The sequence below is a fragment of the Lytechinus pictus genome, chromosome 2 (assembly GCF_037042905.1).
Source record: "Lytechinus pictus isolate F3 Inbred chromosome 2, Lp3.0, whole genome shotgun sequence".
NCBI classification, from domain to species: Eukaryota; Metazoa; Echinodermata; class Echinoidea; order Temnopleuroida; family Toxopneustidae; genus Lytechinus; species Lytechinus pictus.
In genome coordinates, this window is record NC_087246.1 from 23,247,981 (window position 1) to 23,320,069 (window position 72,089).

The 72,089-nt window shown below is 35.7% G+C and overlaps 3 protein-coding genes across 4 annotated transcripts; 2 read left to right on the forward strand and 1 right to left on the reverse strand.

Annotated features, from left to right (window-relative positions):
- Positions 1-6,204: 6,204 nt before the first annotated feature.
- LOC129282787 (ras-related protein Rab-35-like) lies at positions 6,205-22,517 on the forward strand. The gene is made up of 6 exons (XM_054918650.2): positions 6,205-6,253; positions 7,946-7,996; positions 8,818-8,941; positions 10,986-11,110; positions 11,891-12,015; positions 17,719-22,517. The coding sequence occupies exons 1-6, from the start codon at positions 6,205-6,207 to the stop codon at positions 17,851-17,853; spliced, it is 609 nt and encodes a 202-aa protein (XP_054774625.2). The 3' UTR covers positions 17,854-22,517.
- Positions 22,518-23,252: 735 nt separating this feature from the next.
- Positions 23,253-37,024, reverse strand: LOC129254543 (trichoplein keratin filament-binding protein-like). 2 transcript variants are annotated; one of them, XR_010296554.1, is made up of 12 exons: positions 36,964-37,024; positions 34,858-35,114; positions 33,970-34,180; positions 32,953-33,009; positions 31,463-31,705; positions 30,915-31,094; positions 29,842-30,014; positions 29,425-29,506; positions 28,326-28,511; positions 27,633-27,776; positions 25,949-27,354; positions 23,253-25,888 (listed from the first exon to the last, which is right to left on the reverse strand). XR_010296554.1 is itself a non-coding variant. In XM_064113604.1 (11 exons), exons 2-11 carry the CDS (start codon positions 35,049-35,051, stop codon positions 27,139-27,141), a joined length of 1,686 nt encoding a protein of 561 aa, XP_063969674.1. In that variant the 5' UTR covers positions 35,052-35,114; positions 36,964-37,024; the 3' UTR covers positions 23,253-27,138. The 2 variants fall into 2 exon arrangements, 1 of the variants encoding a protein (XP_063969674.1); XM_064113604.1 differs by having other exon boundaries at positions 23,253-27,354.
- Positions 37,025-44,445: 7,421 nt separating this feature from the next.
- Positions 44,446-63,865, forward strand: LOC129254542 (glycolipid transfer protein-like). The gene is made up of 6 exons (XM_054893004.2): positions 44,446-44,609; positions 52,472-52,628; positions 53,841-53,899; positions 55,199-55,329; positions 57,727-57,868; positions 58,102-63,865. The coding sequence occupies exons 2-6, from the start codon at positions 52,517-52,519 to the stop codon at positions 58,279-58,281; spliced, it is 624 nt and encodes a 207-aa protein (XP_054748979.2). The 5' UTR covers positions 44,446-44,609; positions 52,472-52,516; the 3' UTR covers positions 58,282-63,865.
- Positions 63,866-72,089: the final 8,224 nt, after the last annotated feature.

Here is a 72,089-nt window from a genome sequence, read left to right on the forward strand (position 1 = left end):
TTTCTTGTTGTTTTTTATTTCTTCCTTCTTCCAACCTTTTCTCTCTTTCTTACATTCATTCCTTCCTTTCTTATATATGTCTTGTTCTTTCCTTTTTCCCTTTGTTAAATCTATCCTTTTATCTTTCCTTTCTTTTTTTGACTGCTTGCTTCCTTTCTCTCCTTTATTCTTTCATTCCTTCCTTTCTTTGTCTCTCAGTCTTTCTTTTTTTCTTCCTTTCATCTATTCTTTTCTCTTTTTTTTTATATTGCTTGCTTCTTTCCTTCCCTTCCTTTATTTCTTTCCTTCTATCTATCATTTTACCTTTCCTTTATTTCTTCCTTAATTCCTTTCTTCCTTCTTTCAATCCTTCCTTCCTCTCATTCTTTCTTTTGTCCTTCTTTCCATCTCTCCTTTTACCCTTTCTTTTGTATTGCTTCTTCTTTCTTTCCTTTACTACTTACTGGATTTGTTCTTTCTTTCTGTATTGCTTGCTTCATTTCTTTCCTTCATTTCGTTTTTTCTTTTCTTTCTTTCTTTATTTTTGTTCCTTCTTTATTCCTTCCTTCCTTTCCTTTAGTTCTTTCTTTTTTTCCTTCCTTCACATCTATCCTTTCTTTACCTTTTCTTTTTTTCTTCCTTCCTTTCTTTTATTCTTTTCTTTCTTTCTTTCTTTCTTCGTTTCTGTCTTGCTTTCTTTTTGTCCTTCATTCCTTCATTTTATTGGGGGGGGGGGAACGAAAGGCTAGAAAAATAAACTTGCGCCTATATTTAATGTTTTCTTTATTTTTTGGGACCAGTAGATTTTAGGTTCGGACCAGTAAAAATTTGAAAAACTGGGTATCTACTGGTCCGACACGAATAGGTTGGACCAGTAGAAAAAATGGGTTAGTGTGGAGCCCTGCCTACATGTACGTGTACATGTACACGGGTTAATCCTGAATACAGCCAATTCACATTATGAATCTTTTAAAAAATTCATACATGTACAGTACATGTATGTCACAAAGCTAATAATTTTGCAATATTTACAAACATACACATAGTATGTATGTACATGTGAGTGTGATATATTGTAATAAAGAAAATGCTGTGCACATCATTTTCAGCTTTTTGGTAAATGCAGTTTAATATTAAGTGAACCCTTCTTCAAGTTTTTTCCACAAAGTATCTTGATAGACTGTCTAACTATAAGATAAACTGGAGTGAAATTGATTAAATTGAAGAGCAAGTGTAATATCTGAAACAAAATGTAGAACTACATGTATTCTTAAACATCCTGTTAAGGCCTGTCTAGCTACTACAGTTCACATGGACTTCCTTGACCTATACATGTAGGCCTTTACATGCAGTTTTGAACAAGGAAAGTTGAATTTTGCCATAAATTATGTAAAACGCATATGATAGGGGCTACATATTCCATAACAAACTATTTTCTCAAAAAATTTAAAACGATTTCACCAACTGTCCTTTTAATTCAATCAGTCAGATAATGTATGCTTGCATTATTTGTGTCACTCTTCTTCAGTAAGAGAAAAATATTTTCTTCATTGTTTTTCAATTTTGCCTGTTCATACTCCATCAGGATAGGGACCTGTGCTAGTTTTTCCACATTGGGGGCAATTACTGAATTTTGAGGGCTATTTAATTTTCAAGGGCCACTTTTTGTGCAGCAAGCAATGATGCATTTCCCATTCTGTTGTATATTGATTTTCTGAACTTTCTTGAATATTGTTTGGGTTAAACATGACCCTCATGTATTTCATACACTGTACTCCATTCATGAAATACAGTATAGATATATGGACTGCTTTGAGAGGCATGGTTGTTTCTAGAGGCTCAAGGGGGCCGCAGCGCGACTATGCCCGAGGGCATGGTCTGGCCGATGCGGTACCCGCGAGCCGAAATATAAAAGCAGTCCATATATATTTTATGAACCGAATTAACGCTAGATCTAGATCTTAAACAAGTTTTAGGCCTAAAAGCCCTAAGCCACAGGCTAACATTACATTAGGCCTAACGTTAGGCCCTAACTTAGCCCTGCCCCTGACGTTAGGTCTCGAAGTCGAATACTAAAGCATTCCATACCAATTAGATCTACTGAGTACTGCCACTAGGCCTATTTAGGAACCAAATTAGGGTCTGAACTAGGCTACCCCAAGTTAAGTTTACTGACTTAACGTTAAATCTCCATTAACGTTACAGTCTAAGTTAGATCTAACCGACGTCATGAACGTTAGATCTCGGCTACGTCAAATCCAAAGTAAGATTAAACGGAACATTAGGCCTAACGTTAATTAGATCTAACTTAGATCTTGAATCTACTCTTAACTCCTATAAAAGCTAACGGTAGATTTCACGACCTAACGTTGTCGTTTGTCATACCTAACGAGTAGTCTAACGTTAGACTCTAACGTTACTTATAAATCTAACTTTAATTAGAAAGTGCAGTGACCGTACGGTATTATCTTTTCATTCGACTCACCTTTTGCGAGCATGCATTTCAATGAAAAACTGCAACAAGACTTGATGATTGATACATCCGTTATGTCCTTAATAAGTTAGTCTTCTTTTAAATAATGCCATATATTTTAACAGGAATCAACAAGCAAAAGACAAAGATCGGCATCTTTCCATCGATGTGACATATCCGTTGCGCGCACTAGCGCTATAAGCGCGTAAATGCGCGAATTGTCTAAAACTTCCGATCAAATCGCGCGGATATTTATGGTATCCGCAATCACCGCAGAAAGCAACATTTTGCATGCAATCAAATGGGGATCTCGGCCAAATTTTGCCATGCCCGTCGTTAAGGGGTGGGTCAGGGGGCAACAAGCAGAAATCTTGTTAACTATGCCCGTTGCCCTTGGTTACCACCTTAATTTGTTGTTTTGAAGGCATGGTCGTTTACATGACCTCAGTTTTGACCAATCAGAGGAACGGATTATTCGACATTCTTAAAGAGAGGTTTATAATAGGCCATATGTCTACATCAAATTTACATCAGGATACAGTATCCACAATCCAGGTTGTGCCCTATCCACATTTTGATGCCATGGAGCTTCTTTTATGTATTGTGTAGTTGCCTGTGAGATAACATTTTAAAAGTGTTTTTTTTTTCTTCCCCTTTAATACATTCTTTCTTTTGTCTTTTTGAATTTCCGCATCCTCTGAAAGTGGCGCTCATGGCATCTTTCTGCCACCGCCCCCCCCGGCCAGTGTGAACACTATGTAATTGCAATATTATTAGAAGACAGTGACACCGTTCTCATTATACTTTCTAAAACTGGTTTACTGGAAACCGATTCAGGAAACCAGTTCAAAAGATTGCTTTGCGAGCGTTTCCATTTGGTCACCGGAAAGTGGTTTTCAAAACAACTTCACGTAAAGCGGTCTTGTCGCTATGGGTACACTCTTAGTGGGGTGACATGTTTTACACAAAATTTGAAACTGCAGCATAGGCATTCTACACACAGTGTGTGGAGTAGCGCACTCGAAATGTGCGAAGATCGCTTTCCTATAAAGAACGGTCGTGTCCTCACTTTAATACGATAAAACCAGTTTAATGAGGCAAAGTGATCTTCAAACCTACATCGCGAGGTGGTTTTCTTAACCAGTTTTGATGATCGCTTCCAAGACCGCTTTGACCATTCTCATTATGCATTAAATAGTTTCCACTAAAGTAGTTTCCAGTATTTTAGGACGGTAGTGAGAACGGTGTCAGTGTTGTATGGTGTGGGTCATGATCAATTTAGTGTCATAGGGAAATCACCAGTGACAGAATATCCTCATTCTCCCTCTGATGGCCATAAATAACTCAATGCTGCGCTTCACATTATACCCTTCTCTCTGGAGGCTTGCTAACTGCTTGCCAGACATTTAAAGGAAGTGTTTGAAGTTGGAGGAGTATTTACATACATGTACAGGATGTATTTAAACGTCCCATTCCCAGAAAAATCCACAGCTGACTGACAGTTTAGGCCTACATTTTGTTACTTGCATGGTACTGTTTAAGTCTTTCAAACCTAAGGCTAAAACCTTTAATATGGTGATGATGTTGATGATGAGGATGATGATAATGATGATAATGTGAATTTGATAATATTACAGGTGATGATAATGTGAATTTGATAATATTACAGGTGATGATAATTCTATTGATAAGAATAAAATCAACAAAGTAAAAAAAAACATGTCAGCCTAGATCTACATTCTTGCAGCATTTGAGAGCTTAATACACTGCATTGTAGAAATAGAGTTTTATATGTGTGCATAAACTATAAACCCTCTTTTTAGTTATTATTATTGTATTATTATTCACCAAATACAAATGTTAACAACATGTGACATTTGCATTTTTTGCCAGACATTTTTTAAGTCTGTGCCTTTTAATATTTTTACATCATGGTGCCATAATTACAGAGTTCAGAATTATTTCACTGGCCATAAAAGTATATAAGCAATTCATGACCCAATTTTTCCTTCTCATATCCCCTCCCCCCAAAACAAAAGTCATGCTGGATGGGCACTAAATGGAGCAGTAAAGTGCACATTTGTATTACTCATGTGCACAGCCCACTATGAAACCTGCTACATGTACTCTCTTAGATTTTTCTAACTATACGGTAATTGTCCGAACTGTTTGGTATTAGTTTTTACATATAAAACTGCATGGAAGAAACAAAAAGTGGACTCCCTACATTTTAAAGGGGGAGTGAACTGTGTGTGGTCTTTCATTGACTGTGTTTTACAAATACATAGTCTTAAAATATACGTTTTCAGATATCTACTAACACTACAGAGAATAAATTGACCTATAATTGTATTTGTATAGAGAAACTAAAATGTTTTGAGAGGAATAATAATCGTTTTGCTACTTTGTAACATAATTATTGCGGTATACTTGTAAATGTATTGAGTGGTTAATTAACATGTTATCATTCAAGTGGGTCTATATTACTTGACTACACTAGCATTATGGGTCAGGAAACTGGCCAGGTATGAGTAGTTGAGGACTCGAGATGGCGCTATTGCCTATTGGTTCATATCTGCTTTAAAGAATGGCAACATTACTATTATAGACCATGTATGAGTCTTTGGGCACATGTAGGACCTGTATCTACATGTAATAGTGACTTGGCAACTGCACAATATTCCATTGTATTGTATAATGTAAATAAATGCAATGAAGTTCCTACATAATTATACAGTACATGCCACACAAGCTTATGTGCTGCATGAAGATTTACTGTTATTTTCATGTAGGCTGACATGTATTTCCTTTAGCATGTACATGTATGTTAATTTCCCCTATATCTCCCTGTATTTTTTCATGTACATGTATAGGCCTATGTATTCCCATAAAGCCCCCCCCCCCCTTTCCCTCTGTCGGTTTATTTTCTTTGTTTTTCCTTCAATCTTTTAATGTCCCCTTTCTTGAATTTTATTTTTGTAATTTTTTTCATTTATTTTTTCATTTTTATTTTCAATTCAAATTTATTTAATTTATTTATTTATGTATTTATTTATTCATTTATTTATTTATTTGTCATTTATTATTTATTATTTTTTCTTGGGGGGGGGGGGGGGTAATTCCAACAGAACTGAAGTGGCTACCCTGAGTAAAATCATTATGATTATTAACAATTATAAAACTTATTTCGATGTACATGTACATGTAATTTCCTGTTGGTCCATCCTCTTTCACGAATTGGTTAATTTGTTTTTGTACATCTACATGTATCAAGTATTCTATTGGTTTGTACCAGTTGGTAATTCAAAACAGATTTTCCTATAAATTGAAACAAAGTTTGATCCCTCCTGATGATGCAAAATTGCCATTGTTGTACTTATTGCACAACATGATTGAATTGTTAAAGAGTTTCCTTGAATGTTGTCAAATCTGCAAATATTGAAATATTGTGTGATTCATACAATAAAATAAAAAGAAATACATGTACATGTACATGTAATGAGCATGCAATATCATGAAATCTCTCTATTGCAGATGTTTTTGCATACATGTACAAGCCTATACAGTGTAGATCTATTTTGTGTCAAGCATAAGTTTGAAATATCAATTATTTGTATTATTTTGGCCTTTTCAGGGCTATGCTGTTTAATTTTCTCTTCAATATGAGACAAGATTTCCATCTAATGTAACTTGTTGTTAGGGTGGACTTAAACTTAAAAAGGTGGCTTTAATTGAGTGTTTTCAAGCCCAACATGACACACCCCAATCTGAGTCTTATTAACGTTGCAACTGCTAATTCTTGTATGCCAAATTTGCTGCATTTGTCATTGATTTCAGAAAGAATGCCACCAGTTGATATTTGGCAGTTTATCAAGGCTACTTTGAAATATACAGCCAAGTACTTGTTAAATGTATAGCCAATCTGTTAAAAATTTGAGAAAATAATGAAATTAAAGGGGAAGTTCACCCAGAAGAAACGTTTGTTGTAAAAATAGCAGAAAAAATAATTAAAAATAGTGGTGGAGGTTTGAGGAAAATCCGTTAAAGATTAAGAAAGTTATTAAAATTCTTAATTTTGGATTTGTGACGTCATAAACGAGCACCTGCCCATATGTTATATGATATAAAATCATGAATAATTGTGATTTTCATTTTTTTAATGGTTCCTGATGACGTATTTTCGTTTTCTTTTCATGATCGGGTGTGAAGTGATTTGTCCATATATATGAAAGTAGTCCTACAGTAAAAACCATTCTCAATTTTTTGAGAAAATTACATTTCATTGATTCTTTTTACCATTTGCTACATGTAGATGTAGGAATGATGCTCGCATGTGATGTCACAAATCAAATAATTAAAATTCGTACAACTTTTTAATTCTTTGATGGATTTTTCTCAAAACTTCAGCAATATTTTAAAATGATTTTTCCTGCTTATTTTACAAAAAACTTTTTGTCAGGGTGAACTTCCCCTTTAACTTGCTGCACCTCCAAAGTTTGTGGAGGGGGTTCACAGGCATTGAAAACATGTTGAACCTGCAAGTTTTACCGTACATGTGCTGTAGCTGCTTTATAATTATTTGTAGTTAATAAACAGAAAATTATGATGCTGGAATCCTGGAACCCAAAGCGGGTTAGTGTATGCCTTTATACATTCAATCAATAAATGTAGTTCCCCTGCCTCAATGCTACATGTAACTGTATTCATATAGTTTCATGATTATTATTATTTTAGAAGGTACATGCAGTAAATTTATTAATGAACACAAATTATACATTATATATTCTGTGGAAATTTTCACTTTTAAACTACAGTACATCAACATTTACTAACATGAAGGCCTAGAAGCCTACATGTACACTATATGCTCAGTAGTGTAGCATATTGAGAGAGATACATGTAGATCTACATACATGTATTTATGTGTGTAAATGTAGCTACAGTGCAAAAGATTTATTGCCCTGTCCATAGATTACAGCTGCACTATACTTTTTGTTTCATATTGTTGCGATAACTCATGTACATGTAGATCAAAGAATTAAAAGGCACTACATATACCTACATGTATATGCCTGACATACATGTAAAGTCAGCTGCTGAGCAAAGAACCCAGTCCTGTGTGATTGATTCAGCCACAGATCCTTGTACTTGTATGTCATTGTTTAAATTTATAGGAAAAGTATTAACTGTGGAGTGAAGCAATTTAGGGTTGCTTTGTCAGATGACATTGCCATTGATGATACTATTGGTCAATAAAAGAGCTGTGCCTTTATCATGAAGCCCCAAAGTTGACACCTGACATGTTTTTTTTTCTAACTCGTTCCCACAACTTTAATACTCTGGCTTGATCCCTTGACTTACAATGTATATTAACTTATTACTTCTATTTAATGACTTGTTCCCTTGAATTATGATATTAACCCTTTCCCTCATGATTTTTTTTGTATGACTTCACTTAAAATTGCATTTTCTATCTGTGTTTTCTGATTGCAGGTGTAGGAAAAAGTAGTCTTCTTTTGAGATTTGCAGACAACACATTTTCAGGTAAGTTGGAAACCAGGTATATCACTTGTTGTAAGAAGTACTGCAAAAGTGTAAAATGCCATGGTTTTCTTTAGCGGGAGGGGGGGGGGGGTGGTCAGTATGGGACATTGCCCAAGTATATTTAATCTGATAAAGGTAAAAAACAAACCTCCATCTTTTAGGAAGATTAAACAAATTGTCAAAGAAGAAAAATGTACAAAAGATGTAGTTTGTATGTTCAGGTATCAATATCATCCCGTCTATAAACTTCTATACTTCTTTTGGAGTGCCTTTTAGAAAGTGATTATGATTGCATTGTTTATTGATATTTACCTACTTTCCTCTCATTTATGTGTAAAGAATTGTCAGAAAAAGTTTTTTTTTCTCATAGGCTACACACATTCTCTCTAAACATGTATCTTTCTGTTTTTTAGATCCTTTCTCCTCCCCCCCCCCCATTCTTACCAAAATTTGGCAGTATGATTTTATCTTTCTTCAATTTTTGCCTCTTGTTCTTATCTGTTAAATTTCTCTTTTGGAAATTGCATGTACATGTACATGTACACAGTACCAATGTGTTTTCTATTGTAAAAAATGATAAATTACCAATCTTGTAAAAAAATATGAATAAGGATATTATACGTTTTAGAGGTATGGTTACTGTTGTGATGGATGTGTTCTAGTAGCAATAAACTGATAGTTTGCATAAGTGTGTACCACTATCGAGTTTGCTTTTTTATGCATATCCAGTTTCCTTTCGTAGTTTCGATTATCCCCTCAACAGTCATTTAATTGATTCATTCATACAAATCTATGTACTTTTCCTCCTTTTGTTTTTCCAGGTTCCTATATTACAACTATTGGTGTAGATTTCAAAATCAGGACGATCGATGTCAAAGGTGAAAAGGTCAAGTTACAGATCTGGGACACGGCGGGACAAGAGCGATTCAGAACCATCACATCAACGTAAGGGGTGGCAAATTAGGACTGTACATGTACTGTGCATTTGTAGGCTTGGACCAGTATTCGGTTCAATACTTTTGCTACAATTTTAAGTATTTTACGTGAGCAGTATCCTGCTTTTAAAAGTTAAATTCCATTATTTCAATTGCCCTTTTTAGCCAAGTATTTAAATCTGTCAGCCCCATACCAGGCTTAAAGTTTGGCTAGCATGCAGTTTACAAAAGTACATACTCTGTACACATGGTCACCCGTGCTGCTTAGTCTGCTGTGCAAACCCTTCACTCGAGTTAAGGGTCTGAAATGTGCACCCTACTCATGCCTTGTGTACTGAAGGCCCTCTCGCTCAGGATTGAAACAGCAAGTATTGTATGTGCTAGTCTTTGCGTGGAGACACACTTGCTGATCAAAATTTCAATCAGGGTCTGTGCCTGTAGACAATGTGCTGCTCACAGGCGGATACATACACGTATGTAAATTTTGCATAATTAGCTGTGATATTTTGATGTTACAATGCTTAGTATGGCTTGATAGAGTAAATACGTTTGACCCTGCGATTGACCATTGAGCAGTCTTTCAAAAACCACCCTTTTTCTTGTAAATCAGTGTTTTTGATACCCTTAATTAGTGAAAGCGCAGCCCGCGTCCAAAACGGAAAAAAAAAACACCCCTTTAAACACGTTTTTTTGTCATGCATGTGTACAGCAATATATTTGACTGCCAACCCCCCCCCCCCCCGGGGGTAATTGATTGGATGAGAGCAAGTTGTGCACTCATATCAACTTTTGTGTAACAAGACCCCCGGTTCTTATGTCATTTGTATACGGTGTACATGTATGTATGAGTTATAAAGGACATCTTCTGACATGCGACATTAGGTCATGCGAATTGCTAGCATGAGTCAACATATCAATATTCAATGAAATGCACTCTTTGCTATTAAAACTTCATGTCATTTGGGACACTCGACTGCATGCATACATTGTACATGTAAATCCATGTACTGACAGCATTTTAAACTGTTTTATGGAGACAAGGCAAAGAGTAGAGCTCTGCCTCCTCCACTTCTATAAAGGAAATAAAAGTTAAAGAGAAAATTGTGATGATGTTTATGATAATGAGGAGTAAGACTTCAGAAAGTTGTTAATTCTGGAGCAGGTTTGGTATGGCTGTAGCATATGGCTGTACCTGTTTATTTGAATAGTGGCAGAGTAAGGGCAAGATATATGAGAGCGACGGCATGGGGGAAAGTCAGGGAATTATTTAGATAACTCCCATGGAAAGATGTGGAGAATGTTGAAAGTCAACATTTCAATCTCATATTCTCTCCATCTCAAAATACATGTACTCTGTAGAGGGTTGTGTTTGGATTGGGTGCATTATAATGCTCAACCTAAAAGTACACTCACATTTCTGGTATTTACTTTAAATTCATTATCATTATCAAGGTGGATGAATGACAAAATTAATTCCTTGTTCAACCAGAATCTGTTAAGTATATTAAATTCAAGGATACCACTTAAGACTAAAATCAGAATTCCTATTTTTTCCAATAAATAAACACCTTATTTCTGTTATTGTGTGTACAATAGGCCCAGCCCTGATAGTTTTCCCCACCTACAGTATTGTCGTCGATTGTGGCATCTGTGAACATTTCATTTGGTCTTGCTGTAAAAGATAGATTTTATAGTAATCACTGTTCAAGTTTTTTGCCTCCAATACATAACTTGAAACTCATCCTTAACCTTTGAATCAAATATAAACCAATCATGATACATGTACAGTAGATCTTCCTACAATATATACCCTTGTGCTTGTCACAATACTAAAAGACCAAATAGTATACTTTTAGAGCAAAGCAATGCGTATGTATCTATTTGCCTGAAAATACAAAATATCCAATTTATTGTATTACTAGCATGTACAATGTACCTGAGTTTTAATGGTTTATTTTAATGATATATTTTCATAGATTTTGTATTTTGTTTGGAATGAACTACACTGGCTTTATATAAAATGATGTTCATATTGATGATGTGACTGCTTGCAGGTATTACAGAGGGACACATGGAGTGATAGTAGTCTATGATGTATGTAGTGCAGAATCATTTGTCAACGTGAAGAGATGGCTCTATGAAATAGATCAGAATTGTGAAGACGTCAGTAGGATATTAGGTAAGTATGACTCTTAGAGGGGCTTCACACCTTGGCCGAACCACAACTATGGAAAGCCAGCAACGCCAACATCTAAAAGACATGATTGTTCAAAATATTTTCTCTATATGCTGTATATTCTTGTCTGATATGGGTAAATAATATATGATACATTGGATTGCCATACATTATTTGCTTTAATACTCTGGCTATTAAAATTATCTAGGTATGACAGCCCCTTCGGAGATAAGTGATACTATGATTACCACTGGTGAAGTGTAGGACAAATTATCTCTTTTGATAGCAATGAATCATTCTAAAGCGAGGTTGAACTTCAATCATATTTAGTTCTTCCTTTCTGTTTGACAGTTGCCTACATAAAACATTCCTTTTATTTTTCTGTTTCTATTGAAACTGTTGTAATAGGACAGACTTCCCATTCTATAGGTACCTGGGAATGAATGGTCTAACTATAAAAAGCACTTGATAACCATTCATTGTATTAAGTTCCGAATCACCGCTGTTATAGTTAGGCTTACTTTTGACTTGAGTGCCATCTATCCAAGCCAAACCAAAAAGTATCAAGGACAAGATTTGAAATAAAAATGTTTGATTTAGCTGGCAATAATAATGCAACAACAACAATAATTATGATAATAATAATAAGTAATAATAATGATTATCATCATCCTCATTGTTGTCATCATCATCATCATCATGTTATTTCTAATGGGCTTGACGTATGCATTGTACATAGTACACTGACAGTTATTCTTTGCATTATTTGTCTGTCTCCCTCAGTTGGCAATAAGAATGATGCACCAGACAGGAAAGTTGTTGAGACGGAAGACGCCCAGAAGTTTGCAGAACAGATGAATATTCAACTCTATGAAACTAGTGCAAAGGAAAACATTAATGTAGAAGAGGTATACTATATCAGAAAAGGCTTCAAACTGTCACCTGTTATCTATACATTAATAAGCTATAATAGTCTCTATTAATATTTGTATATAATCATTCATATAAAACCCTGCATGCAAATTCAATTGTATATTCATATAGGCGTAATATATACATGTAGTTGCCTTGTTTGATTTGTTAGGTGTAAAGTAATTGTTAATAACAAAATACAGCATCAGTTTTTTATTTTATTTTGCGAAACCCAGTGAGGGGGAGGGAGCAGGGTCGGTGAAGTTTATGGAAATAGGACAATTCTCAAATCTAATATATATGTATTTTTTAAAATATGGTAATTCAATCTCATTAGTTTTTTTTTAAGCTAGGGATTAGGAGAGAATTAAGTTTTTAGTTATTTTACTGTAGTATATGGACTTTTAAAAATTTTAGTTACTATTATGCTTTTCACACTGCATTTCCTTAACCCCATACTTTCCTTAATCCCGGACTATCCTCAACCCCATACTATCTTTTTTTTGGTTTCACACTGTCTTTTTAAACCCTATACTATTTGCTTAATAGCCGGGGTTAACGCCTTAACCCCCGACTATCGTACAGCTCATGAATATTTATGATTTTTGCCTTACAGAGTGTGATTAACGTGCAATTTTGACTTTTGTGATTGGCTAATGCTTAGCCCCACTTTTCCTTAGCCCGGTTTCATTTCACACTGCATCTCTAAGCTCCGCAATAAAGCCGGCTAACCTTGCTTTTTTGCAGGGCCAGATATTACTGTACTATTTACCATGCTAGCCCACTTTGCTATAAAAACGTACTGTGAAACTGAAGAGGGCTAAGCTTAACCCTTGGAAATTAGTGAGGCTAAGACCCCCCTTTTTTCCTAGGGTTAAGGAAAATATGTGCAGTGTGAAAAGCATATATTTTTAAAGAAAAGTTCTAAGGATGAAGAAAAAATATCTACATCATTCAAAACAACTTAAAGGAGAATGAAACCCTTGAAACCAGCTGAATCAATATCAAAGAGAAAAATCAAAGAAACATATTGTTGAAAGTTTGAGGAAGATTGAATGAATAATAAGAAAGTTATGAGCATTTGAATATTGAGATCACTAATGCCATGTAGATCCTCCCATTGGCAATGCGACCAAGATCTGTGATGTCACACACGTACAACTCCCTCATTGCTTTAGTACCGGTACTTATTTCACTTATATTCTCACTTTTATAGAATCTATCACAAGGTGAGGTGTTCTCTTTATGAGAGGGCAAGTACAGAGGTTTCACAACATTATATCATTGATGAATCGTTTGTCATATGATTAGAAAGAGCAAAAAGAGATGTTTTGGGGTATATTTTCAGTGTCCAAAAGGGGAGAGTTGTTCATCTGTGATATCATAGATCTTGGTTGCGTTGCCAATGGGAGGATCTCCATAGCATTAGTGATCTCGACATTCAAATGCTCATAACTCTTCTATTGCTAGTCCTATTTTACTCAAACTTTTGTTGATCTTATTCTTTGATTTTTCTGCTTTCACTAAAGCTAACTTGCTCCAAGAGTTTCATTCTCCTTTAAGTAGGTTATATTTAGGTTGGAGCGAGTAGAAAGTATTGTATGTAGCATTTTTTGGGACTGGACGAATATTATTGTTTGTCAAAATAAGGTAAATAGTATAAAGTGGAGAAAAACACAATACCATCATCTTTCAAGAAATTTGGGCAAAATAAGAGGTAATAAATTCATTTTATCTTGAAGACATAATCTAATGCATATTTGGTTGAAATTGGTAGGTTCTATTTCTTAGCCAAAAATAGCCAAACATTCTTTGAAGCATCAAAGGAATTTGATGTCTTAGAGTTATATTGTCAATATTATGTTCATAAAAGATTTCACAATGATCAAGGGTCAAAATTCATTTTTTAAATGATATTTTTCAAGGAATTAAAGAAACAGTTTTCCTTAATAACATGTCAGACTGCGATCTGACGTGATAATAAAGTTTAGTTTTAGTTTCAGTTATAGTAGATAGCTTTCTCCTGTTGATGTACATCCTGAGTCATTCAGGCTGCATTCATACAAATTTATAAGCTGCAAAATACAATCATGATAACAAAACAATGTTTTTTTTTAAATCACCATTCCTACTGGGCAGTGTTCATATGAGCTTTATGTATCAACCTGTTATTAAAAGAATAGTTTATTTTAGAAAAAGCAATGAGGGCTCTTGCAAGTGATGATCATCGCTCAATGCATGCTTCTCTATTATTTGCAGCATATTGCATAGTTCTGATATTCTGAACCACGTACCGTAGATAAATATTGGTGTTTTCATTTCAAGGCAATGCATCATGATTACAATCTGTATTGAGCTTTTCATTCCATCAATTCTGGTAAGCTTAATATTAAGCTTCAAATATTTACATTTTCAGTCATTTTAAATGAAAAAAATGTATGAATGCAACCATGCTTTATTAAAGTCAAACCCTGAGCCTGGGCAGAATGATAATTATTTAAAAAGCTTGCTCGTAGGGAATATTAACTGGGAGTATTCTTTGATGCTCTAACAAATCAATCAGGTTATTCTGACACTTGCGTGCTTGCTCTTTCTAAGTTTTCATTTATAGGATAATTCTTTATTAAGTATTAGTTTTCATTCAGACTTTAAAGTAATATTAAAAGTAGTTAGATTTGAAATGTACTATCTTTTTAATGTTTAAAAATTACTGCATGTCTTTGGTCTGATTCAGATTAGAAAGAAACCCTAATATTATTAATGGTACATTAGAAGTAGAATCTAAGCTGTATTATGCATGATAAGATTCACATAATTCTTTTAAGTAGTTATAGCGTGTACATGTAATTAATATCATGTTTTGCATGTGTAAATGCAACATATATATTTCAAACTGATGATATCCATTATTTCAAATCATAATATTGATTTTATCACAATTGAGTTCTTTATGAGTAAAATCTTTTTTTTCTGTGTTATTGCATCATTAATCTAACTCCCAATCCGGGGTTCGTCATCAATAATTTTATTAATTTCACAGAAATTATATATCTCTTAACAATAGTCGGGGAATTGAGTATTGTGCTTATTTTTCATTTGATCTCAAACAGACTTACTGAATCCATTGCTTCCCTTCCTGTTGTTTTCTTTTCTCTGCCTCTCTAGATGTTTAATGGAATCACTGCATTAGTCTTAAAGCAAAAACTTGAAAATCAAGCAAAGCTGAATGCTCCAAATGACAACGGCAAAGTTGATCTAGTTAAGAGGGGGAAGGGCAAGAAAGGAAAATGCTGTGGTAAATGAAAGCAGCTTGGACCTCCTAGATATATACCGCCCCATCATACTCTTTACGTTTTTTGCCAGTCTGTGTCGAAACTTAACCTACGAACAAGAAATCTTTGATTGAGGTGTCCACCCACCCGCTCTGCGTTGCAACAGTGAAAGCCCCGTCGGATGAAGTCCTGATCACATGAGCCATAAAGAGCTACATGTATGATAGAGATCAGCGTCTGTGCGATTGTGTAGGTTGCAAGGTGCTTTTAGGATTAAACACGGTGTGTGTGAATGTGCTTGTTCAGCCCAGCCGAGGAATGGAGTCAACTGAGGATGTCCTTAAGAGTTGAAGGCAACAGTTCAACCTGAGATCAAAGACTGCAGATGAACCCTTTCCTCAACATGCTTAATACTTTGAAGTATGCTCACCCTAGCATGATATGCAATTTTTTTCTCAAGGAATGTGCCAGGCTGCAAGCAAGATCTTAGTCCTGAACACGTCAACGAGGCCTTCAAATTCTATTCCCCTCAAAGTTTATCTAGTGGAGTCCAAATATATTATCTTGCATTGGTCTGAAGGATTGCTTATTAGTGTAAATGTACACTATTGGGATGTGCTGGGAATGGTTGAGAGTGAAATGTAGTGGATTCTTTACATGCAATCTCTGTATATCAGCAGGGTAGACTTTATTTCATTTGACTAATGTGATTCATTCTCTTAGATATCATTTGCATAAATATTTACATGCCATATGAAAAGACCAATAACATTCAGTTTATGTAACAGCATTTTCTTTTCTTTTTATTTGCAAATTTTACATAATTCACTTCAGTATGTATTTTCAACATCATTTATGTAACTTTTCTCTCAGACTAAAAAAATAACTCATGGCAAAGTATTGATGCTTCTTTGGTTCGTTTAATTGTAGCAAGAAGCTTGCTTTGCTTTCATTTTTCCAAAGTTCATGTATTTACATTTTTGAAAAAATACCATTGTTAAATGTATTGAAATCATCCTTCTGAATATGTGGTAATATGTTGTAATATCTGCAGTCCGCCACCTGTTCTTGAAGTATACTGAAAATTCAAAATAAATTTTATAAGACCTACACTGGTGGAAACGGGTCAAATCAGAAAGCAGAATGGCAATAATGTGAGAGATATCATACAGGAATTTCAAAAACCTGGCAATTAAAAAAATTGTACCAGGAATCATTTATGTACAGGCATGTACTTCAAACAAGCAAGTTCAGTTACATCTTTTGCTGTGGCCAATGACAACTTCCACCATTTGTTGCAGTGAAAACACAGAAGATTTTATACTAAAAGAACAGTCCTCAAACGTGTACTCCCTTTCAGGAACATGCTGAATGCCAAGAGTTATCACAATAAAAAAGTCATATTTCATTGGCCAGACACGATGTGTTCTTCAAATATTGATAACTTTCTTATTATTGGTCCGATTCATTTCAAATTTTTGCCAGTCTCTAAAATGTATTGATTGTGTATCTGCTGTTCTATGAATGATTCCCTTTAATTGCAGTGTTATCCTGACAAAATTCCTCCTGTAAACAATGTGAAGTCATTTTCAATGAAATTGCAGAAAGACTTTATTTTACAGAATAACCAAAAGTCATTGTAAAGTTAACATGAATGTACATGTAAGAGTCCAATATTTTTTTTCAACTTTTGAAGAAATACTGCTTTTTTTTTTTCAAATCCTGTGTGATGGAAAAAAATTAAGAGACCACTATAAATATTGATAGTGATTTTTATAAACCACTGATAATCTCAAATGAATAATCAATTCTTGTATGAAATTGATATGAACTTGTACAATGATAATTATATTCTATTTTCATGGTGTGAGACATTAGATTATACGAAAAATCTTTGACGAATAGCAGTTTTTGTGATTGAGAAATCGCTCTTTGAGCTAATAAGCTAAAAATAAAACAATTTTGATGAATTTTATTGATATTTCAGTGTATAAACGATAACATTCTACTTTTATCTAGCACTTGCATTATGGCAGATGAGAAATATGAGTTGATTAAACAAAGCACTGGTTGGCAGAAGTGGAATTAGTGTAGTTGTACCAACTTGACTTGCAATCAGAGAGTCATGTTTGAATCCCACCCATTGTTCGTTGGTAAGGCATCGATTTACAATGTTCCACTCTCCACCCAGGTGTTGAATGGTTTCCTGGTACAGTGTGAACACCAATGTTGCATCAATTTGAGCGACTTGATTGGTCTTTGCTGGAATACTCCCCATTGAGTGGAGATTGTGTCAGGCATAACACTGTATGGTAAAAACCAGAATCCGGCGCTTATACGCTAAGTGCTGTAGAAAAGCAGATCACTATCATTATTTCATTTGTATGGTATGAATAGCATTATTTCTATGCATGTATTTTTGATCAGATGTTCAGCGCTGTCACAACGTTGGTGTTACTGGATAAGAAAGAGAAGAACCTTGCTCGCCAGAACTCTCAGCACGAGGGCAATGTCTTGAATATCAAAGAGGGGGGCAAGTCGCGGAAAGGGGGCTGCTGTTAGTGCTTTTTTTTGTGTTTTGAATCTTCACATCTTCCAAGAATCGGGCTCAGCAGGGCTTCGTATGGTTTTCAGATTTTTTTTTTTTACAAGTTGACTTTTGAGACCTGGGCAAGGATACAGTATCAAAGTTTTCTTTTTAAAGAATATATCTATGTATAAGTGTTTGTTTTTTTATATAGAGAATCGTATTTTGGCAATTGGCTAGAGAGAAATATATCATGAAATAATTCTTCTTTATATTGAAAATACACAGCGACGCTACCAGTATCGAAAGTAGGTTAACAATTTATAGTCCAATGAATTGTAAATTTGCAATTTATTGTAGACCCCGATGAAGAAAAATCAAATGATTTTGCTATTATTTTCAAAATGCATATTTATTGCAATACCCCAAATGTGTAGCTTTCATATATACCTTGGCACTAATTGAATGAATATCAAGATGAAGAAGAAATTAGTGAAAGGATCTTGTGATTTTATGTCCGAGAATCATGAATAAAGTAATGAGAGTATTCCAATGAGGTATCAATTTTATCTTTGAATTTAAAAAATATGATATGAAATGAAAGCAAAAAAATTATTTGACATCTGGCCTTGTTAGAAGGTTACAGCACATGGATTATGTGGTCGGCTGTGCGTTTCAGCATGCTAAACTATCGCCCGCAAATAGAAGAAAAATTATTTCTTGGTATATTTCTGTTTTCCTAACTCATTCATTGCCAAACTACAATTAGATTTCTTAATTGGAAACACACAGTGGGAACATTCTCTCTTGTATTGTGAACTTCAGTATATGCACACTATATTAAAAAAAAGTTTGAAGAACATATTTATATTCCAACAGGATTGCATCAGTGCATTTGTCGGATCAGTAGAGGATTGATTGAAAAGACTTTCACAATTGAATAAGCAACTTTTTTGCAACAATTTTGTGATCGTGTTCACAATATATTGTAACCGAGTGGATGCCAAATGTTGTATGACCAATAGAGTACCAAAGCGAGGATGTCAGTTGCCTTGGTGTCATAGCGGCCTGGTTCTAAACATAGAGCTATTACAGATGAACCCGCCGAATGAAAGAGTGTTTCTCATAGGAGAAAATGGCTGCTATCGGAATTTGATCGCTTGCAACCTATTTTACGAGCCAAAGTCATTTGCAAATACAAATGTGTACAGACGATCGTCAGCTGCTACTCTGTCTAGAACCAGCCTGCCATGAAACCATGGCAACTGACGTCACACTCTGGTACTCTATTGCAAAATCCCTAGTAGATCCACAAGTCGTGAATTTCAGAAATGCCTTTGATCATGGTGCACAAATGCAATGCATGATAGTGCTGTGCTGGTAACCAGGGGCGGATCTGGCCATTGTAGACTCAGTACTGTGGATTGGCCCACCATTGTGTTCAGACGATGTGGCCAGTGAGATGGTAGCGTATCTTACCCGGCTTGATACGCCAATGCCTTGAATATTTCTACACTGAAAAGGTTTTTTTTTATCTAGTATGAAATATATCAATGCTCAAAATAGTATATCGACTAATGAGTTGGAATAATGGTACATTTTGTCTTAGTAATTGTTGTGTGATAGGACTTGCACATTAACCTCTTGAAAATAATGCTGCATTAATATCCGTAAAGATATGTTAGTCTTCGGTTATAATTATATAGATATTTGGAGTATTTGAGAAGCAAAGATGAGATGTATCTTAAAGTTTAGTCATTTATTCAGAAAGCCCCTTTATTATGGACCAACTTTTTGTGCATTCCTTTCAATTTGATAACTATTTCATAATCTCACCCAAGTGATTTTTCTTTATAAAGGAGTGCAAAAAAATTGAACTAAGAAGGAGAAAAATGTGCTTTATTATAACATGTGAGGATTCATAATAAACCTGTGTGTGAGTTCATTCAAATTAAAGATTTAAGTAAATGAAGGGAGTACTGGGTTTATATTCATTTGCCTTCGGTAACGCTCACCATCAGATCATTGTTTTGGAATTTCACCCATAGTTACAGATTCATTTCCAGATTCAGTGGGTCTTTGCACTTTCTATCAATCTGGGGATGTTTCTTTAAGGTCAAGTCCAATTCAACAGCAAGTTGATTTCAATCAACAAATGCAAATCAAACAAGCATAAAATTGAAAATCTTATCAAAATTAGTTTTAGAATGAGGAAAACACTTAAAATACAGTTATATGCACAACACAGGTTTAATATATGCTGATGGGAGAGTAAATTAAAAAATGCACAAACTATTTTGTTGTATTACGTTATATTTCAGATTTTGTAGATAAATTGGACACATGTTTTTATATAATTTCACCATTTTTCCATTATGGGAGAAAAAAATTGAATTCTTTCATGTAATAAAAAAAAGAAAGAAGTATTGTATGACTGTGACATCCTCTTCTCCTCCACTCGCATATAACTTTTTGGTGGAATATTAGCCAAATTTAAGCTTTATTAAACTTTCACATTGTCATAGCTTTAACATTTATTAAATTTTCAGTGTTTGGGTGATTTTTTTATTTTATTTTCATAAACTTTTGATTTGGGGGACTTGGCCTTGTAGAGTTGTATGACTTATTTGACCAAGTGGAATTTAGCAGGGCATGTGGGTCGCTCATTTAAATTTTTTTTTTTTTTTATCTGTTGGTTAAAGACAAATTCTTTCTTGCTATGATCCAAATGAAATTGTTTGATACACCATCATTGGTAACCCTTTTGTTGTTCAAATTTCCCAAACTACTATATTCCAGTCATTGCTTAAATAGTTCTACTTGACTTTCAGACAAACTTCATTCAACATGTCTCTTCTTTCATAATGTTGAATGTCTTTTGACCGGATTTACGCTTATTTTTGCTTTTAAAAATCCAATTTAAGTTGATCACAAATATTCAAAAATTTCTGCATTTTGTAGATGCCAGATTTGTAGAGAGTATTTCTATACTGTCACATTTAGTGTTCAGCCATCTTTATGTGTGGGTGTGTGAAAGGGTGTGTGAGGGGGGGGGGGATGGGAGATAGATTGGCAGTATCATATGTTTAGTCATTCATCCAATTACATCATCATCTTATTTCATCCCGACAATTATTTTTGTGTCCGTTTCAACCTTCCCACTGTGTGTTTACAGTTCACTGTGTTTATTGTATATGTATAATAATAAACATGTATCATAATATGTATGTATTATTGAGAAATATAATGTATTAACCTAAAGTTTGATAAATGTATCAATGAAAATATTATTGCTTGTAATTGATCATGTTGTTAAGGGAAAGGAAGAGGCAAGCTGACTGACATTTTGGAAGTATTTTGCAACTAATTTTTGAATATATGTACAGTGCACAATAGAATGTCATTTGATACTCAATGTTTATATATATAAATTTGAATGTATAGAAGGTCAGTCCATGGTGATCTTTTTTCATTATTATTTTATACTTATTGATAGTTAGAATCTATAGTATATTCTTGTATGTGGAATGATGGTACACAGATGGGGGGGGGGGGGGACAAACAGGACACTATTTGGAATATATGGTTGTACATGCATGTGCAAATAGGTTGATATTTATTTATTTTCTCCTTCCCTCGTTTGCGATGTAAGTGAAGCAAAATGTAGCCTCTTGTCCAGCTATCAGGAAAAATGCAATCTACCTTTGAAACTTATTTTGCACTTATGAAAGGCAAACATTTTGATTATGTGACATCACAAATGAGCAGCCCCTCCGTATGTCATGTGGTATAAACTATTAAAAAAGAAAAGAAAGAATTTTCTGAAAATTTTGAAAGTGATTGTAGTTTTACAGTGGATATATCATCAAACTCATTTCATATCCCTTTCTATAAGAAAAATGTTTTATTCATCATGTAATATTAAAAACTGGAATCTATGGAATTTGTATTACATATGATGGAGTTGCTTGCTCATGACAAATTCAATATTTTGAAAATTTGTAAATCCTATTCTTAGGATTCCATCAAATTTGACCAACATCTTCCTCTCTCTCTTTTTTTTTGCTTTCATTAAATCCAACTTGTCAGGGTGAACTTCCCCTTTAATATATTCATTAACTTTTGCCAGTGCCACACCTTTCCCCACCTCCATACTGTTTCTTATTGTGAATTTTCATCAACTATTCAGGTTCACAAAAAGAAGTCTGTCTGACATATGGGCATGTGCTTTTGGAAGTACATGTAAATATGTGTGAAGTTTTTGTATTTATTGAAACAATGGGCACATAATTTCCAAAATGATCGTCTACTTTTGACTGAGAATTATAATTGTAATGTATACTTTCATGTTTTTGATATGTATAGAAAAAGTTAAAAAACAGGAAGGGATGTACATTCTATAGGGATGGGGAGACCTATTTTTATGCTGTACAAATAATGGTACTTTTTGTGTCTATCAAAATGTAATTCTTTGTCTTTGTTAATGAAGTCCTTATGATTAATTATACTGTATTTTGGGAAAGTTGACTAAACTTTTATTACATTCTTGTGAGGTAGAATTTAGTTTCAGTTTACATTCTCTCTCTGCAATCCATTCAATAATTTTCTGTTTGTGATTGGAGGATTGTCTCTCAGATTGTAGATCAAATGTGCTTGCCTCATACAAATAAAATATTCAATGCATACTTCTGAATGAAAACGACAATCGTATTATTGCCTTGTTTCTTGTGTACACATCGTTTATATTTTGTGAGAGGGGGAAGGTGGGCGGGGGCAGTTAATCATGCTGCTGTTCACAGCTTCAACCACAAGCTTTCTTGACTCAATGATGCCCCATTTGCAATGTTATAATTGTAATTTTAGATGTCTTGAAAACTTTCCAGTCAGGGAAAAATCAGGGAATTTGATTAAAAAATACCTCAAATCAGGGAAAAATGCCTCAAATGAGGGGAAAAATCAGGGAATTTTTTTCAGCCCAAAAGTGAATGCACAGTAGTCAGACTCTGTTATATTTTGTTGCATATCAAAACAGCATCCATTGAATGAATGGTTATGATGGTACATGTACCAATTAGTTTTACATTAATTTTTTTATACTGAAATTACATGAATTTCACTGGAAGAACTTAGAAAACATGTGAAACTGGGAATGGGTTCAACAAATTATCAGGGAAATATCAGGGAATTTTGTTTTCCTGAAAAGCTGGGAACCCCGACTATTTTCTTGGGGAAAAAAGATATCTAAAAATCATATGTAGGGAAACATGATTTTCCACATCTACCCTCATCCCCTCCTATCCCCTTTTTTCTCTCTATTTGTTCTAAACTTTTGATCACTTTTCTCTCTTTCTTTTTGCCTCTCTCCTTCCCTATCTATATCATAAATTAAATTGTAAAAACAATATAATTGCAGTAATAAATACACAACAATCTTTGTTTATATATATTTCTATAATTTGTTATTGCCACACAATTCAGTACGATATGAATAACGATAATAAGAAATATAAACACATCCATTCATATTTACAAAGAACAGGACAACGGTCTATCTATATACATTTCATAACGACAAATATAATTTACATACAAAAATGTTGACATGAATTAAGTACCGGTAGCTTTATAAACAGTAATAAAAAGACAATGTAACCGTCTGTTTCAAATATTGCAAGGTTAGTCTACACCTTTTGAAAGCCAAATAAACATGTTTTTAATGATTTAAAAATTCACAAATAATGTAAATGTATTTCAATGGTAATGTCTATGAGCTAAGAATTAGGATATTAATGGGAATTGGGTCATGAAATCCAGACAGGAATTGAAAGATTTTTCCACACATCCAATCAAATGAATAGCTAAATGTTATATTTATGGTGCTAGTTTAACATCTATAACACTAGATGTTCAACGTTTATGGTGTATTTTAACACCCGAGTGTCTGGTCCTCTCAGAATATTGGTGTTCTAAACACCATTTTCTCAACACAATGTGGGCTGAGTGAGTAAGCATGTGTCATATCTACAAGTTCCACAATAGATGAAACATTGCCTTTCCATTGATCATGCATCAATTACTGATGTAAGGACCCCATTGGAAATAAGCCATCTCGGCTTTCATGGGCAATCCTGTCAAGGTATACACTGCTGTTCATATTTTCTTGTACTTGTTCATAGTTACCTGACAAATAAAATCAATCAATCAATCAATCACAACTGACAATCAGTGTATAATCAACCTTGCACATAAGTCATCAGTTTTAATTTTTATGAAATCAAAATGATCACAAGTCCATTCTCTTGTTTCCGTATTCCTTTTGCCTGATCAGGGTTCCTTCTTATAAAGAGTTTTGATTGATCCAATCAATGTAGAATATGGCAAGCCATGGATGTCACCATTCTTCATCTAAGAGGTCTATGAAATGCCCTTTTGAAAAAAAACAAAAACAAACATTTTCTATATCATGTGATTAGCTTTCCATTATTGAGGATGATTGTTATCTCAGAAGGGGTCCTGGATGTATAATAATAACTGAATTTTGTCCACAGCAATTCTACAATTATGCGATAGATTCAACATATGTCAGATTGAGTGAACATGTACTATTGAAAGATCCTACATCTATAAAATATTTAAAAAAATTGTCGCTAAGCTTTACATAATAGAAGATGCATAGTCCTGTTAATGAAGAAAAGTACTGTTATATGAATGCATGAAGCGAGTAAAGAGAAAATCATACTACTCTCTGAGCCAAGGCATTAATTCATCAACATCAACACTACCGTACTTAATCTTCATATAGCCTTTATTTACATGTACAATTCGCTAATAAAAATGACAGAATTACAAATTTCACAAAATTTTAGTTGCAGATCACTTGCATGACCACATCTCATTTGAAATAGAGAATAATCAATTATGTACATTCAAGGTTTTGTAGTTTCGAGATACAAGTTCATACAAATAGATATTGTATAAATTGCAACATTTTCATTAGACTCGTATAAGAATTTCACATCAAGTGGGACCTAATAAGAATCTAAAACAACAAGCTATTCTACAAATGTAATTATAAATAAATTATGCAGCTTGCAAGTACAAGACCTAAAAAAAAATGCTGATATTCCATTGCATTATACCATACTCAGTTATAGCAGTACATGTAACTTTGCCATTATTACTACATCTATTTCATCAGGTTCAATTGCCCTATAGGTCCTTTCATGCAGATTAAATTACTACAAATTACGAACAATTTCAATTTTGACTTTGATAATAATAGCATGTTACAGAGCCCTTGGCCCTATTCCATAAACCTATATGTTATTAATACCAAGAGTTAAAATCTGATCATTTACGTTCAACCAATCAAATTTTCAGATGTATTGCGTAGCAGCGTATCCATACTTCTGAGATCAACGCTAACTTTTATCTTCATTCTGGAACTTCACAAAATTTGCTATTTTTGTCTTTGCAAAATCCTCCTTAGTTATGATGTTCAAAGTGTTGATGACAAGTAATTCTGTAATATTTTTTATTATGAAAATTCGAAATTAACCTTAAAATTATTGTTTTTTTCCATGCACGACACACATAAACACACATATGGAACTACTCACATACATGTAGGTTTATTTTCAAATGGTCTACCATCAGACTATTCACATGGTGTAATTGCCATTTCGTCCACTCACTATTTTGTCTAATAACCAGTTGGTCCAATAGCCATTTAGTCCATATACCATTTAGTCTAAATGAACTACTAGTAAGTGTTAATTGAGCGAAAAAGCCAAAATGAATGAAAATGAAATGGATATTAGACCAAGTGGTTATTAGACGAAGTGGTCATAAACGAACTGGTGATTAGGCAAAATGATAATTGGGCCAAATGGTTGTTGGATGAAATGTTGGACGGAATGGCATTAGATTAAATGAAGGTAGTCCAAGTGATGAGTGGACGAGTTGGCAATAGACGAATTGGAAATTTACTCACACATACATGTATATGTTCTGCCCAAACATTTCAGCTTTTTGTCATTAGGTGAATTTTAGGACATCTAGATGGCAATCCTTTTGAAAATAGCATGTGTTGATAAACAAAACATTCTTCATAAATCATGTGAAAAGAACCTTAAATCTTTCAATAAATGCTGTCACCTTTCTCACAACCAGAAGCCCTTTCAACATGATTACCACCACTATAAGGTATATCTATTGGATTTTGATTTTAACTAGCATCCATTATTAATCTACACCCAACATCACGCCTACCCTGTTAAATTGGCAAACATACAAAGTATTCTAAAATGCAATAAGAATAACATGAAAATAATCTATCTTACAATCCACTCAGATGAATATGGAGTGATCAGGGCCCCGTCTTACAGTAACGGTTGATATGATCAATCACGACTATGGATGGCCAGCAACGTCAAGATCTAAATTGCAAATTTGTTCAAAACAATTTCTAGATATGATGCATATTCATACATTCATCGTTATCTTGAAGATTCAGCGTGATTCTCTTTGTTTACTAAGGAGATTGCGCAAATATCCTGTTGAAAAAATTATGGTATGGATGGATGTCCATACAGTTGAGATTGATTGGATCAATCGTAACTCTTTGTAAGACAGGGCCCAGTACCATGAATTTAAATTTACCAGGGTTTAGAGCGTCACTATCCAATGATGGGTGACCAGAACTAAATGCCCAGTTGTCCTAACTGTAGTTTCAAGAGAAACGGACAAACATGAAGGAAAAGGCTTTGCGTAATGTAGGCTTAAAAATCAGTTAGCTTTCATGGAGGGTTGATATAATTCATTGTCACCAGTCTCTGGAAATACCTGTAATATAGATACATCTTCTTGGGTCAGCTAATTATACTGTGTATACACATTCCTTAGCATATGTGCACTTTGGGAATTGTCCATAACCATTGAATCCCAGAAGATACCAGGGGGCTGTTTCATAAAGCTGTTTGTAAGTTAAGAATTACTTCAAGAAAGACTGGTGATCGTTTCTTGTGGTAAATCATATCAACCATTAAATGTTCGTTGGTGATTATTAACGCGTAAGAAAGGATCACCAGTCATTCTTAAAGTCGCTCTTAACTAACTAACAAACAGCTTTATGAAACGGCCCCAGATTAGATGATAGGTGAAATAAACGGAGCATCATAATGGCCATTAAATTTACATTCTACTCGGCATTATAGACAGCACCTGCTAATGGACAAACCCCTAATGGAGTCGAATCAATACAAGCTGTCTTTAGAGATACAATACACAGTATCACTGGATCAGATGACATCTCCGCGCACTCATTCCCAAGCCGGTATAGGTCCCGGTCTTCGCCATCCACTGGGTGCTGCTCCAGGTCCTGGACTAGGGCCAGACTTTGGTCCTGCTCTCGAGCCTGGCCTTGAATTGGGTCTGGACCCTCCGGGAAATGGTATAGTAGATCCTGGTCTCGAGGACATTGGTGGAATGGTGGATTCTGGACGACTACTCATTCGAGATGTGGTGCGTGGATACGACTATAACACAAATAGGAAGAAATGACAAATATTAGTTTGGTATAGACAGTGGCATACTGAAAAAAACAGTTTTGAATTTACTGGGTTTTTTTTCAAACCATGTTTACTGGGGTTGGGTAAAATTAACTGGACAAAGTACGATGGAAAATGGTTTATGGATTGTAACACATTGGCATGAAGAAATTTTACATTAACCCGATTTTAACAGGGCTTTTTCAGGACTAGTTATACGGGGGGGGGGGGGGGGGATTCGATACCCCTTCCCCTTGAAAACCTACCTTTGGCTCATAATCTTCAAGAGCTAAGCGAGATGCCTCTCCTCTAAGCATTTCCTCGTAATCTTCTTCTGCCTGTTTCTCAGCATCAAGCTCTTCCTGGAATCTCAGCTTTGCTTCCTTCTTTCTCAAATCCCTCTCCGTCATCTGAAATCAAAACAAAGGTATCGTTGCATTGTATCGTTTCTGAATTTCCTTCTCTTCCTATCCTTTGGTACCTCTTGCACTGCCATCTTACATTTTTTTTAATACCATCTAAGGATAGCAAAAATTCTTTGTTTTTATTCATTTTTCGTTCGTTTTCACCTTATTTTAGCTTATCAAACACTGCCTATTGACTTTCTCCTCCCCACTTCTTTAACTACATTTCCATTTTCTTGATCTTCTCCTGCATCTTATTTGATTTATAAATTTTGTTTCTCAAGTGCATTTCTTTCTGTGTGAACTTTCAGGCAATCTCTCTCTCTCTCTTTCTTTCCTTCTTTCTTTCTTCGTCATTAATCAATTGATCATCGAAACATTCTCGAAAATTTCAGTGATATTTTATTGCTCTCCTGAGTTAGTCACTGGGCTTTCTCCTTGTCTATAAGGAGCCAATCAACCTCCTGTCCCTCTCTCTCCATTTGTATGTCTCTTTCCCTCTGTATTTAATAATACTCACTCTCCATTTTTCTCTCTCTCCCTCTCTATCCTTACCTGAGATTCAAACTGTCTTCTTGTGGATGCCTTTCTTCTCTCTTCCTCTTCTTTCTCTCTCTGAGTGAGCTGTTGTGCAATCTCCATATTTCTGAGAAGTTCTTCTCGCCTCTGTAACGATTCTTCTTGTCTCTTCCTGTTTACCTCCACCTGATCTTGAAGCTGACCCTGCCGTTCTTGTAAAACCTACGCGAAAACAAAAACACAAATTGAATAAGCTTTGTATGGTATATCATATTTTTGGGCTCACATGTGCATAAAATAATAGTATTGTCACGTTTGATTGTTCTTGAATGATCATCAGGGATGCCATTGGCCCGCATTCACAAAGGTGGTTTTCAAAACCATTGATTGAATCCATGGTTTATTTAGATTTCCTGTATAAATTATGCTTATTTACCGCGTATATTAAAAAATGTCCAATGCTGATGCGCGCTTCTGTCAGTGTGCTAAATTGACGCCTGTTACCATGGTTAGATACACTATTTTATTCATGAGTCCACTGTTTGAAGAGTGGACTCATTAAAAAATGAGTGTGGATAACCACGGCAACAGGAGTAAATTTGGCGCACTGTGACAAAAGCGCGCATCAGCATTGGACATTTTTTAATATACACGGTAAAATAAGCATAATTTATACAGGAAATCTGCATAAACCATGGACTCAACCGTGGGTTTTAAAAACCACCTTTGTGAATTCGGGCCAAAGAGGCCGGGGAGGGGAGGGGGACATTCGTTAACCCAAAACAAAGTGTGTAAAAGTCAACCTTGAATAAATAGATCCTACTTGCACTAAAGCTTGCTGCTCAAGACATGCCCTGTGTACTTACAAGTACCTCTTTTCAGAAAAAATTATTTTGCCCCCACAATATTACAATAATCCTTTTTTTTCCCACCCTCATGGGCTCCATAATACAAAGGATTGAAATCAACCACTAACTGGCAATGGCTTATCAAGATCATTGTTGCATGCACATTCTATTCAAAACACTGACCAAGAACCAATCTTGTGTTATGGTGCCCTGAACATTAAACATATCAAAGGTTTTGTTGCCCCAGTGGTAAAATATTATTTCTGAAGAGAAAGAAAAATTCTCACCTCTGACATAAGCCTTTCTCTGGCCAGTCTTTCCTTCTCCCATTCTGCTTCTCTCTTGGACCACTGACGTGCTGCTTCCTCCCTGCAGAAATGATAGAGATGTGTCTTATCAAGAAAAGATCCCACAGTATTTGGGTGGCATTTCATAAATCTGATCATATTTTATGCACAACAGCATGAAGTCCAGGTTAAATCTTTGTGAAACAGCCCTCAGGTCTTATTCTCACTTAAATATGAATCTAGTTCGGTCTCCCTAGCTTTCTGTTTCATAAAACTAACATACCTACGCTGCCTGCAATGATACTCACTTGAATGATGAATTTAGTGTGGCCTCTCTATCTTTCTCTAGTTTTAGCTGATCATCAATGACTTACTTCAACTCACTGATATACCTACGCTACCTGTAATAATACTCACTTGAACAATGAATCTAGTTCAGCCTCTCTCGCTTTCTCTAGTTTTAGCTGATCGTCAATGACTTGTTTCATCCAAGCAGCATCGGCCTGTGCCTTCTCTTTTCTCTTGATGTTCATTCCTTCCTCTTCGGCCTGCTTTCTTGCAACACTCTCAAGGATCTTACGATCAAGTTCCTATCAAAGCAAACAAAAAAGTTAACATGGTCCATATTAGGGCCGAGTGGTACTGTATATTTGGGTATTTTGATTACCATCCACTGTAAAAGCCATGAAATGGCCAAATATAATCCCAAATGAATAATTGTAAATCTTTGACGAGTAGAACCCTTTTTCTTTGCTAAGCCTATAAAAACACATATGAATATGGGGAAATACAATATTTATTTACATATATCACATTTCCATAACCCTTTTCCTGTGACTCTGGCAAGTTGGAATGGGGTTATGGATTGTTTCTGGTTTACAGCATTTAAAGACAGATTCTTGTCTGAATTACATTAAAATACAATTTGTTTTCATCATCAATATTCATAACATTTCCAAGTGTCACAATATTTCAATATTATCCTCATATTGTGCAGAACTTGTCAGTACCTGGCAGTTCTCTTAATATTGCTAGATTTAGACAACAGCAGATTTAGACCCCTTTCACAATTGCAATAAATGACAAGTAGTGCAGCATTACATATATGCCATAAATTGATTATAACTGACTATAATAAATGAATCATATTAGAAAGTTTTGTCACTACCTAACTTTCTCCTTGTTGGAATTTTCGGACCAAAAATATTAATGGCTTCAACTTGAGTATCAAAATACTCTTCACTTCTTAAACCAATTCCTTCGGGCTAATCTGAATTAGGATTTATTGCAAACATATCATAAAATATGTTGAATTAGAAACATTGATTGGATAATGATATATTAAATGAGGTTTACTCACAGATCACTTTCACCTCCCAGAATATACAATGATAAAAAAATGTTAGCTTTAACCTATTAAAAATATAATACATGTATACAGGATAGAGAAGAATCTTCATAGATAGGGCCATTTGACTGCCCAGACATACCAACGCTTCTTGGACCTGTCTTGCTCTTCGTCTAAGTTTTGCCTTGTACTGACTGACAAGGGCCCGCCCAAACTCGGCTTTCTTCCTCTGCTCTTCCAGCTCTTTTCGCTCTTCTTCTAACTTCTCAAGCTCCCACTGTTGATTGATCAGCCCATCCTGCTCGGCTTTCAGGGTCTCAGCCTAACGAATCAAGAACGAGAAAACATGGAGACAGTTTGAACACAGGATTGAAAAGTGGGCAAGTGAAGGGGAGGAGGGGTAGGTACTTGGAAGGGGTGAAAGGAAACGTAAAAACAAGAGTGTGAAGGGGACGGGAAAGGGTATTAAGGAAAGGGAAAACAATTTAACAAAGGTTTGATGAAGCTTTGTAGGAGAAACTGAAAACAAAGATATTGATGCAATGAATATGGACACAGTATCTGTAGCTTTTCTTAATCTTTCTCATGTATTCTAAATAAATTCTCACAGATTTGCATCCTAAGTAACAAGACCAAAAGTTGAAATTTAATTATATGGTCATTTTGTTCAGAAAAGGTTTAAGATCTCACCTCTACTTCTCTCTCTCTGAGCTCCTTGACTTGATCTATGAGTTGTGCTGCCACTGCTTTCTCCTCCTGGAGACGAGACTCCGCCCTCTGCCGGTCCAGCTCCAGCCCCGCCTGCCGCTCCCTCTCCATAGCCTCCTCCAACAACTGCTCCTGCTCCCTGGCTGATGCCAACTGCTGCTCCTTCTCCTCCTTCTGCCCCTCCCATGCATTGGTCACATGGCGTTTGTGCATATCTGACTCAAGCTGAGGTCAAAGGTCAAGATTAGAGCAATGAGAATAATACTTATAACTCAAATGACACAATAATCTGCCGAGATATAGGCAGCGCTAGGAGAGTTTCAATCAAAGGGGCTTATGCTTGACTTCCACCATGGCAATGTTTCAATCTTTAGTTTAGTATTGTTTTTTTTTGCTACTCCTCATTCAGATATTGAATCGGGTATCTGGTAGACTGTGGGTTATCATGCCTAACAATTTGAGCATTGTACCTCTTGCTTAAATGGCCCCAGTGAGTGGTAGATTGAAATTTGTACAGGAAAGCCAGAATCGGATGACTGGGATAATGGTATATCATTAAAGAATTTAGAATCTTGTAGATTAAGCTGATGTATGAAGGAAAATACAAACAGATATATAACTAATGTGTTGTACATCACTATTCATGCCTCTCTGTTATATACAGTAGAGGCCAGAAGTTTACATACACCCAGGAAATTCAAAGAAAAGTTAACATTTGCCAAACATCTTTTATGATGTTTGGCAAATGTTAACTTTATTAAAATTTACTGTATCTTATAAGATATTTGTGCTATCATGACGAATTTGATATCAAACAAATGAGTATGTCATGCCCCTTCATCACATTGCTTTGTCATCAGGGGCTGAAAATCATTTAGGTGTCATTTTTCCCCAAAAAATCTTCATATTTTAGACAAATTAAAAAGCAAAACTTGACAAATAGATTTCATATTTGTGCTAGTTACTTCTCAGCACAAACATTTCAAATTACACTTTTGTTCAGTGGTGACATATCATGACAGAACATGTAACATAAATCATAGATTTGACATTTATATATTTCTATGAAACGATGTTTGGAAATATAATAACAAACAATAGAATACATTTAGCATGAATACTACTTTTTTTCTTCAAAGTAATTTCCACCTGAAAAATACTTTTATCCCAACGGCATCATGTGAAAAAGCTTAACACGCTCTTTCATTTGATACCAAATTTGTCAGGGTATTATTTATATTTCTGAAGATATAGTGAAATTTAAGATGTATGGCAAGCAAACAAATTTCACTAATTCCATGGATGTATGTAAAATTTTGGCCTCAACTGTACACACACACACAGTCCAGAGTATGCACAGCGAACATTTAGATTACCTCAATTAATTCAATAAATCTGAAATTCTGCACATCCATTCAATTTCCATGATCCATGATATGAATGGTTTTGCTTCAAGTATTTACAGGACTTACTTTTCTGAGATCTGGGTTATTGTGCTTCCAGTGGTTGTACAATCTCTCATCAGCAATCTAAGAAATTCAAAAAGAAAATTAGTCATATTACTATTCCTATATTTGTTTCCTTTTTTCTTTTTCTTTTACTGGGGGAGGGAAGGGGGTATTTCCTCTACTAGTCAACATTCAAAATGTGAAATTTTCATCAATCTGACTCAGAGTTTTGAGGTTAAATGATCACATCTGTGATTACTTCCTTCTGCTTCACTCTTTGTGTCAGTGTCACAAGATAAAAGTTCTGCTGATCCTGAGATAGTTCAAGAAAGCCTACCTACAAGATCTCATGTCATACAGGCTGTAATCAATCAGTAACAAGCCAGTCAATGACATCTGCCATAGTAGGGAGTTTTCTTAACCACTACGCAGACGCTTTCTGGAACATAGAGAATAAATTGTCAAAAGCCCTTCATGACAAAGCAGTCTTTATCAAAGGTCGGTCAATCAAAATAGCAGACCTGCCAACCTCTGGGAATGAAAAACTGTATTCTGTGATAAAAAAAACTGTATTTTTCCCCCAAAAAGTGTATTTCATAATAAAATGCGTGGCGCACTCGCTCATTGCGGCGCTCAAGCTGCATGCAAGCTAAAATGCGCACTGCTCTTGCAGATGAAAAAAAAAAAACTGAAACTTGTGTATATCTCACCCTGGTTTTAACAAAATGATTGAAAAAAAAAAACAAGTTACCTGAAATTACATTGATCTAATAACCATATTTGTGTAAGTTTTTTTTTTTTTTACCAAAAAATATTTTTTAAAGAAAAAACGTACTGCCGTATTTTGGTTGCAAAAACGTACTAAATACGCCAAAAAACCTACTGGTTGGCAGGTCTGAAACAGCCGTTTCGTCCGTGTTTGGCATCACAGTGGGGATACAAATAATTGGGTCGACCATTTGGTCTTTTTTTTCAAGGTTTGAAATTTTTTCTTGTGCATGCTACAGGGATTCCTGTATAACATCGAGTGGTTGGCCTTACCTGTTTCCTACTTGTTTCCCTGCTGGTCTTCAGGTCATCACTCCGCTCTTTCATCTCGCGCAGTCTAACGTAATTGTCTCCCGACAGTCCTCTTAGCTCAGCTTCTAGCTCGTCTCTCTCACCATCCAGTAGGTGTCGAAGCCTTCTCCTCCTCTCTTTCAGCTCCCGGGCTTTCACCTCTTTATCGTGCTTTGCCTTGAACGCATCCATGCTGTAAAGAACAATTGAAAATTAAACGATATATGATATCCCTATGACTTGTTAGTACCTTGTACCAACAGTCCTATCTCCATCATCACAATGCAGTGTGTTATTATCTCAGTACAAGTTATGGAATAGCCTCCCTGAAAACAGTGCTTGACCTCTGAAACTTTCAAAACAATACCTTAAAACATTTCTCTTAAATTCTTCTTAATTTCCTTTATAATTTCCTAAAAAGTGCCTTGATCACTCTACAGAGTGGATTTGGCGCGATATAAGTCTAATTATTATTATTATTACATGTCTTCACCGTGTCATTTGTTCATCTCTCTAGGACAGCTCTTCAATCAATCAGAATATTGCAAACATTTTGCAAAATGTTTTGTGTGGTACAGGAGAGTACGGCAACTGCATTTAACCTATTCATGGTTGTTAATTTGTTACTTTGTTTTCTTCAGTTTGAATAATTTTCCTGTTCTACCTTTTAAAATTATCATTACCATTGACAAACCATGATCATTCCATCAGGTTCCTTTTCCAATCTTTACTAATGGTTTAACACATGATTTTGTAGCTCGAGTAAAAATAATACCCCTCCCCACAAACAATAGAACCTTGCTATTATCTGCATGTTTGGGGGCAAGGGGGGGGGGGGGTACATGTCGTTCACATGTAATCTTGTCTTACCTATCATGAAAACTTTGATCAGATGTCCAGGCATTCTGCTTGGTCATTTGAACCTCACTTGTTTTGAAGTACTCTGCTCGACTGGACCACTGCTCTCTGAAATCTTCTTCATGATTCCGCCGCTGTACCATCGCCCTCTCATGAATATTCTTGTACCTTGATGTCCAGTAGGACGGGAGGGTAGGCAGAGCCATCTCTCTCTCTATTTATTTGTTGTTCAACCCTTTCAAGAATTATTATGTATTCCTGTAATGGTACTGTAAGATTAAACCATGAATACTCTGAGTAATTAAGAACAGTCCAAACATGAAAATAAAATGATACTAGTGTATTTGTATTAACAAATGAAATTAGCAATCAACCAATCATCAATCAGTAGGCCTACTCAACAAAAACAATTTCTGGTTGTTATAAAGAAGAAGTATAAATAATTCTCTGCCGATTTCAAAACATTGCATGCGCGAGGGTCCGAGCTCGGACCGGACCCGGTACCTCGCGCATATCACATCCGATGTTTTGAAATCGGCAGCGAATTATTTATATGTGTGAAAAATTTCATGTTGGCTCTAAATCACCAATGTTGAGACTGAAAGAAGTGAAACTTTGTGTAAACTAAAAAGTAAGAATATTAGTTTTGTTTTTAAAGATCGTGATGATGTTGCATGAATTTTATATTTTCCCCCCATACATGTAAGGCATAAATCCTACCTTTGTCGCTCGGAATACAGGTCGAGTTCACGGTCTCGAAGTTCGGGTAGGTGGAGCGTAGTGTAGCGGTACGCCGGTAGTGAAGTAGAGTGGAGCCTGCACGAACTTCGCTCGAGGTAGTTATTCCTAGTCTTGAGGACACCATGATGATGTTTTATTACTATTTAGACATATATACTTCTTCATCATCCAATGATGAAGAAGTATATGTCTAAATAGTAATAAAAATCATCATGGAGTCCTCAAGACTAGGTTGTTCCGCTGAACTTTGTGCGTATGGTAGGGGGTCCTAAAGCTACGCACCACTCATCGGGCATGCAGTTTTCAATGGCAAATGCGCACTCTGTGTGTGGAACTGTGACTGCAGAGTGACGAACATTTCCTATTCATTTTTTTTCAACAGAGGCTGCAATAAATCTCTAAATGCAGAGTAAAACAACTGTTTGGAATTTCGGAGTTATATTCACTTTAATTTCATATATCCTATAATAATGTGAACATATTTTAGAATTTGAGGCACAGCCACAGGAAATACTATTTTTTTGCATGATAAATCGAATGCGTAGCTTTACCTTTAGGACCCCTTCTAAAGTTACATCGGGCGGCGAAATCAAGAGGGGTTCGGAACACATGGCGGGATTTTCGTATTACGTGAGTTTTGCGTTATTTTCTTCATGGTTAATGATCTTTAGAATATTTGCCACAAATTGGTGAAAGATAATTTGTTCAAATATTGAAATTGGCATAGGCCTAGGCCCTAGTTTTTATCGTTTGAAAACAAAGTGCGTAGCTTTACTTTAGGTCCCCCCATCATATATCATTGTTTCATTTGTTTGTATATGATAATTGATAATAATGATATAGCCTAGACCATGTACTTGTACTGTAGACTAGTGACTAGTCCGTTGCCGTTGTTGCCTCCAGCTCCACTCACAGACTCACCCACTCACACAACATGCGAGGTTAGTATGAGACTCACCAAATAGTACAGAGAAATTTTTAAAAAATGTTTAAAAAACTCCACGAAACAGACGGCTGCCAGCTGTCTAAGCCAGGCTAGATAGACTCTAGACTATATAGTCTCTACTATAGTACTAATGCCTGGGCCGACGGCCTCAATTTTGTTTTCTCTGCTAGCTCTGAGGCGAAGCTCCACGGCGAGTTGACCCGAAGTTCTGGCAGGAGTGCCCGAGAGAGACCGGCGATGAAAATTCGAAAATGACGAAGACCCGAAACGAAATACTCAAATAGGAGTCTGTGTATTTTACCAGAAATAAACATTTATATCAACCATGTAAACATTCTATGGCAGCCAATACTATCACATGAAATATCAAATAAACTATTATTCAGAAACAGAGAATTGGTATAAAAATATAAAACATCCGCAATTCTTACATTTCACAGGCTTGTAATATTTGTATCCCATCCGATTATTTGTGTGTATATTTGAAACAACGAACGTAGAGGGCAGCAACACACAAGCAAAATCGTAAAATCAATTCACGTCGTCTGCTATGACAAAAAGAAACAACCCCAATTAAAACAAACAAACAAACAAAGAAACCTGCAATACAATACAAACAAACACATCACAACAATCATTGCAAACTAAAACTTGTGTTAGCATTTTCATATAGAAAGAGGAAATGAGATATCATTGCACTACCAATGCTACATACACTGTACAAAAATAATAAAACGGTATACATGCTTAGTAAGTATTTTTATTGAATTTACATATTTTACTCTGCATGTATTGTGCAGGTATGTGGGGAGACCGATGTAATGATTCTATAACAACTTCACTTTTTAAAATTCTGGCCAAATTTTCTCGGCGCTGCAAAGTTTGATATCAATTTTTTTGTGAAATGTTGTAATCAAATTTCAATTTGTTTATTCAAATAAAACAAACAACAATTCCCATAAATATATTATTCATGAAAAAATATTACTTTTTTATTTGCCCATAATGGGTCAGAAGAATTATTATTATTTTTTAGGGGTGTATTTCTAAAAATAATAATGAAAATGATGATGAAAATAATGATATAGTAATAATAATAATGATGATGATGGTGATAACAATAATAACAATAATAATAATGATAAGAATAAGAATAATAGAGTAAATGTATACATTAATGCGCCTGTATCAACCATGAGAAGGTGCTCATGATGCAATAAGAAAAAAAAAATAAGAAGCTCCTCGCCTCACCGGGAGGGGTAGCTTGGAATTATTTAAAAGCTTATGTGAATAACCAGGTTTTAATGATTGGGGGAGGCTGGGTGCCAAGAACCCCCCAAATTTTCACAACCAAGAAGAGAGAATGAAAAGAAAAAAGGAAAAGAAAATGGGTGACGTATGAAATTTTTCTGAATATTATGTCAAAATCTATTATACAAGTAGATTTTTATATAAAAATTGTCAAAATCATTGCTTGCTCGCTTCGCGCTCTCAGCTTTTTAATAACGTTGCCCTTATATTCGCAATGTTCGACCCCCCTGAACATTTATTACTCATTACGTTAGTACTGCTTAATTTCGAGGTTGCTGAACATACCGGGTGAACATATTGATCTTTTAGTTTTAGGTATATCTCATGGAGCAATAAAAGTATACGATCTACGCGTAGTCTGCAGGCACAGACCCTGATTGAAACTTTGATCAAAAAGTGTGTCTCCACGCAAAGACTAGCACATAAAAAACTTGCGAGAGGGCCTTCAGTAACCTAGGCATGAGTAGGCTGCAATTCAGACCCGGCTTTACTCGAGTGAAGGGTTTGCACAGCATACTAATCTACGCGTGCGCACACTCATCTCCCTTGTAAAATTTTGCAAGAAAATTATGCTTCGTTTCTAAATAAGTTATATGCTCGAAATTCAATATTTTGATCTGTCAATTGAATAGTGGTAAAACAGCCAATGATATGCTGATGCCATTACTTGCCTTCTATTAGACAATTGAATGTTTATGCTAATTATAATGTTAATAAGCTGGGTTTTTAAAGCTTTAATCCATTATCTCAACTGTAGGCCTATACACTAGCGTACCTATACGGGGGGGGGGGGGGGGGGGCAGTCTGCCCCCCCCTGACGAGCCACAACCCATGCAAAGGACGTTTCCCTGCCCCCCTGACGAGCTTGAAAGACCTTTTTTGCCCCCCTGAAGAGCTTGAAGACCTTTATTGCCCCCCCCCCCCCCGACGAGCTTGAAGACCTTTTTTTTTTTTTTTTTTTTTTGCTTGTCAATTTTTTTTCTGTTACGAAATCCTTTATTTGTGATTGAAGACCTTTTTTTTTTTTTTTTTGCTTGTCAATTTTTTTGGCGGACGGTTTTGCCCCCCCCCCCTGTGGAAAATCCTAGGTACGCCACTGGGCCTATATAATTATCAAATTTTTCTAAACTTTGCTACGCTCGAAATATAATATTTTGAGCTTTTTTTAAAGGCTGTGGTTTAACATCCAACGATGTTATGATGTCGTTACTATGATTTTTTTTTATCATATGTAAACTTTGATTATATTTTTTAAGCTTCATGCAGGGTACTATTTTATTTCAATTTGTATAATGATTATGTTTGTTATATGTACGGTACATGTACCGTATATGATCATTGATCATATGATCATTGAAAGAAAAAAAAGGGTAGCTATTTTAACCGTAATTATACAATTATTTTTAATGCTAAAATTTGTATTCTTTTTAATTGATTTTTTTTCTAAATGTACTCTAAATGATTTGTAAATTACTTGATGAAATACTATTTATGATTTTGTACATTGGTATGATTGTTTCTCCATGCATGCAATACCCACACTATGGGTGACATGGGAATAATTGTCATTGTCATCAGGCTCATCTAGCTAGCTACGAATAAGGGGCCGATTGCACGAAAGGGTCTTTGCAAGGACCGTCTTTCGTGTCGCCCATCTTTTATGATACGCCATGTGAAACGCATTTCAAATAAATTATCTGCAAATATATTTTATTTGTCCGTCAGAATAAACAAAAATATTTTTTTATAAAATGCTACGAAGCCCCAAACCGGACATTTTTGACAACCAAAAAAAAAAAATTATCACGTACGTACGTAGTATTATTACGTACGTACGTGATAATTATTACGTACGTACGCAGTATTATTGCGTACGTACGTGATAATTATTACGTACGTACGTGATTATTATTACGTACGTACGTGATAATTATTACGTACGTACGCAGTATTATTACGTACGTACACAGTATTATTACGTACGTACGTGATAATTATTACGTACGTACGCAGTATTATCACGTACGTACGCAGTATTATTACGTACGTACGTGATAATTATTACGTACGTACGCAGTATTATTACGTACGTACGCAGTATTATTACGTACGTACGTAGTATTCTAATTTTCATTGGTCTATGGAATCCGATATTCGCCGAATGTGGCCGACATCGGCACCCCACATTGGCCCAACCAACGTCAGCTTGCTAGCTGGGACCATGGTTGGACCATAGTCATGCTGGTGATGATCATGACTTTTCATCGATTATAGGGCCTATATAACAGGGACCTGGGAACGATTTTTTCAGTGGGGGTGCTGAAATCTCTCCTCAAAGGTGGGGGGGACACAATAATTGAATTTACCATAATTACACACACACACACACCTCTAAGGGCACCACACACACACCAACCAATCCTCCCCCCACACACATATATATATATATATATACATATATATGACAGTCACTTCTTAGCTTTCTTCTTATAAAAGAACATAGATATATAATGAGATAAGTCGAGCGCGATCGAAACGCGAGCTATTTTTTGGGGGGGAAATTCATGTATTTTGTCCTGAAAAATTGAATATTTTGAGCAATGTTTGTGGTCCTGAACAAGATGCGTATGTAACAAATAATAACTGCGAACGTGATCAGTGCGAGCAGATATTTTTTATATACGCTCTGGTCTGATCGAAAGGGAAGTGTTATAAGGAATGTTTGCAGTTACTCATTAAGACGATTCATATATCACCAATCAAATAATGCGAGCGCGAAGCGCGAGCTGAAAAAATTGACATTCCGACCTAAATACTGGACATTCTAAGCACTTTTTGCAATCATGAACAGGATAAGATGCGAGCGCGAAGCTCGAGCGGAAACAAAATTGAAATTTCAGACCAAAAAACGAGACATTCTAAGCACTTTTCTAATCAAGAACAGGATAGGTATATAAATATACAATTGATGCGAGCGCGAAGCGCGAGCGGAATTAAAAATGAGATTTCAGACCTAAAAACAGGACATCTTAAGCACTTTTCTAATCATGAACAGGATAGGTATATAACTATACAATTGATGCGAGCGCAAAGAGCGAGCGGAAACAAAATTGAGATTTCAGACCTATAATTGGGACATTCTATTCATGTTTTGAAAATCAAGAAAATGATGGGTAATTGGATATATTCTTACATTAATAATGTGAGCGCAAAGCGCGAGCAGAAAATTTTTGATATTCTGATCTGAAACTCCACACTGAATGCAATATGGTTTGAACAGATAAAGAGAAATCAGGCGAACATAAGAATAAAGATTTGATCAAAATCCGACAAGGTATATCAAAGTTATTGCATTTTAAAGATTAGCATTATTCCGGTGAAACAGTTTTAAGCATGTCTTCTTTAATATTCAGTGAGCAAACTGATGATGTCATATCCCCAATTGTTCTTTTGTATTTTATTATATAAAATTAGGTTTATTTGATATTTTCCCTTCAAGAACCAAAAAACAGTTGAATTGACAACTGATTTAGTCTATTAGATATTCTTTGCTGCAACTTATTTCATTATAAGGGAGACATATCATTCACACTGGTATGAAAAAATTAAACAATTTTGATTCCATGTAATAACAAAAGAAACAGGATAGTGGGGATGTGATATCTTCAACCCGCAAGGGCGGAAATCCCAGAGGGGACAGGGGGACGTGTCCCCCCTACCAAAAATAGGAGGGGGACACAATATCAAATGCCCCCCTACTATTTTTGGTGAAGAAAAATACATCACTTCACAATCGAAATAATAGCTTTTGGACTAAATGACCTTACATTTTGGGTGAAAACCTTTTTTTTCTTTTTTTTATGCTTGTCAAATTTTCCATGCAGGCCCTGGTCCCTCTACCTTTGTGAAGAGATTTCCGCACATGTCAACCCACCTATTTAATATTCATGACGACATGCATATCACCATTTTCATAAACTATTGCTAAACTTTAGAATTAAATAACTTAACTATTTGTTATCAGATTTTCATAAAATTGTATTTGATATAAATATTTTCAGCCCGGAGTAGCCCCAAAACAAGCTGCGTATCTGAATAAACATGCGTGCGCGTGTTTAGAGTTAGCCCTTTTAGTATCTGGGCGTTGTAAATACTTTGTTTTTATTATAAAAATCAATAATGCGAGCGCGAAGCACGAGCAGAAAATATTTGATATTCCGATTTGAAAAAGGGTGAATTTAAACACTATTTTAAGTACTGTGTCGGAAAATTCTTAAGGGGGTGGGGGTCCAGAAGCGGATCTAGAGGGGGGGTTGGGGGGGTTGCAACCCCCCCAAAAAAAAAAATCCGGGGTCCATTTTTTTTAATCTTATCTTTTTTTTAAAACTTGTAATTTTATTTTATTCTATTTCTATGTATTTATTTCATTTATTATTATTATTATTATTATTATTATTATTATTATTATTATTATTTCTTTTTGGGGGAGTGGGGGGGGGGGGGTTGGGCATTTTAACACACAGATTTTCCATTTTTTTTAAATCTTATCTTTTTTTTTAAACTTGTAATTTTATTTTATTCTATTTCTATGTATTTATTTCATTTATTATTATTATTATTATTATTATTTCTTTTTGGGGGAGGGGGGGGTTGGGCATTTTCACACACAGATTTTCAAAAATTTTCCCTACTGTGGGAGGGGGGACACCCCCCTCCCACACCCTCCCCCCTCGCTCGCTCCGCTCGCTTGGACTCGGTCGCTACGCTCCCTCGCATACCACCCCAACCCCCCCTTTATAAAAAGCTGGATCCGCCCCTGGGGTATACAAAACGTCGTTCATTTTCATTACATTTCTGTCATTCATCAACTTACCACAAGATTTCCAGGAGGTGTTGCCTATGGAAAATAACACATGCAGCACCCCCACATTTTGGGGTGCTTCACCCCCAGCACCCCCGCTTCCCAGGGCCATGGGGCAGGGCGAAAAAGACTGAAATTTGATTTTTATTGTCTGAATTGTAATTCTTTATACAAAACACGGGCGGTCGGGCTCGCCCACACTTGATTCGACATAAAACCCTCTAAGTTTCAAGTCCAACCACACCCATGTCCCTCCCTGCTATCGAGTAGTCATGGTAGTGTGTAATCTATAATGGTTATCACGTATCGCGCGCGACTACGTCTGTATCGGCGTGCCGGAGCTTGATTGAGTCGCGTTACATGTTATAGGAGGGATGTTATTGGAATATGTGAAAGACGTTGTATGATTTGCGATTGTCGGATGTGATAATTATGTACATTATAACATATATAAAAAATACAAAGGGAACCTGATTTCGTGGGGGTGCTGCCTATGGAAAATAATACACGCAGCACCCCCAGCACCCCCGCGAGTTCCCAGGTCCCTGCTATATAACCCATGATAACCATTTCATTTGTTCTCGTCATCAGGCTGTGTTTTCAATTAAACCATTCCTTTCAGCTAGAAACTGCTAGAAACACATTGGGGAAAGGACAATTAAAGCCTATTATGTATAGTGTTTTGGCGAGACAGTTTTTTTTTCAAAAATGTACCCACACGCGACACTGGGATGAGCCCCTATTATTTTACCACCCTTTTGAAATTGCTTCGATCGTTCTCTGCTTAAATTTGAATATGATATGGTATTAATTGATGTAAATTAAGTGAAGATGTATAGGTGTTTAAAAAAAGAAAAACTATTTGAAGAGGCTGGTATTTAAAGGGAAATTCTATGCGGGAACAATCAAAGCAGAAGGCCTATTGTAGGCCCACATAAAAATTTAAAGCCTGCGGGCTTCGCGCTAGCGTGATCAGATTTCAGTAACTACCGGTATTTGAATTCATGTATGACCTTTTGGGAGATAACATTACGTACGTACGTAATAAATACTGCGTACATACGTGATAATACTGCGTACGTACTTAATAATTATCACGTACGTACGTAATAATACTGCGTACGTACGTGATAATACTGCGTACGTACGTAATAATTATCACGTACGTACGTAATAATACTGCGTACGTACGTAATAATACTGCGTACGTACGTAATAATTATCACGTACGTACGTAATAATACTGCGTACGTACGTGCACTGCGTACGTACGTAATAATTATCACGTACGTACGTAATAATACTGCGTACGTACGTAATAATACTGCGTACGTACGTAATAATTATCACGTACGTACGTAATAATTATCACGTACGTACGTAATAATACTGCGTACGTACGTAATAATATTACGTACGTACGTAATAATACTGCGTACGTACGTGATAATTATTTTTTTTTTTTGATGTCAAAAATGTCCGGTTTGGCCGGGGCTTCGTAGATATCTCATGAAATTGTATAAAATTTGATTTAAAAGCTAGCCTACGAATTTTATTTGTTTATCATAAATTTCAGAAACACCTAGACCAAAAGCTTCAGTCTCTGTATTTTGGTTGTTCCGCTGAACTGCGTTGGCTCCACTCACCAATGGGGATTATAGTAAAATGTCAGAAATTGTTGAATAAATCCCCAGAAACGACGGTTATTCCTGTCTAAGAAACACCCCGCTTATAGCGCATCATAAAAGATGGGCGACACGAAAGACGGCCCCATGGAAAGACCCTTTCGTGCAATCGGCCCAAGATATATGACTAGTGCAGTCGGGCTGTAGCTGTGAAACACCGATAACAACAAACTTCAACCTCAGCTCAGGAAGCTTAGCGTACGGTACCGAATTTGTAATTGTAAGTACCTTTTTTGAAGCATAATTTAGACATGCCCATAATGTAATAATTTAAATGTTTTCTCAGTTGGAATTCTATGCAAGTTTATTTGAAATCTACCCTCGCGTACGCGTAATTGTGGTGCCTCGATCATTAACAGGCTGGGCCTGATACCGTGCTGGAGTGACGGGACCAGCCGCTCTAGCCCGTTAGCAAAGTTGGTATTCCGATGGATGTTCCGGGGGCGAGGCTTACACTAGGAATAATTGCGTGTCGGAAGAGTCCGCATTGCCATTACTACTAGCCTACGTCGAAATTAAAGGATGGGACTGATACTCTAATATAAGACGAAAAGCGTATTATTTTAGAGGTAAAATTATGGTAAACGTAGATCGAGTGAATGACCCTGTATGTCACTCATTCAATGAACAAGGCCAAGGTATTACTATTATAACCTTGTTCTCAGTTACATCTCCATGACCATGATGATGTGTGGCAAAATAAGGGTGGCATATTTCCTCTTTTTCTATGCCTATGGCTATGCCTATGGGACAAATGCTTGATTTTCTTACACTGTCAGTTTCCATTACAGCTATTCATCATATAACTTGGCTCTTATGTAAATTTAATTCTTTACATTATTTTTTCTTAATTAAAAATAGAGATTGAAAAATGAAAATGTTCTTGCCATATTACTTTCCACCAATACAGGGCGTACACAAAAATATGCCAAAAATTCAGGTTTTTGAGCGCTCTGGTGAATACAAAAATTATTCCCAAGTTACTAATGAAAAATAAATTGCAAGTGTATGGAAATAAGTAATTTTGGTCACAAAAGTGATACTTTAATCAGGCCTCTACCAAAAAAAAAATCATCACTTGCCCTGAAGTGATAAAAAAATGTGCTTGCCCGATAGAAAAAACTGCTTGTCCGATTTTTTTTCAAAAATTCTTTTGCTCTTAATTATTCTTTACTGTCCTGGCTGAAATTGTTCTGGTCGCCGATCACGACGACAAAAGTCGCCTATTTTAGTCTGATGACTCATTGTTTACTTGGTTTGAAGTTGAAGCCGAGTCCTGGCCAGGCCAGGGGCAGGGTGACCAGATTTCACAAAATGAAATACAGGACAATAGACAAAAAAAAAGATAAAGAAAGAAGGCTACACAGTGTTAGACTTGTGAAAAAAAATATACAGAATTGGAAGGGAGGGTGAACGAAAGAATGAAGGAGAGAAGAAGAGATGAATTGAGAAGAAAGAAAGAAAAAATGAAGGGGAAAATGAAGGAAATAATAAAAAAATATAAGAAAGTTCTAATGAAAGAAGGATGAGAGAGAGAATAAAAATAGATAAAAAGGTTTCCGTCATTCTTTGAATTGAATATAGAAAGAAAAAAAAGAAAAGGGAAGATGAATAAATGTGTGAAAGTCAAAATAAAGAAGAGAAAGACAAAAAGAAAGTAAGAAAAAAGGAGGAGGAAAGAAAGAAAGAATGAAAGAAAATGTTTCCTTCATTCTTGGAAAGAAAGAAGTAAACAGGAAGGAAAGAAGGATGAGAGAGAGAATAAAAATAGATAAAAAGGTTTCCGTCATTCTTTGAATTGAATATAGAAAGAAAAAAAAAGAAAAGGGAAGATGAATAAATGTGTGAAAGTCAAAATAAAGAAGAGAAAGACAAAAAGAAAGTAAGAAAAAAGGAGGAGGTAAGAAAGAAAGAAAGAATGAAAGAAAATGTTTCCTTTATTCTTGGAAAGAAAGAAACAAAGAAAGAAGTAAACAGGAAGGAAGGAAGGAGGGAAGGAATGAAGGAAGAAAGGGAAAGAAAGTATAAGGGAAAAGAATAAGGACAAAATGAAATAAATAATGAAAGAAAGAAAGGAGGAAAGAGAGGGAGGAAAGAATGAAGGGAGGCCAGAATGAAAAAAAGAGAAAATAATGGAAGGAGAGAAAGAACGAAAATAAAAACGAGTGGAAGGGAGAAGGAATGAAGGGAAAAAAAAAAAATGTAATAAAGAAGGCAAGTAAGAGAAAGAAGGAAAGAAAGAAAATGAACAGAGAAAGAGAGAAATGATCAGGAAATAAAAATAGATATGTAACAAAAAAGGGCAAGAAGGAAGGATAGAAGGATAGAAAAGAAAGAAAGAGGAAAAAGTTCAAACTTCAAGCAAATAAAAACAATCCAATCATATAAAAAAAATCCTAATGATATTTGGTGTTTTTTAAATATATATTTAAACAAAAAAAACAAACCTAAAATGTTTTAGAAATGAATAAAATACGGGACGTCAGGTCACTCTGGTCCTGGCCGAGTCAGTCCGAAGCTTGCATGCATTCAGCGTGATCTAGCTCGAGAGTCGACTGGCTCGCGATCGCTCGTGTACGTCCGTACATGTACTGTAGCGCCCATGTATTAGAGCATGCGCTCAGAGGGTAAGAGAGGGGTTTCCCTAGCCAGCTCCTTCGTCGATTAGTAGCGCATGCGCACAGTGTAGTTTAGAAAGTAAGATGGCAGCCCCCATCGAACGAGGGACTGCTGGCGATAAATTGTCGGTAAATTGGTGCTGATTTGACATGTTTCCACTGTTTTTTGACTGGTATGACATTGTATGAGAGATAATTGGCCGATAATTGCAATTTATCAAAAATTATTAAACTTTACTGTCAATTTATTTTTTTCATTTTCAAAACAACCACTTGCCCGATCGGGCAATTGACTTTGAAAAATGCTTGCCCGCACGTCATTTTCACTTGCCCCGGGCAAGCGGGTTTGTCGCGCCCTGCTTTAATTATTTTTTAAAGTGTGTGCTATGTACAGCATTGGCATACCATATAGTCCTACCTGTAGATTCCCCACAGGCAGGATGGTTGCAGTGAGCCAGTGCTGTATCAATGTAGGCCTACTACGGAAGGCAATTGGCAAGACTTCCATACCGACTTTACTGTACATGTATGTCCCCTTAAAAAAAATTTAGGAGAAGCTTTATCAAGAATTTATCTAGAATAGATCTAAACCTATCTAACTGTAATAGCGGAGGAACTGAAACGATAGAGAAAATAACATAGAAATTAGAATATCAAAGAGATTTAGGTCTTTTTATTAGGATTTAGGAAGGAAAAGTTGGATACATACCAAATTATGGCTTTATTCCGTCAAAATCTTGAGCGTGCGTAAATTCCCAATGGCATTGGTTTATTTAGTCAGAAAAATAAATACCCAATACTCTTGGAGAGTAGACTAGACTAGTCGTCAATCGTCATATCGGTTGATAACCGTTATGAAACCCATGCCATGGCTTTCAACAATTCCTGCTAGCTCAGTGAGTAAGGCGACAGACTGGAGATGTCTCGTTCTGCAGCGAGAGGTTCAAATCCAAGTTCCATCTGGAAGTAAGAAGAAAAAAACGAAAGAAGGGGGTTTAGGAGAAGTATTTTAAAAAATTAGTGGAGGGGACAGAAGGAAGTCTTTCCAGGCAATTCCTTCCTTTTTCTCCTTATTTTTATTGCAACTTGCACGTTTCGATCTGATGACTGATACACGTTATTCTAAACAGATCTAACGTTAGCCTAACGTTAGTGCCCCCCCAAAAAAAAAATCAGAAACGATATTTAGTTAGCTATGGCTCCTACCTCTGTAGTAGGTCTATAGACTCTATGTAAAATCCTATGCGATAACATGGTGTTAACAAATTACCGCAATGTTCTGACATGTGCTTGCACCCTAGACTAGCCTAGTACCTGTCCCTCCACTTTTTATTCTTATGTTGGTTTGAGTGGCGATTAGTCATATTCAAGACTATTGTCGCCATTGACTTTATCTATAAAATCTCACTTCTCACATACCCGGTAATGATATTATTTCCAATATGATGTATACATAGACCTATATGAAATATTTTTTCTTGTGCATCCTTTTAATAATATTGTAAACAACCTCCCAATGCTCCAACGTCACTGTCGACTAGATTCTATTGACTGCACATGCACCCATCCCACTACCCATTTTGGCTTCAGTTCTGGAAATAATAAGCTGCAGCCTGCAGAAGGGGTTTAACCAAAGTCAAGCAGGTGGCTGCAAACTTCTGATAGCTTGGATCTTTGGAAGGCAGCCACCTGAAAAGTACTGAAGTAGTATGGTAAGGGAGTGTTAAAGTGCCACAGGCTATTTGTAATCTGGAAAGGTGCGCACATGTAATTGAATTGACACAAGGTGTCGAACCAATTCATGTGAGTTCTCAATTTTTGGCTCAAAATCTTAACTCGACAAATTAAACATTGTTTCCATTTCCATCTCGGGCAAAAACATGTCTTAACTATGTTGCAATTGTGCAACATCGGTTTCACAAGAAATTATCTTACCTGCTCAGCAACAAAGAAACTGGTGCATTTATTTTTTCTAAAATTTCTTCGCGACTTGATTCTCGAATTGGGGGAAAAGCGCCTTGTAACTTCATCCAGCAAGGGCAGTGACATCACCCCTATACAGTCTTCAAAGTCTTGTCTTTCAGGTTTTATTGTCGATGAAAGTTCCCCCAGTTAAAATAAATATTTGATTCATAACTACCAACCCACAAGAACAAATAGGATCTGTTACAAATGCCAGTTTCAAAGAAATCATGGGGGGAAACTGGCCTTTGCTCATGTGGGCTTAACCTGTGAAATTCTTGTCCACTGAGTTTGAAACCTTGACGACAGCGACCACCTTCAGCGTCAACCTAAAGACATGCATACCTGTAATAGTGCTTTTTGACATAAGTTCCATTATGTATTCATTGTTAAATTTGGAACCTGTATTGCTTTTTTTCTTTTCCATATGTGTGCTCTACATTGCTGTTTAAATCATATACCGGTATTACATGTATGACTATAATTATTATTATTATAAGGGATAATTGAGAATTTGTGACATTCTGGGGGGGGGGGAGGGTACTACCTTTTTTAATGATTTGAAAATTAAAAGAGTATGTTTTGTAAAATAGTATGTGACATCATCAGCTCTCTTATTTGCATATTTACAAGGATGTGTAACTTCTGTTAAACTAAGCAAATCTTCAAAATTCTATAACCAAATTTCTTATGTTACATCCAAAGTTTTTGTCTCACCTGCATAGCAGAGTGAGACTATAGGCGCCGCTTTTCCGACGGCGACGGCGGCGGCGACGGCGACGGCGGCGGCGACGGCGACGGCGGCGGCGGCGGCGTCAACACCAAATCTTAACCTGAGGTTAAGTTTTTGAAATGACAGCATAACTTAGAAAGTATATGGACCTAGTTCATGAAACTTGGCCATAAGGTTAATCAAGTATTACTGAACATCCTGCCTGAGTTTCATGTCACATGACCAAGGTCAAAGGTCATTTAGGGTCAATGAACTTAGACCATGTTGGGGGAATCAACATCAAAATCTTAACCTAAGGTTAAGTTTTTGAAATGTCATCATAACTTAGAAAATATATGGACCTAGTTCATGAAACTTATACATAAGGTTAATCAAGTATCACTGAACATCCTGCATGAGTTTCACATCACATGACCAAGGTCAAAGGTCATTTAGGGTCAATGAACTTTGGCCGAATTGGGGGTATCTGTTGAATTACCATCATAACTTTGAAAGTTTATGGATCTGATTCATGAAACTTGGACATAATAGTAATCAAGTATTACTGAACATCCTGTGCAAGTTTCAGGTCACATGATCAAGGTCAAAGGTCATTTAGGGTCAATGAACTTTGGCCAAATTGGGGTATTTGTTGAATTACAGCCATAAATTTGAAAGTGTGTTGGTCTAGTTCATAAAACTTGGACATAATAGTAATCAAGTATCACTGAACATCCTGTGCGAGTTTCAGGTCACATGATCAAGGTCAAAGGTCATGTAAGGTCAAAGAACTTTGGCCACGTTGGGGGTATTTGTTGAATTGCCATCATATCTCTATAAGTGTATTGGTCTAGTTCATAAAACGTGGAAATAAGAGTAACCAAGTATCACTGAACATCTTGTGCGAGTTATAGTAGTTTTCAAAATCAGCACTGCTGCTATATTGAATCGCGTGATGCAGGTGAGACGGCCAGAGGCATTCCACTTGTTTTCTAATGGCGGCGGCGTCGTCAACATTGAAATCTTAATCAAGGTTAAGTTTTTGAAATGTCATAACTTAGGAAGTATATGGACCAAGTTCATAAAACTAGGACATGCAGGTAATCAAGTATTACTGAACATCCTGCCCGAGTTGCAGGTCACATTCTGACCAAGGTCAAAAGTAATATGGGGTCAATGAACTTTAATAGACCATGTTGGGGGAATCAACACCGAAATCTTAACCAATGTTAAGATGTTGAAACCTCATCATAACTTAAAGAAGTTTATGGATCTAGTTCATGAAACTTGCACATATTAAAGGGTAATGGTACATTGTATATCACTGAACATCCTGCCTTCATTTTAAGTCACATGACCAAGGTGAAAGGTCATTTTGGGTCAATGAACTTTGGCCATGTTGGGTTTTTGTTGAATTGCCGTTATAACTTTAAAAGTTTATGGCCCGTATTCTGAAGTCGGGTTTAACTGTCTTAGACCATGGTCTAACTCTGTTAAAATAATGGGAAGCCAAAAATGTCCGAATTTTGTTTACATAGTATCTTTCTTAAGTTAACTTTTTTTCTAATTCTTGATTGGAGAAGACACTATCTTATTTACCCTTCCACTTTTTCCAGGCAGTTAAGAATGATTTGAGATCCAAATGAGCCGATACATTGAACCTTTAACATTAGGGATTTATGCCACATTTCGCTATCCATAATTAAACCACAACTTAAAGTCAGAGTTTAATTTAAACCCGACTTCAGAATATGGACCTATGGATCTAGTTCATGAAACCAGGACATAAGACCAATCAAGTATCACCAAACATCCTGTGCAAGTTTCATGTCCATGAACAAGGTCAAAGGTCATTTAGGGTCAATGAATTTTGGCCATGTTCAGGTATTTTCTGAATTGCCATCATTACTTTGAAAGTTTATATAGATCTACATGTAGTTCATGAAACTATAAATAGACCTACATGAAAGGGTAATCATCCTGCATGAGATTCAGGTCACATGACCAAGGTCAAGGTCATTTTGGGTCAATGAACGTAGTATTTTATAATCATTGTATTTTTATTATAACTATTCAATAGTTGTATTTCAAAGTCAGCACTGCTGCTGTGTTGAATTGGGTAATGCAGGGAAGACTGCCAGAGATGCTCCTTCATATAGCCTATTATCTAGGCAGAGGCTGCAGCCATTGTCTTTTCTAATGCAAGTATGATGCTGTTACAAGAAATGTTAATGATATAACATTTGAATGCAGTGAGAATAAAAACAATGAACCTGAGGAGAAGCCAGTGCCTATTTATTACAAGTATACACTTGCATCTTGCTTTAATAGTCGTTTTTTCATCATTGACAATATCCAGTGGCAGTTAAAAAAAAAAACATATGGAATTTTTGTTAATGCAAAGAAAACCATTTTATTTAAATACAAAATAAGGGGATATATATCCCCTTATTTTGTATAAATATATTTTTTTCTTAAGGTATATTCTTAATGTATATACATTGAGGATTAGTTGATTTGCTTCCACTGTGGTCTTGCCGCAACAGATGTATCACTAAAACAGCAAAGATATAGTTGCAGTCTGTTCCTAGATTACAGACTACCTCCCATATTCAATGTAACTTTTTAAACTACCTCTCACATGTTTTTAATTTTTATATCTATCTTTACAGACCTGTATAAAAAAAAATTATTTAAAAGATGATAACAAATCACTTTGTTACTTCCCTCAAATTCATTGAGCAACTTATGACAATTAAAAATTGTTATTTTCTAATTTTTCTGATGTAGATCAACTCAAAGAAACTCCAATCAACCTAGTCACCTACCTCAAAGATGTCCTTCTATGGTAACTTGGAAAAAAGATACAAGATAGTACCGCAAGATGGAGGGATAGAGACTCTAACATTCCTTGAAGCTAGCCGGATTTCAATACTTCCACTGCTTGGTAAATCTCCTTTGTTACTTTATAATATTTTGTCTTTAATTCTGCAGGTCATGGAAAAGGGGTGGGGGTCCATTAAGTTGTACAATCATTCTTTTATGTAGTGTGTGCTTGTGTGCAAGAACATCTTGTACCCTCTTGAGAGGAAATACATGTACTGTAGGTTGGGCTAAGGGGAGGGGAGGGGGTGGTGGTCTTTCCTGGGGCTAAGCTTAGCCCACCTTGGTTTCAGACTACAACATGTGCGAGCACTGCACATCTTATTACCAGGGTATCTATCGCTACTTATTTAAATTATGCTAAGAGCTGTTGTCTAAAACCAAACCAGGCTCAGGAAACCTTGGCTAAGCATTAGGCAATTACCTGTAGACATAAATGTATGTGTAGTGGCAGAGAGACAAGGTTCATGTTCAAATTTTTCTCCTCTTTCCCATTTTTTCCCCTTCATTACTACACTGATATGAAACATGTTAATATTCTGCCCATGGCGAGCTAGTAATAACCCCCTTCCAGAAATCTTTGAACCCATTGCTACAAATGATGGTCACACCCATGATGACAAATGCAAATAGTATGTATTTGTGTAAACAACTCGCCTCTTGTAGTTTGCACATTTTATCTAGAAGAAAGACTCCTAGGTTAGAGTAAAAATATTGTAATACAAGCAATCAATATTACCATGATCTGTTTAGTATTTGTTACATGTAGATCTTGATTTTTTTTTATAGTTCTGCTGAAAATGTTCATCTACATTCAGAAGGGAAGCCTACCAGTGTTTGCACAATGTTTGCAGGGGCTTCGGGGGAAATAAAGAAGAGAAGGGACATGCATAAAATCACAGTTTGATGATGACATTACCTTTTGAAAGTTATAAGGCCATTCTATCAAGTTGCTCCTTTCATGTGTAAAGCAAAGTGGGCAAGCAGGAATGTTGAAGGGATGTAGTCTTTGCAGACATTAAATACATTAATTGCGGTCTTATTCTATCTGATTTGAGAAGTCATTGAAATTTCAATGTAACTGTGGTATATTTCAGGTCTTGCTCAGGCAAAAGCCTTAGTTTCAACTACATGTAATTCAAAATTAAAAATATATTAAATGATAACCTTCTGATTTGAAATGTTTGATGTACTTTGCTTATATTTTCCCTGATATATTAGAGGCATTTTCTCTATAAATTTAGAAATTAAAACAGAGTTTTGATATTTCTTTCAGATATACTTGGAAAGAATGCGTTTGCCATGGTTAGAATGGATGTGAATGGCAACATTGTGGTAAGTGTTTTTTTTTTGTAAAATGTGGTAATTGAAAAAAAAAAAAAATGATGTGGTCAGTATTACAAAGATGTCATTATTTTTGTTATTATTGAAATGAAAGGGGGACAAGGAAGAGGTGGTGGTGCAGGGAATAGTTATCCTGGTATCGCATCGCAATTTGCTCCACCTTTTTGAAAGACTGCTTTGCATAAAGTCTCTTGTAAAGCATATTTTTACATAGGACTGTACATTACTTAGTTGAGAGCTTTTCTCTTTTAAAATTTATGATTTTTATTGGTAACATTATCACAAGCATAAACTGCATAAATTTAATAAATTTTGACCAGTAAAAATAAAAATAATCATAAATTTTGGCTGTAAACAAATTTTGTATTGAAATTGTACATGAATCGTGTTTTTGAGCATTTTTGGCATGCCGCTTTAAACAAAAATTATGTGTGTAACTTTGGAACCGCGGTCCCGATTCTAGCGAATTCGGTCTCAAAAATTGTCTAAGAATTTAAAGAAAAAAAATTATGAAGTGTCACAGTGATAGCTTTTTGAAATGCAAACTTATCACGGAAAGTGTTGAGGGGTGTACACAAACAAATTTGAGTGTAAAAATAAGATCTTAAATTATTTTTTTGATTACATGTAATTCTAAAAAACATAGCTTCAATTTGGTTCCATTACTTATGAAGTGACCACTCATAAGTCAATTTCATTTCTTACAAAGTATAATTTCATTTGTAGAACTGAACATAGGTTATGAACAAATTCATAATTGCATTCATGAGCGTACCTGCTCATTGAGGACTAGTACTGTCCCATATGTAACTTTGTGCTATGTCCCATATGTATTGGTGTACTTTTTGTATTAAATAAAATTTACATCAACGAAATATGCCTAATTCTTTTAAATTAAGACTTTACTAAAATATATTTCAGTAATGTACCTTTCTTCACAGCTAGACACAAGTTCATCAATAAAGTACTTTCAGAGAATTTTTAACTTGAACTTTATTTTTGAAAATCTCAGTTTTTTGTGGTCTAAGGTCAAATGTCATCAAACTTTAAAACAGTATTCTTTTCATAAGTATCCATCATACTATGAAAACACAGAAAAATCCAAATGCTTTTTTGATATTATTCAGAGGTTGAAAATATCTGAATGTCCCATAAATAAGTAAGGTGCATGATACCTTCTACTTGCCCTATTAAAAAAAACCTTGTAATATTTGACAAATCTATAGCAATGTTCAAACAAAATGCAATTTGTATGATAAATGTTCTCTTTATATTCTTTTCAATATGTAGAAACTGATGAGTAAATACAATGAAAGACCAGGTGCTTTCCACACACTAACTGCCATTGTTGATCATGAGATAGAAGAAAATACAACAAATGATAACAACTCAGCCACTGATGCCCTAATTTGGTTAACAAGGTAAAGGGGGAAAACCCCATTTTAGCTCAGTAGTAGAAATAGTTGTAGTACTCATTGTAGAATTAGTAGTGGTAGTACATACGTAGTAGTGGTAGTACATATGTAGTAGGAGAAGTAATGGTAGTAGTAGTAGAAGTAGTAGTAGTAGTAATAGTAGTACTAGTAGTAGTAACTAGTAGTAGTAGTAGAAGTAGTAGTAGTAGTAGTAGTAATAGTAGTACTAGTAGTAGTAACTAGTAGTAGTAGTAGTAGTAGTAGTAGTAGTAGAAGTAGTAGTAGTAGTAATAGTAGTACTAGTAGTAGTAACTAGTAGTAGTAGTAGTAGTAATAGTAGTAGTAGTGGTGGTGGTAGTAGTAGTAGTAACTAGTAGTAGTAGTAGTAGTAGTAGTAATAGTAGTACTAGTAGTAGTAACTAGTAGTAGTAGTAGTAGTAGTAGTAGTAGAAGTAGTAGTAGTAGTAATAATAGTAGTACTAGTAGTAGTAACTAGTAGTAGTAGTAGTAGTAATAGTAGTAGTAGTGGTGGTGGTAGTAGTAGTAGTAACTAGTAGAAGTAGTAGTAGTAGTAGTAATAGTAGTACTAGTAGTAGTAACTAGTAGTAGTAGTAGTAGTAGTAATAGTAGTACTAGTAACTAGTAGTAGTAGTAGAAGAAGTAGTAGTAGTAATAGTAGTACTAGTAGTAGTAACTAGTAGTAGTAGTACCTACGTGTGGCAGCAGCAGCAGCAAGAGAAGTGATATAGTCGTCATTCTCATTTACTTTTGTTGAAGCTCCATATTTCATGTTGAGAATCTTTACTGCTCCACTCGCGCTACCGAGCAAAATATTGCTGAGGGGCGCTGGTGGGCTCGAGGGGGCGGAGCTCCTTGAAGCTTTGGAATATGAAGCTTTTAAATGGCCAAGAGGGGATCTAATTAATATCAATACAAGAAATACAAATGCAAACAAACTACACAATTTATTATTTTTCAAATAATAAGTGACTTTTCACAACATACCAGTGACACCGCTAGTTCACGAGGGCATGCACAATATGGAAATATATTTTATATAGTATGTCACCACATTTTCCGATATGATGTTCTTTGCCAGGAGTCTAAGTTGTTGATTAAAAGCATGGCTTGTCATGTATAAGAGTGTTAAATCATGGATTTATTGTCATCACTTCAAATGCTGCATCTGAGCAATTCCATCAATTTTCAATGTATAATCTGGAAATGCGAAATCACTAGCCGTAGAAATAGTTGAAAACGTGATAGATATCCGACGAACGGGGCTTTCAGATCACTTGTGATCATAGAGATAATTTGTATATCTCTATCCTGATGCACATACTGTATTGACAATCTCACATGCATCCATAGGCCTACACCAAGCACATAAAAACCACAACTTTAAAATAGATTTAAATAAAATCAATAAAGACTTAAGTTTGAAATATAACTGCCTTGTTTTCCCTTTGTGTAAAATTATCATCAAACATCAATTCTACATAAATAATTCCCCCCTTTTTTTTCATGCTGGCTCCCACGCCACTCCGCAAGGCTCGGTGCGCCACAAGTGGCGCGCGTGCCGCTATTTGAGAATCCCTGCTCTACTGTATAAAACAGGCAGCAGTAGGTTTCAAAGCAGTATAGTGTTCAGGCATTAGCAGATCACCTGTCCAAAAAATGCAGCATGGATCAATACAACTCAACAGTATATGTTGTCTGGGACTGTACATGTGTATGTAACTGGTGCTCTTCTCTCTGGCCAAGCTTACAAAAGCAAATTTGAAAATGAATAATTTTCATGTTGAGCAAAATTTGTTAAGGAATTGATAAATTATTCAGGTTAATTCAACATAATTCAATTTTGTCATATTTAGCTGACCATTTCAGGAAAAGAGCAAGAAGTAAAATATGATTGATTTAGATTTTACTGAAACAAACAAGTAATTTGTTGAAGAATCTGTCAATGATTTATTTAAATTAATATAATGATAGTAATAATCATAATGGCATATTTACCCAGGGTAGCCACTTCAGTTCCGAAAACTGTTATCCCAGCGGGCCCTGCTGTTATTATTACCCCAGCTTTAGCTTGGCTACCTATAGGCGCTCAAGCATTCAAGGAATTTCTTCCTTCTGGGTACCCATTCACCTCACCTGAGTTGAGTGCAGCACCATGTGGATGAGTTTCTTGCTGAAGGAAAACACGCCATGGCTAGGAATGGAACCCATGTACCTCGAATTGAAAGATGAGGGTCGTAACCACTAGACCACAACGCTCCCATAATCAGTTGTCAAAATAAAAAATTTACCATTTCAAGAAATGTACGCATGACATAAAATATAAGTCATTTGAATCTTAATTGAAAGAAACAAAAATATATTGTTTCATCTTCATTTATCCAGGGGCCTTAATTTCATCTGCATCTTCATCCAGAATCTGTTAGACCAGAAGAATGATGGTGATGATATAAAACCATGTATATCAGGAGCTTATGATATTACACTCAGGAAACATCACAACTGGTTCATACAGAAAGCTGTTCAGGTAAGTTTTCTACCCTCTTGTATACATTTTATGCAAAATTGGTCATGCTATGAAAACTGAACTAACCATTTAGCGTGACACCTCAGCTCATAACCTTGTAAACCTTCACTCAAATATAAGAGGAACACTCAGTAGTGAATATGTAAGTACATGTAATATAAAATCTGTATGGGTACAATAACAACATTGCTAAATCTGTTTAAACTGCAAATTATATTTCTTTGTGTTGCCAGGTTGCATTTCGAGCTGCCCCCTACTACAGTGATCTAATGAGAATACTGCAAGGAGAGGAAGAGGACAAGGACGTGTTTCTAAGTCAGGTCCAAGGTTACCACACATTGCTGAAAGATCATGTCAATGCTATTCAAGAAATCTACACAGCTAGGGGCCTCGACCCCAAACCTCTGACGTAACATCATCATATGAATATAATCATGCCGTTTTTCATATATTTTCTCTACTAGATCTTTCTGCTTTTGAATGGGTATTTGCCAGATAAGTTGTGCCTTGTTCATTGTGTAAAGACTTTGCTACAACACCATGGACCCCTTTCCCAGAGCATATTATCGATTGCAAAACTTACAAAAAATACGATTGGTTATCCTGTCCAATTTCATCAGAGTTGCATTTAAATAAATGTATGGGTATTCAAGTTTGAACAAATTTTGTCAACTCTCTTCACCCATGGTTCATTTTCATGCGAATGTTATTCAATTATGCGTTATATCATTCCTTTAAAAAAATTTTAATATTCAATTTAGAGACAATTTCATTCAAATTAATGATCTAAATCTTGCGCTGAGAGAATGGTCAGTCAATGTCGCCCCTAACACCCCCCCTTCTAATTTATTTTTATTTTTTTACAAATTGTAATTTACATTATAGGTGGTTTGGATTGATACATGATATTAGCAAAAGTCATGTGTTATTAATGTATGTTTATAGTTATGACCATGGAGCAAAAATGAACTGTTGTTTCATTGACAGTTTGTCAGAGGAAGGATCAGTAAATGATAAAAATCAAATTTAAAAATGAATCAGATTTGCTTAATCATTTCAAAACAGATGGAGAGTGAAAATAACATATGCAACAATGAAAAATGCTGCCCATACCCTGCAAATGTTTGAATATTCATAAATTGGAACTCCTTTACATTCTTACAGAGGGTGCAGGTGTGAATTGAAAACTGTTCTTGTGCTTTTTTAATTTGATCACTCTGTTTTTAAGTGAGAAAACCTTGAAATTGCATGCCAATAATTCGGCTTTTTAAATTTTGATCTCACAGGTCTTTCAACTTTTTTCAAAATTGAGTGATTACATCATGAAATCGGATGATATTTTGATGGAATTGGATGGGAAAACCTTAAATAAGCCACCAATTGGTTGAGGATAAATCTGTGTTAGATTTCTAGCATTTTTTTTAATGATATATATTTTTGTTTTTTTTAATTAAGGCCAAAGTGTGGATATATTTCTATCTCTTTGTGCTTTTTTTTTTTTTTTTTTGGGGGGGGGGGTGTGTTTTGAATTTGTTTTAGCTGTATTCATATTCAAAATGTCAACAACATTTGTGATTAATTATAATTATTTATGCAGAGGTATAAAATCTACCCTAGTTAAAGTGTTTGAACAATTTCTGAAGTATCATACTTATTAATTATAATGGGCATATATTTATATTTGTTTACCTCATCACCACAACTCTGAATTCGAAACCAGAAGACTTGACATTACATACATTCCACTTGATATGCATAACATATTTAGCTTCACGTTTTGAATCTAATAAGTAAGACAGATACAGGCAGTTGAATAGAAATTGATGAATATGACATATTTGATTAATGTTATTTTCTTTCTAATGGTGCTAACTGTGAAATTGGACTAAAGCCTGTGTGAGGCATTGATAAAGGGTGAATAATGACAATTGTACTCCGGTATCATGTCACGTTCTCCAATCTTACTAGAGTAGTGATGATGAATTTTTTAACTGTTTATGTTTTATCCTTGAATTTTAATTGATATTTTTTTAATTTTAAATATCTTACTTTCTTAATTTTCAGAAAGTTATTTGTTGATAATGCATATTTATTTATAGAGCAATTTGAAGTCATTCAGATGCATTATTTAGAAATATATAACTTGCCCATCACTCGGGGGGGGGGGGGAGTTTTATAACAAACAAACGCTATGTTTATTCCATGTATTGCATCATCTCCCTTAGTATGGCACACAAAAACTGTCAAAAGCTCAGGTGAAGAATGCCTTTCGCTGGGAAAGTACTGTTACCTCTGATGTGAGTATTGCAGTTATTGCCATTTCTTTACACAACTCTGTGGTCAGCAGATTATAGCTGAAGATGGTATGTCTTTACAAGTTAGCTGACCCCACTTATGTACATTGCTATTGTTATTGCCAATTCTTTCCATAATGGGGATCAGTTTATTTGGAGTTTATCTTTTACAACTCAAGAGTGTTCAGTATCTCACATTCTCCAACTCAAGATCTCAACTAAGAGAGCGTTGTTGGCTCAGTCGGCAATGCGTCTGCCCGTTGAACCAAAGATCGTGGGTGCGAGTCCATCCCGGGTAGATGACTGAAGCCAGTGCGTTGTGTGTAAATGTCTCCCATGTTTCGTAGATGCAGGCTATGTCCCTCGGATAGGACATGAAATGGAGGCCCCGTGTAGAGGAGAGTCACCACCTTTGCACGTTAAGAACCCAATGCTCTATTCGTATAAGAGTAGGGGGAAACCTCGGTGTAGTGGTCCACCTGCAGTCCCCCCAATCAGTTATATCGGGAGGAGAGACCTGCGGGTCATAATGATTCAGTTCGCTTTTCGCCTTCCAGGCTCAGGTGACGCCAAACAAATAATAATGATAATAAATCATCTTACTGTGCAAGTTGATAATCATTTTATGTCCTATGAGCTATAATAGCAAAAGAAGCCATTGTAGAGGTGTTGTGGCTCAGAGGATATGTCTGCAGACTTTGAACCACAAGGTGCAGGGTTTAAATCCACTGCAGCACTTGTGTCCTTTGGCAATGCACTTATCTAAATTTGCCACATTCCACCCAGGTGTAGTAAATGGGTACCTGGTAGGAAGGGATTCCTTGAATGGTCGAGTATACAGTATATTCAACTATTTATTTTATTTTAAGCATTCGTGCTTTGGGAAATTGAAGTATCACGGTACATGTATGTGCTATTCAAAGTGTATTCAGATTATAAGATAGAAAGGTGCTTACAGGGACAATTTTTGTGATCTTTGTTTCTTGCTTTTTACATAACAAAACAGTTATTGTGGCATTGGTAGCTTTCATGTGGCGATTTGTTTTCTTTGAATGCAATGTCTTCCAATGTGTGTGAATTTCAGACAATTTTAAGTTTCTTCAGAGTAATTATTATCTAGCATGTAATTTCTTTCAGTCTTTCCTTCTATATTGGTGTGATGGGGGATATTGGGGTTATTCAATTATGGTAATCTATGGCATGACTTTTCCCTTACATTCCATACTTATTTTTATTATTTTTTTTAGAAGATTAGTATGGCAGTGCTATTGGTAGGTAACTGCCCACCCCCAGCAAAAAAATTAAGATAAAGAAAACTTTTTTATTTTCTGTGACACCGATCCCCCAAAGCTTTTCTTTTAAACCCCTTATCACAAGTAATCAAACCTAATGTGATTGATACACATATTTGTGATTGATGCTTATATTTGTTTTGCCATATGTCATTGGTTTGAATGTTATGCATATTTTTATTAAGAGCTTTATGAAACAGCCCTGGGAATAATCAACCTCAATGAGTATGATGACCAGATCTCTTCCATGTCACATCTTGCTACAGTTTTTGTTTGTTGGGGCCTATATTCAAGACTGACACCTATTAGATGGTGTTAGAAATGGGGGCAGCGTGGATGTATTTTAATAGATAAAGTTGGCATAGGGGCAAGAAAAGCAAGATTAACTATTTGTTACATCTTTTTTTTTTATTGACAAATAGGGGTTTTAAAAGAGAGTTACACCACACATACCTTTTTATTTTAAACTCTTATTTCTCCTCCCCTTTTTCATTGGGAGATTTTTTTGTTTGTTTTTTTTGGGGGGGTTGTTCCAGAATCCCCCGTAGAACTGCCCCTTGTTTGATCTCATAGTGTTCACAGTTTTTTAAATGTACCATTGTTGTAGTAGTAGTGGTATTAGGATATAGAAATAATTATATTATTTGTCTTATGATTAATTATGGTCATTCACGATGATGATGATTGTTGCCATCGTGACTTCTTTCTCAGTTATGTAATGTTGTTTGTAAAGAATGTGTTTAGGCCTATCCACCAAATAATCTGCTTTAGGTTTGTAGTCTATGCTCATGAAAGACATTGCATTCTACTTCTTCCATGGGCGTAGATCCGCTCGCGCTTTCTATTCTTTGGGGGGGGGGATGGCTCTTTGTATTATTAGGTAATATCCCCCCCCCCAAGATGAATAGAAATTTCTGCGGATCGACACCATTGGCTTCCCATTTCTATTGAAAAAGGCTTTGAAGAAAGAAATATGTATTTACGTTCATGTATTAGGGTTATTATTTATTATTATCATGTACATGTCATCATTGCCATTTTGATTGGTCACAATACGCAAAGTTTTATTTAATCAACCAACTGAAATTTGTCATAGGTCAGGTTTTGGTGTTCCATAAAGAGGTATGTTTCATTGTTGACTTCATTGCATTGCATTGCATTAATATGTATCAATTTTAATTATAAATTATAGAATGTATTCAACTCAAATTAACTTGATTGAAGTGCAATTGTACTATTAAGAACTCTTAAACTCTAGAAAAGTTTGAGTGAATTTTACCCAAATTGGGTGAAAAGGAACATCCACACTTGTTTGTTTATACATAGGTAAGAATCATGTCTTAAAATTTACACACCATTTGGCATTATTTATCCAACACAGGGATGCATTTTTTATCCAATAAAAATGCCTTCTTTACCCAATATGAATTAAATTTTATTTGGAGTGCAGATAAGTTTTAAGAATGCAAATTCCGGCCATGAGAAATGAAGTTGAATGTAAATGAAAGCTTGAAATATAATACTGTAATCAGATTTACAATTACCATTTCTTTTGTCTTAATATAGAAGGAATTTATGATAAATAATATTTTGATTCATAATAGATACAACTCAAACGCCATTCATTAAATTTTAACTTTGGATTTGGTGTGTTACTTGTTAAAGTTAGAACAATTGCAGTTTTGTCTTTCTTTTTTTTCCGTTTTTAGACCAATGGAAAATCACAAAGGTTCATTTGCTCTTCCACATAATTATCAGACTTGTATTCACGTTCGAACATTGGCAATTTATTACAAGCAGTACTGCCTTTCTCCTATTTGTGTATAAGATATATATGGATTATCATAAATGCCCAGGGTAGTCACCTTAGATGTACAGTACAGGCCAAAAATTTGGGGCCACCCTCAGATTTGAAAGAAAATCATACAAAACCCTGTATTCTGCATTCATTCAAATGTAGATGGGCTATGACAGTTCCATCACATCACACAAGCATGTTTCCAACTGGTTTTTTGTCACTTATGTCGAACCCCAGTCAGTTTTCATAACATATTCAAATTTTATCCAGGGATTTGAACCCACGACCTCATGAGACTTGTACACTACCACTGAGCAACCATGAATCGTGTGCATTTGATATATATTTTTTTTGCTTGTTTTTAAGATTTGAAATGTGTAGAAATATGTGATTCATTGCAATGTAATTTATTGTGAATTTTACTCTGTTTAATCGATTTCAGTCTTTCTACTATGAGTGCAAACGTTATTAGCAGTATTGATTTCATCAATTTTATAATGTAGTGTTTATTATGATGGAAAGAAACAGTTGAAAACAATGATGCAAGGAATTGTTTCTTGCTGTTCCCGAATTAAAATGTGGAATAAAGGCAATTTGGCTATCTAAACGCAAAGTTGTAATTGTCATCTCAGGAAACTCTCTTTCATATTTTGATAGTAGAATTTCACAAGAACCAATATTTTCAATGTAAAATTATATAATGTATGTACCCTCAGGTTAACTTTGGTTTTACTTTTCATTTTTCACTTTTCCATGATTTTATTTTTATAAGACTTAATTGGTGAAGTCAGTTAGACAACAAAATATGTAAGACATCTCATATAGGATGTGATGACCCAGAAAAGAGAGAGTGAGATGGAGAGAAAAGGAGTAATAAGAGAGAGGATGGGGAAGAGAGAGAGAGGGGGAGGGAGAGACAGACAGAAAGAGTGAAAGAAATGACAAAAAGTTAATAGGTGCAGGAGCGGACCCATAGATTTCTCCAATAGGGGAAAGGAAATACATTTTCATCCATATTTTCTAAATCGGCTGCTAAAAACAGATATCTGCTGTTTTTGTCTCGCCTGCATAGCAGAGCGAGACTATAGGCGCCACTTTTCCGACGGCGGCGGCGGCGGCGTCAACATTGTCATTTCAAAATCTTAACCTAAGGTTAAGTTTTTGAAATGACATCATAACTTAGAAAGTATATAGACCTAATTCATGAAACTTGGACATAAGGTTAATCAAGTATTACTCAACATCCTGCCTGAGTTTCAGGTCACATGACTAAGGTCAAAGGTCATTTAGGGTCAATGAACTTAGACCATGTTGGGAGAATTATTTTCAAAATCTTAACCGAAGGTTAAGTTTTTTGAAATTACATCATAACTTAGAAAGTATATGGACCTAGTTCATGAAACTTGGGCATAAGGTTAATCGAGTATTAGTGAACATCCTGCTCGAGTTTCAGGTCACATGACCAAGGTCAAAGGTCATTTAGGGTCAATGAACTTTGGCCAAGTTGGGGGTATTTGTTGAATTACCTTCAAAACTTTGAAAATTTATGGATCTAGTTCATGAAACTTGGACATTAGGTTAATCAAGTACCACTGAATATCCTGTGCGAGTTTCAGGTCACATGACCATGGTCAATGGTCATTTAAGGTCAATGAACTTTGGCCGTGTTGGGGGTCTTTGTTAAATTACCATCCTAACTCTGAAGTTTATGGATCTATTTAATAAAACTTGGGATATAGGAGTAATCAAGTATCACTGAACATCCCCTGTGAGTTTCAGGTCACAAAACCGAGGTCAAAGGTCAGTTAAGGTCAATAAACTTAGGCCATGTTGGGGTAATTGTTGAATTGCCATCATAACTTTGAAAGTTTATGGATAGAGTGAATGAAATGTGGACATGGGTGTAGTTGACAAGTCTTAAGTCACCGTTCAAATGTCATGTATGGTCAATGAACGTGGTATGATGTCATTTATATGAATGGTGTTTTGTGAATTATTATTTTATAGTAGTTTTCAAAGTTCGCACTGCATGCTATATTAAATCGCGTAATGCAGACGAGACTGCCAGAGGCGTTCCACTTGTTATTGTTTTTTGAAGGGTTAGTGCGAACTAAAACAGAAATTGTAACTACATCTTAGCTTTTACGTTACAAAAAGAAAGATATAGGTACTTCCAAACGCCCAAATAGATAATGTGATCGCGAAGCGCGAGCTCAATTTTTTTTGGATAGGTTTATACCGTGTTTACACTTGATCGGCTTTTGGTTCAGAACCAAAAGCCGATGCAGAATCGGCTTTTGGTTTGCGTTTACACGTTGTTACAGCTTTTGTTACAGCTTGCGGTTCAGAACCGCGAGCCGATTCAAAAGTCGATTTAGTGTAAACACGGTATTAATGTGAATACGAAATTCATAGGAGCGCAAGATGCGCAAGTTGAAACTTTTGATACAGGGCCTACTGACCTAAAAAGGGACCTTTGGTTTGGACTAATGATAAGGATAACTCTTTATATTTGTGAATCAGCTGTCAACTGGCACTGCTTAAAAGTATGGTGCACTTTAAAAGGTTTAACTAAACCTCTTAAATTATACCATACTGTTAAGAGCCAGGTTGAAGTTAACTAAACCATAGATATCAGAATAACACCCTATAAAAATGTATATATCTCTATCCGAGCTACCCCACCTACAGTTCTATTATATGCATGCAGTCCCGAAATTGAAGGCCTAACACCTAGTCTGCTGTGCAAACCCTTCACTCGAGTTAAGGGTCTGAATGTGCAGCCTACTCATGCCTTGTGTACTGAAGGCCTCTGAAACAGCAAGTTTGTATGTGCTAGTCTTTGCGTCGAGACACACTTGCTGATCAAAGTTTTAATCAGAGTCTGTGCCTGCAGACTATACCATACCCCACGTAGTAATTCAAGTTCATCAAACGAATAACAGAGATCCCCCCAGCGGCACGTCCAAATGAAGGAGAGTATAATGCTGTATAAATGTCCTATCAAATATTTTCTTGTAGTCTACTTTGCTCAAACTCATAGGCCCGTATTCTGAAGTCAGTGAGGTTTAAGTTAAACTCTGGTTTAAAGTTGTGGTTTAAGTATGGACAGCCAAAAGTATCAATTTTTTTTTTAATTAAGATGTACGTTTCTTATGTTTGCTGTGCTGTTTCCTGATTCATCGATGGTGAAGACAATCTATATAACTTCCTAGACAATTATAAATTATTTGAGAGCCAAATGAGCTGAAATATTATGTCCCTACTGTTAGTGATTTATGTAACAATTGGCTGTCCATACTTAAACCACAACTTTAAACCTGAGTTTAAGTTAAAACCGACTTCAGAATACGTGTCATAGTAAAGTAAAATATTCAGAGGAGCGTCAGTGGTTCTACAAGAAAATTTGATTCTAGCCAATCAGACGCAAGGATTTCAGTAGTTTATAACATTTGCCGATTCTGTCAATATTTACTTATTTATTCGTGTTTTTGTAGCACAAATGATAAAATAATGTACAACGGAGCCCTCCACCTTTACAAACAGAATATAACACATACACATGATTATATACATATATACAGATGAAATTGAACATAAATTTAAACAAAAGTTATAATCTATAAAATTAACATAAAAAGAAAAAAAAACAAAGGATGAAGGAATACCAGAACAGAGTTTGATAATAATAAATGATTGGCCAATATAAATAACTGACGAATTAATTCTTTAAAATAACATGCTGCTCTGAATAACTGGTTAAATAACTAAACTGGCTTAGTTGGTTAATAATAATATAATATTCGGAACGTTATAGAATTAGGTGAAGCCACTGGCGTAAATCCGTGTTGATGGGGGGGGGGGGGGGGGGGTGACTGAAATATTTAGGCATTTTTTTGCAATCATGTTTTTAGATATGCAAGGAATTGTCATTGATATGTCCACAGTAGTGTAGCGTGGGTCACGGCATTGTGGGGGTACCAGCAAAATTTTTGAATCACTGAGTGAGCGCACGAAGCGCGCTCAGTTGCCAGTTGCCACTTATACTGACCTAATAGAGACATTTTAAGGACAATGTCATTAAACGGATATGTAACTGATCAAATAATGCGAGCGCGAAGCGCGAGCTGAAATATTTTTTATATTTACACCTAAAAAGGGACATTATAATCAAATTTGTGTAATCATGATAGGTACCTGTCTTGCTAAACAATGCGAGCGCGAAGCGCAAGCTGAAATTTTCATATATTTTGACCCCAAACAGCGAGATTTTAAGGAATGTATTTTAGGAATCCATTAAGAGTATGCATATCTCACCATAGTCATCTAATGCGAGCGCCAAGCGCTTGCTGATTTTATTAGAATTACATCTGAACACATGAAACACTTTTTGTAGTCATTGCAATCATGATTATCATACGCATCTCACTAATCAAATATTGCGAGCGCGAAGCGCGAGCTGAAAATTTAGATAATTCAGACCTGAAGTGGGGCTTTCTAAAGTTTCTTTGTAGGAATTAACTAGGACCATACGTATTTCATTAACCAAATGATGCGAGCGCGAAGCGCGGGCTGAAAATTTTTGATATTCAGATCAGAAGAAGGGACATTTTAAGGACTGATTTTAGAGCAGACATATCTCACCAATCAACAGCGAACGTAATCACGGACAGGAAATCTTTCATATATACGAAGACCTTAACATGGGGCAATCACTTTTTGAGTCATGTAAAAGAAGCATATGTCATTACATAAAACAATAACTCAAGTGCTAGGAAATATATTTGGTTTATATTGACTTGAAAACGGGATGTTTTAGTACAACAGGATTATATATCTCGTTAAACAGACAATGCGAGCACTAGGAACAACGAAAACCTAGGCCCTGGGCAAATTATGTTTCATAAAGTTATGATAAAAATGTTTCTTATGTAATGTAACATAACATAATTATAATATAATATAACATTATAATGAATAATATTTTCTTCTTTCCCACTACGTTTCTCTTCCTTTCTCCCTCTTTTCTCCTTTTCCCCTTTTCCCCGTTTTTTTTGTCAGCCGATGGGGGGGGGGGGGGGGGGGTATGTGCCCCCCATGCCCCCCCCGTAGTTACGCCACTGTACGTCCATATGGCAAATACCCCTCCAATATTATTATCTTTTTTACCCCATGATGGTTTAATGGTTTTATTAGAGATTACATTCAAAAAATTTTGACATTCCATCTTAATCCCTTTCCAAAGACCCTAACATTGATGAATTGGAAGAAACGGGGGTTTCTCTTCAATGTTATAATAAGGACATAAGTATTTCGTTTGGAAATTGTGAACTGGCTCTTTATTTGCATTTTATGATTCAATAATATTGTTTTATTTGTTAAGCGGTATTTTAGGAAGAATTTTCACCAATAAAACAATTATCTCTTGTGATTTTTTTTCATTTCTTTGGGGATGTTTGTACAGGCCACCCCCCTCCTCGAAAAGTGGGGGGGGGGGATATATCCCCCCATCCCCCCGGATTTACGCCAGTGGGTGAAGCTGACAAAATAACAGCAAGCAAGTATAAATATATTGAAATCAAACGGATTTTTTTTTACTGTGATTGATCTTCAGTGTGAAATACAGATACTGTACATCAGAGTCAGGCCCCGGGAATGATTTTTGAGGAGGGGGCGCTGGTTTGGGTAAAAACATTGACAAGCAAAAAAGAAAAAGGGTTTTCGTTCCAAAATGAAGGTTACTTTGGTTGAATTTGTTTTCTCTATAAAACACCCGTCTTGTTTAAATCATATACTAAGAGACAATGCGGATGAATCAACATATTCAAGGTGGATTAAAATCATTATTTCACAACTCTAATATTCTACAACAATTTTTAATGAAATTTTCAATATAAGACATGTCTCTAGATTTTTCTTTTCTATTTAATGGGTTAAGGAGTGCAGTCGATGTTTGTGATGGTTATTTTACAGGACATAAGTATATGGTCTAGGCGAGGGGTGCAAAAATTGGCGAGACTTCTGCTCAGACAATGCTAAAAGCATGAAACTTTGCACAATCATGGGCGGAAATCTCAGGGGGGGGGGGGGGCACAAATGTCCCCCTACTATTTTGGGTCTTTTACGATGGAAAGAAATACATCATTCAAAATCGAAATAAAACATGTATTTTGGACGAGATGACCTTATTTTTTGGGTGATAACCCCCCCCTTTTTTTTTTTGCTTGTCAAATTCATTTTGGTCGAAATGACCTTACATTTCGGGTGATACTGATAACCCCCTTTTGTTTTGCTTGTCAAATTTTCCAGCCCCTGGTCCCCCTACCTTTGGGGAGAGATTTCCGCCCTTGCCTCATACTACTCATTTTCAGGGGTAGTGCCAGCATTTTTCATACTTTCCTTAGCAACGGTTGCTAGGTAACAAAATTATCCTAAATAACGGGCATTTTAAGAGCAGATACCACTCTGCATGTGAGCCCCTACTGCTATGTCGCCACCCCAGAAATAAAGAAATAACTTTATAATTTCCTAGATGTCTCTAAGACACGACCGGGATGGTCCTTAGACATTATATTCAACATGGCTTCCAGATGTCCACCAAATGAAAGTATTTCCTGTCATGTATTATTGCAACATAAGAATCAGTCATGTCAGTGGTGAAATTCAGTTCGAGCAGTGGGGGGGGGGGGGGGGGCGGTAATAGCAACATATTGAACTGAAAATGGCAAATTTCGGGGGCATCCACACATCAAGTTTTATATATACGGGGTACATGAATATGTACACAATGTTATGATCTATCACATTTTGGGAGTGACAGTGATGGCCTATATTACTATTTTTTTTCGAAGGTTGTTTTAATAGTGTAAAATACAGAGCACGCATATTAATATGCGAGCGAGCAAAGCAAGCGAGTAAATTTGCTGTTGTTGGAAGACTAAATGGTGTCCAAAACCGTGTTTCTTTTTAAACCAATACGAGAAATTTGAGGTTAAACATTTGAAATGTATTGATAAAACTGATTTATTCATTGGTTACAGGTGAGATGAGAATAGAAGAAGGTGTCATCATAATTATCAGAAATTACTGTGCCTTAATGAATTATATGCCATCCCAAACCACTATGTAAACTTCCCAAACCCTGTAAAATAGCACATTGAATCTTTGCTAACTGGAATGTTTTTCAGCAGATTTTAAAATATATTTAGAGATTATACGACATTAAACATCGTAAACAAAAAATCATTGAAATATGAATACTTAGTACATCGATTTGCTAAAAAGTTATGCTATAAGTGGAAATCGATACAGATAAAGATACAGGAAATAATGTGCTTTTGATTTAGTAACGGAATTAATTTGATCAATGTTAACATTCAGTGGCGTGATTAGTTAAACATTTTGAGGGGCCGACGTGGTGCATGGGGCAACATATATTTACGAAAGCTGTGAGCCAGCGAAGCGAGCAAGCAAAATTTTTGACCATTTTCATCCAAAAATCTGATTTTGTAACATGATTTTACAGAATATGACATCATATTTCATCCTTTTTCTCTTCTTTCGTTTCCGTCTCGCCTGCAGAGCGGAGGCGCCGCTTTTCCGACAGCGGCAATGGCGACGGCAGCGCGGTGTTTTTAGGTTTTTGAAATATCATCATAGGAAGTATATGAACCTATTTCATCATTATTTTGACATACATGTAAGAGTAAACAAGTATCGCTGAAGATCCTGCCTGAGAGTTAGGGATCATGATCAAGTAAAAGGCCATTTAGGGTAAATGACCTTTGACCATGTTTGGGTAATCACCATCGAAATGTTAAGCTATGTTTTTGAAATGCCATCATAAATTTCAAAGCATATAAAGGACATAATGGAAATAAAGTATGACTGAGCGTCTTGCACGTATTTCTGGTAACATGATCAAGGTCAAAGGTCAAAAGGTCAAAAGGGTTCCACGAAATTAATATTTTTTATCATCATTATTAATGGTGTTATTTGTGAATAATTATTCTTTTCTAGTCAGCACTACCGTTATACTAAATGGCGTAATACAAAAAAAGACTGCCAGAGTCGTTCCACTTGTCTCCTTGTTTTCTTGGTCGTGATTTTCTTAGGGGTCCATTCCATCCCCTCCATCTGTACGTCAATTTCAGAAGTATCACATTGTAAATTTCACTTGTCGTATGAAGTAGGCCTTTACTTGTACAAACTATCCCCCTCCCCAAAGGTGCCGATTGGAAAGTAAATATATAACTGAAGTTGAATAAAAACCTGCCCCATACTGTTACCATGGTAATGCAGTTTCCATAACATTTAGAAAATGAATATTGCATGTCTTATACCCATGAGCACTGGCTGAAAACTGAGGTAGTAGTTTGACCCGCAAAGAGTTTCCTGACTTTTTGGCCCAAGTATGTGGCAACCATGGCAACACATTTTCTGAGAAATACAAAAAAAAAATGTGTTCCATCATCTCTCTAGCTATAGGCCTATGTGTTTCCCAATGTGCATACACTCTTAAAACAAATCAGTCAAATTGATTAGACCAGTAGTCAGCTGGGTGCAACTGATATGACAATCACCTATTTCTGACATATATTCAAGTCAGAAATAACTCTGTTCTAGTAAAATACGACTAGAAAATAGTCAAATATGACTAGAACATATTAGTTGCACCCTGCTGACCCTATTAAGTAATAATTTTAACTGATTTGTTTTAAGAGTGTAGGTCATAAAATGAAGAAGTAGTTCAATCCGCATGATGTTCATAGAATAATTTTTGTAATATGATTTTACCATGGTAACGCAGATTCAAAAGTAGTTTTTAGAAGAGATTT

Coding starts and splice junctions, on each gene's coding strand:
- LOC129282787 (XM_054918650.2), top strand. CDS start 6,205: ATGACACACCCCAATCTGAGTCTTATTAACGTTGCAACTGCTAATTCT. Junction 8,942..10,985: donor TTCAGAACCATCACATCAAC/GTAAGGGGTGGC, acceptor GACTGCTTGCAG/GTATTACAGAGGGACACATG. Junction 12,016..17,718: donor AAAACATTAATGTAGAAGAG/GTATACTATATC, acceptor ATTTTTGATCAG/ATGTTCAGCGCTGTCACAAC.
- LOC129254543 (XM_064113604.1), bottom strand. CDS start 35,051: ATGGCTCTGCCTACCCTCCCGTCCTACTGGACATCAAGGTACAAGAAT. Junction 34,181..34,857: donor GATCAAAGTTTTCATGATAG/GTAAGACAAGAT, acceptor TGTTCTTTACAG/CATGGATGCGTTCAAGGCAA. Junction 31,095..31,462: donor TCAGAGAGAGAGAAGTAGAG/GTGAGATCTTAA, acceptor TTGATTCGTTAG/GCTGAGACCCTGAAAGCCGA.
- LOC129254542 (XM_054893004.2), top strand. CDS start 52,517: ATGTCCTTCTATGGTAACTTGGAAAAAAGATACAAGATAGTACCGCAA. Junction 53,900..55,198: donor ATGTGAATGGCAACATTGTG/GTAAGTGTTTTT, acceptor TTCAATATGTAG/AAACTGATGAGTAAATACAA. Junction 55,330..57,726: donor GCCCTAATTTGGTTAACAAG/GTAAAGGGGGAA, acceptor TCATTTATCCAG/GGGCCTTAATTTCATCTGCA.